Raw genomic sequence first — 72,089 nt, 5'->3', positions numbered from 1 at the left:
TGGGCAAAGATTCAGCTTTTCAACAGTGACATGAACAGCTATGCTTGTTTTTAGTCAATGTGCATACTATTGAGAGTATGGTTACATACAATGACTTGGTAACTGTGTGGAATAAATAAGTGAATGTTGAAAGCAACACTGCATTCAATTAGATGTGCCTTTCAAATGAGAAAGAATGTTTTTTTTGCTTGTGGCAGGGGGAAGAATGGGACGGAAGGATGGAGGGCAAAGATAAAGGAAGGTCAATGGACGGAAGGAAATAGCCGGAAAAAGATTAGGTAAAGAGGGATGGAATAAAGGATGGATGGAATGCAGTAAGGAGGGATGAAGGGCAAGGAAAAAAGGTCAAAGGAAGTAACAAAGGAATGAAGGTAGCAAAAAACAAGGAAGAATGGAATCAGAAATGGATGGAATGCAGCAAGGAAAGATGGATGGCAAAAAAATGAAAGAAAAGGAAGGAATCAAGAAAGGAACATAAGAGAGGAAGGAAGGAAGTGAATCTAGAGGAACACTTTAAGTTCTCTTATCAGGAGAGGTCTTTGAGTCGGCTGCCTTGTTCGATGACCGCCTGAGCAAACTGCTTGAAGACTCGATCCATATAAGTGCTCTGTCGAGGCCACAGGCCCTCGAGGAAACCAATATGGCCGCCATGACAGGTGATGAGCATGGCCAGGTTTGGATTCTGCTTCACTGCCTCCACTGGAATGGCTGCAAAGTAAACAAAGGATTCAGGTTCTGGTGTCTTCTCTGTGGACTAGATTCTCATTTTTCATGATGCCATGTTAGTAGTGCCAGTAAACCTGCCTTATAAAATCAGTTTTCCCCTTTCATAATAATTCTTTAAAAATCTGAATGGTGAAGTCAGATTGCACAGAAAATCTGGTCGCTGGGACTCACCATGAGACGGGGAGAAGACGTCATCAGCAGCGTTCAGACACAGCATTGGCACCTGCACAGATTTCAGCCTGTGGACAGGACTGGCATCATGGTAGTAGTCATCATTGGTAGGATAGCCAAACATTATGGAGGTGAACCTCTCGTCAAACTCACGAATGGTCCTTGCCTATAGGGACAGGGTAAATTGATTAAATTTTGACACTTGGTTTAATTAGATTAGCATTAATGGCATTGCAAGTGTCACTGAAAATAATCCCGACCTTCATGACATGATCGATGTCATAACACTTTTCAAGCACTGGTCTGTGTCTGCAGAGATGAGATTAAAAATAAAACTGTCACCGACTACTGTTGTAATGCTGACAAGGTTGTGACAACATAATATAACAACAATAAAGCTTTAGTTTCACAGTAGCACAACAAACTCATCACTCTGCATTCATTTCAATTCTGCAATAAAACACAGATTTGAATATATTTGGAGTATTATATTTACTAATGTGCTTTGCTCATCAGATAACAGTTAAAAAATACAGCAGCCTTGATCAAAATATAGAAAATAAATACATAAGAGCTCAGTTCAGCCGCTAGCACTAGCAGTGAGTTAGCGTCCGCGTTAATCCCGATCTGGCCCACCTGTGCACAGAGGCTTGTAGGCAGCTGGTGAGGTAGGAGTTAAAGAGGAAACGGTCCAGGGGTTTTTCCAGTGAAGCGGTGCACTCAAACACATCCCAGCCTGCTGAGAAGGCTACGACACCTTTCAGACAGGTTTCCCGGCCCTTGCGGCCCAAGTAGTTGGCCAGCATCATCCTCAATATGGAGAGGGCGAGAGGAAGGGACAGATGGGGAAAAACAGGGATTGGAACATGTTCCATTTTTGACCAGTCGTTCACTTCATGGGATTAGTGCTGCGCAGTTTCTTTGGCATGCTGTACTGAACAACTGGGACCATATTAAAGCACCGACTATAGCTTGACCAATACTGGATTTTTGAGGCCAATACCGATTTTTGGAATTTTAAAAAATGTGACAACAATGTATTGGCCAATAGTAATTTTATTTTTCATAAACACCAATCTTGATCCGGATCCCTTAGATTATTTTTTTAAGAATAGTGACCAAGCTATACACAGAGTGAGTATTGAGTTTTTTTTCAATAAGAAATAAGGTATTTCCACTTCTATAATCCCATTAGAATTGTGAGGGTTGAATATTTAAAACAAAACACACAAACTGTCTACTACAGAGAAAGTTTGACTTACTAGCATGACATCTTTTGCCTCTCTTGTCCTTCTCGTAACATTTGGCACAAACCAATCACAGACCAGCTGAATTAGTAAATGTGAGTGAGTTCTGTGTAGTTTGCTCATGTTGGATTATGTTATGTCAGGTGATTTCTGGGTATTATTAGTTAATATTTGAAGCTGCGTCTAGCAGCTCTGTAGCTCGCTCTGTCGGTTGGCTGCTCCGTCTACAAAAATGTCCTTTGGCGCCCACAGTTTTTGCCCAAGGAGGCTGAAATTTGGAATGGAGGTCAAGTGTGTCTGTGTGTGAAGGTGTGTGTTTGTGTTAAAAGGGGGCATAGCAATGGGAGTGGCCTATAAAAAAAAAGTGCACAACTTCTACATACCGTAACTTCTAAATGGATTCACGTAACATGACCAAACTTTGTAGAAAGACACTCCCCCCCCCCTGTCCAGTCAGCTGGTAGTGAGTGGCTTTATTACCCGCCCATTGATACTCCAGCAGCCATGATTGGAGCAGCTTCATTAGTCCCCTGGATGTGCTCAATAACCATCTCCAGATCCTCTGTGTTGGCTGCACAGTAGGTCCTTGGGGTCTGGGTGGGACAGACAAAGACAATTCAGTCACTTTTTTTTTATCAGTGTTTCTTTATCTCTGTTAAAATCATGAGGCCTCAACTTGAAAGAAATATGGTGAAGTGAGTTATTTTGATTTGAAACTAAAATGCTTGCCTGAACAAAAGTAAAATATACCAAGTATTTACCTAATTTCTATGAGAACTACCTTTATAAGTAGATAATTGTTCCTCAGCATCTGACCACTTCCTTTTATGTGCCTGAATGAGAAAATAAACTAGCTTAAACTAGCAAACATCATTTAAAAAGTAAGTAATAATACACTACACTACACTACACTTTAGGAAAATTTAGACTACTAGTAGTATTAGTGGTATTTCCAAAACCAATCATTATGATATTTACGGCAAATCAAACTATAGCTGAAACTAATTGATTAATCAATTAGTTAATATACAGAAACTAAATCTGCAACTATTTTGATAACCATTTAATCTTTTTAGTCATTTTTTTTCTGGGAAAGTAAACTGAATATCTCTGGGTTTGGATTTAAAGATGTCAATTCCGGCTTTAAAAAAACAGCCAGGGACTAAACTCGTTCATGTTTCCTTGATTTGCCTTCACACAAAGGCTGTCATCCATGTCCAATGACAGGAACTTACAAAACGGATTACAATGTTACTACCACTGAACACTGCCTTGTGCACATTGCCACCCCTGCAACTGGATATGGCGTAAGGGATTGTGGGCGAGTCCCATCTGGAGTGTGTACGAGGGGCGCAGCAGAAGTGTGCAGGGCCCATAACCTAGAGGTCAATGGATTGAAACCATGCTCTGATAAATCGGCAACAAAGAAACTGAAACTTTTGAGTGTTGGTTGTACAAAACAAGACATTTGTCTTCTTGGGCTTTGGAAAACTGTAACGGCCATTTTTCAAAACTGTCTAATGTTTTTAGACAATACAATCATTCGATAATATAATACAACAACAAAGTTGACAACAATATGTTTGAAGACACGTATCGACAGTTAACATGATTCACTATTTCACCTTTAACATGCAAACAGTAGGCTATTATGTAATTGCTAATTTCTGTTATGGTTTTTTTTGTTATGGTGTAACAGCGTGAACAGACGATTTATATTTGAACTAAGCTACTGTATATAAAGGAAATAGTTTATTTACAGGCCAAGAAAGGGTGAAATGTTTCTATTCTCTCCTTTCAACTCGGTTTGTCAGCCAGAGCAGGTTCCTTAACAAACCAGCTCTAACTCGACAGAGCCTATTTAACAAGTCCAATTTCTCAGGATGCTGTCGACTCTTCAAGGCTCTTCATTAAGATTCAAGCAGAAACTCAGGCAAAGTAAATTCCTGTTTTTCTACTCTCTCGTGGTTACTCTGATAGGCCTGCACACGTTTTGTACTTTGCAGTGAATCAGCAAGACTTGCAAATTGAATAATAATAGATTTTTTTTAAAAAAGAACAAAATACAAGTAGTTGGGGGAAATACCCCACAGAAAAGTGTAATGTAATTGTTTTTTTATGAGGTCAGGAAATAGGGCACTAGCACTCACGACAGTCCTTCAGGCAGGGGGCAACTCTTACACAATGGGTCATTCTCAAGCTCTGGCCTAGTTAAAAAATTGACAATATGGACATTAACTGGAGCATTGAGCATGCAAATAATTTGCATTTTGTGACTAGACACTTTGCCTTAGTGCCACTTTTACCCTTTTTTGTTTTTAAATTTGCAGCTGAGACACAATACGACAAAGACAACAGCTGGACACGGATTGGCAACTGATTCAGTTTCACAGCCACTAAGAGGAACATTAGATTGATTGTGGACAATCCCTGCCTGTAATGAAAGACCATTTGTCTTTTGGATGGGATCTCTGTATGGTAGTGATGGTATGATTCGATCAGGGTGATTCAGTGGTCCATAAAGAATGTGCCTCTGTTCCAAAGCGGAGACGTACAGACAGAGAGGGAGAGACGTAAAACACAGTGGGCATGCTATGTACTATGAGAGCTCGGGCCCATTTTGTTGGCTAAATATACCCGGGTGTAAGGGGACAGATTAAGCCAGGTGTCAGAACAGCACGTGCCCGGAGAGGTCATATTTCTGAGGATCAGCATTAAAATACTGTATCTGCCTGCAACTTAATCCCTGCTGTGGAACAACATTGTCTGTGCAGCGTCCACTTAGTTCCCTGTGGACTCTGTGACACGTGTGGAACAGACGTGCACAGTGCTGGCTGATGCAATGAAAAGAACAACTCCACTGGGAAGCTGTCACACTGACAAATGGGAAAAATAACTTTTTGTTAACAGCTATCCTGTATACACATTTGTCTTTCTGAACGTGGACAGGAAAAATGGTGAAATGAAATAACATAATAAGTAATGACAGGTTGAAAACTATCACACGTTAGATTCTCACCAGCAGTGTTTCCCCGGAAACCCCTCTGTTGTTGAATACCACGCATCTGAAATATACAAAACACATACTCTAAATGATTAGTCTCCTAAATTATTCCTTTAATCAGTCCTTCTATTGATTGTAACTGAAACATGTTCAGGAATAGCAACTACTGTGCAAATTGATGAATAAATTAGTTTGAAAGCAAAACAGACAAAAATTCACTAGTGCCATCTTATCAGTAGTAAATTATTTCAGATTTTTGTAGTCTTGTAGTGATTAAAAACTGAATGTCTTTGTATTTTTGAAAAAAGAAATTTAAAGATAGTAATTTTTTGCTTTTTGCTGACATTTCATAGACCAAAGAATTTATAGAGAAAATAATTATAAGTAACCCTAATCCATTGATTGTAACTGTTAAGAATATTTCTTAAGGGGCTTTGTTGATATAACAAGGAAAGATAAGACAGGTCTAGCTTAGAGTAATTTAGCTGACCCCATAAGTGTTTTCTGTCCTGTTCTGGTATTTCTCACATTTACTTGTCCTTGTCGGGGAGACAACAATAGACTGATTAGGTAGAGACAGTAGATCATGCGTCAGGCTAGCAGATATCAGTGTCCTACAAGAATGTTTACAAGAACTCAGTAGCTCCACAGGTTAAAGTACAATTCATGGACTTTAAGAGATTCCAATATGATGTAGCATTGAAGTCTAAACATCATATAGAGTTGCTGTTTTAGGTTAAGGCCAGCTAAAGATGACCAAAGGGGAAAACCTACAGCCACTAGGGGGAAAACAGAAACATAAAAGGGACCAAAAGATGTTATCCTTCAGATTTGGTGTTGGCATTGCTTGTGTTCACACGTTGGATGCTGACACTGTTTCTCCTTGGCCAAGTCTCATTAAACTTTGCTGTGTAAAACTTCATCAGTCTCCGAAAAACCTTCTTCCTCGCACCTGACAGCTGGCTCACAATAATTCTTCAACAGTAACTGGACAAATTCTGAGTAGAACTCAACGATTAGTTGATTAATCGACTAATCAATCAACAGAAAATGAACTCTATAACAATTTTACTGATAACTGATTAATTTCTTTACTTACTTTTCAAGTAATAATGCTGGTACATTTGATGGTTCCAGCTTATTAAATGTGAGTTTCCGCTCTACTTTGTTTTACATTATTGTATCTTTGTGGTTTTCAAATGATGGTCGGACAAAACAAGCTATTTCAATATGTCACCTTGGGGCTCTCAGAAATTGTGATGGGCACATTTCACAATTTTCTGTCATTTTACAGACAAAAAGGCTACTTGGCTGATCAAAAAAACATCTGGCAGGTTAATCAACGATGAAAATATTTGTTAATTGCAGCCCTAAATTCAAGGATTTGCTCAAAAACGTGCACAAGGAGGAGCAACATTTATAAGCTCTAGTAGGCTCAAGTTTTGTTCTATTTGGTGTCAATACAAGTTAGCGACTTCCACGTTCAAAGGAACACGGTAGCCCAAATTCCTTTAAACCAACGTTCCATACTTACAAAAAAATGTAACTGGGAATCTGATGAGGTGTGCTGAGATGCACAGCTGCGTGAAGAGCATTCTGTTTGTACTGTTAGAGGGAAGGCATCAGCATCCCTCCTCTCTCCACATCTCTCGCCAGTCATCTATTATCTGGTGAAGTCAGACCTGCTGTTTCTATCTGTGTAGCTCAGCAGCAGGGTGGGGCTAGATGGAGTGTTGAGCTAGAGGACAGAGAGGTGTATGTGTGTGTGTATGGGGGGGTGTGCTTAAACACACACACACTGCATCATAGACTCGGAAGCTGGTCTGGGCTAAGCTGCAAAGCTTGTACCAGGATAAGCTGTAATTCATTAAGCTACGCAGACAGGGTGAGGGGTGGAAGATGCTGAGTGTGCCGGCCCTCCTCACATGCCTTCCCAAATCTGGGTGAAAGAATGAGTGCAGAGAACACAGAGAAAGGGCCTATTGGAGAGGGAGAAAGGGGGAAAAACTGCCTCCCTCTGCAACTCTTCGAGCTTGTGCTACGTTTGGCTATTTACAAAAGCAGCTCTTGACGCAAAGCTTCGCTGCCCACTTTATTTGTGCACTTGACCTGAAATAACTCCAAGCCCCTGTCACTCTTGCACCCATTATATAAAAGTTACAAAATCGCTACAAAAAGCTGTGTTGGGTTTTACTTTTTAATCAAAACTGTTATGACTGCTGAGGTATTCTGACTTTGACTGGACTGGAATTAGCACAAGTCACAGAGAGTGTTAGTTGTGTGATTTAGTGCCCTGAATGCGTGCTCAGCGCTGGTCCTCAGCCAAGGTGTCCGGCCAAGACCACCCACCTATAACCCAGATCCCGGCTCTGTTGGACCATGTGCAGGATGTAGGACTCTCGGCTGGTGCCGGTCAGACCGGGCAGAAGCAGGACAGTGGGCCTGGTGGCAGGGTCAGGATGAGAGAGGCTGTCGTCGTTGTCAAACCAATCCAAAGAGATCTGTCCTCCATCTGCTGCCCTAATAAGCTCACTGCAGAGACAAGCGGGACACGCAATTCAGCAACGAGGAACATTATCATAAAATCTGTATCTCTATGTATCTGTGTACTTGTTTCATTCAAACAAATGCAAACAAGAAAAGTACTAAAATTAATATTAGATTTGGGGTGAACTAGATGCATATCTGCTCACTAAATGGTAATTTAAATTTGTTAAAATACTCACACACAATTAATACTTTCTGTTCTCTTCCAGGTAAAATGAAGTAATCACAAGCACTACCAAAGGAGAATTGGATATGTGACAAGAATGCTCACTGATCATCTTGTAAGCGCGTTCAGTAGGCTAAGACAAGGAGGAGGGCATTGCACCAGTGGGTTCTTATGATAAATCAATTTCTGGGCTATAACACTAGCCTGGCAAATGAGGTAATTCAGTCACAGTGCTAGTGCATTTTAAAACCTGCATTGCACACACGCACACACACACACACACACACACAGCGGCGGCCAGTGAGCAAACTTAGCTGGCCAGTGGTGAAGACATCAGCATGAAATTACAGACCCGTCATGAAATATGCACCTGACTCGCTAGACTATAAAGTCAGTGAGGACCAATCCAGAGTGACAAAGTGGGAGGGGACCTGGTGCTAATCCTCTGCTTGGACAACGAGATGAATTTCACCCAGACAGCCAACAACAAATAGTACAGTTTTCACAGTGCCTGTCCTTGGGTCAACCTTGGGTAATTTCATTATAGGCAGATGTCCAGTTGTGCCAGGAGGAAATGTGATAATACCTTCAGTGAACGTGACCTTCAGTTTTACCACGTTTGATAACACACAGCTGGACTAGGATGAAGTCCCTCAGCATTATGAGAATATTTGTCTCCTTGACTAAGGACATGGCCAAAAGCAGAGGCAGTTATCAGTGTCCTTCGGACAGACAACTTATGACAATAATAATTCAACTTAAGAATAAAAATGTCCACAAAAACAAACTGTATCAACAATCAAATGTGTCAGCTTTTGAGCAAGTGTCTAAACAGGTTAAACAAAGGTCTTAAATTATTTTTATGTTATGGTTGGGGTTAAGGTTTAGTCTTAAGTGTCCTGACAAACAACACATAATACATGGACAATGTATGCTGTATACAAACAGGAACACTGACCCAAAAGGCATGGCCATGGAAATTAGGGAATGTCGTAATACATGAAGCAAATTACGTGAGAATGTAATATGAACTAATAAGTAATAAATAGTAATAATGAAAAATAACTCTCTCTTAATTAATTTTAATAAATCTCCTTTATGTACGCAGGGGGCAAGGAATGGTGTGACAATTAATCCTCAACAGAATGTACATTATCAAGGAGTAGGCAGGGCAGCCCAAGCCAGCCTTGCGGCACAAAAGATCTCTTTCTCCTCTGAGCTTTTGAGTCTTTGCTAAGAACAAGCCTGGAATTTGTTTCCAGTTAAACTGGTGAGAAAGAAACCAAGATATAGCCAACGAAAGCTTCTTTGTGGCCACACTAGTTTGTTGAAGTTGCATAATAAAGCTTTTTTACTGTCAGCGTGGAAATTTCTGCAGTGGCATTTCATTTCTCTAGAACGCCAAAAACAAGAAAGCTGTCATATCAAATTTACGTTTACTGTGACGATGTCAAAGGTGAACTCTCCAGCTTGCACGCTCCACGCGTATTTCTTATTGCATATGAACTATTTGACTTGAACTTTTTTATGAATTTAAATGCCCATTTGAATAAGTGAAGACAGACTGCTTGCAAGGAAAAATACATTCTCAGTTTTTTGGGGGGGAGGGAGGGACAACTTGTGTGAGGGATAATTAATTTGTCAGTCATGGCGAGGACTTACTTTCTGTAGACGACCCCAGGTTTGGCTGTGACAAAGGGTCTCAGCAGAGTCTGGATGCGGCTCTCCCAGCACCAAAAGGTGGGGTAGTAGGTCTCTGACACCACCGGACATTGCTCCCTCAGAAAGTGGTAGAACTTCTTACCCCCTGAGATGAGCTGTGGCTTCTGCAACCATACAGATGAATGAAGTGCGGAACAGGCTTGAGTCAAAAAAAGTGACTTCTTTATTTCCCTCAGGTTATGAATTAATGTGATGTTATTTAATATGACAGCAGATCCATCATGTAACTTTCTTTTAGCTCTAAGCCCTGTTTTGTTACATCACATTATATGTAATCTAAAATCATTTTCAAAATTGCATTACTTGTTGTATTATTGAATCAGATCTGCTGATGCAGACCTCAACACATAAAAAAGAAGATTTCACTTTACATTATTAAAAATTCAGCATCCAGCTGTAATAAAAAGCAAGGCTGTTATTGTGAGCAAGCTAAAGTCTACTGACAATCAAAGTGTAACGTTAAAGTCTATGATGTAGATTTAAGGTCTTTATTACACTTCAACATACAGAAGAATCATTAGGCATGCACTTCCACATGTTATGTTTGTAAATGTAACAATATTCATTTGATGCATAATTTGGTCTGTTAGCTGCCTCTTTCAAACCAGTTAATTTATTTGTCCAATTCAAACAGATTTTATATTGTTATTATTATATCTATTTTTATTTAAATGTTGAACTGCATGAAAACCTCACTCAACGTGCAATTTATAATTATGTAAAATCAACACTGTCAGCATGCGTTACATAAAATCTTCTACCGGCATTTCTTACATACAGTAATGTTAGCCTAGCTTAGTCAATGCCGACGTCTAACTGCAACTGTCTTGCTACGGATTGATTCATTTATATAAGTGCTGCACATGCATGTGGATAATATGTCTTTTTATGAAAATATGCTGATTCAAATGTTGGTACTGCTGCCTGAGATCCATCACACATGTGCAGGCGTGTGCCGTTAGGCCACCGGTGGACAGATGCAAAATAATCGAAACCTCCATGCACCGCTCGGTCCAGCATCATCGCTCGCAGGGATGATGCTCCTTCGTGAAAAGCACACACACGCCGGTTTAAATTGCACATACAAGCAACATAAGGCAAAAAAAGAAGTGCCTTCGAAAGCAGCCGGTATATCATACGTGAACGGTTCTTACCTTCGCTACTGAAAGCAGATAGTAGCAGGTGTACGCTGCGCTAAAGCCCAGTACCAGAGACAGCCCTACACCCGAACCGAACAGCCCAACTTTCACTTGATTTTCCAAATAATGTGACAGGTCCCTTGTCAAAATGTTGAAATTGAAGTCCAGCGAGATCATTGCAAGGTCCCTGTTTTCACCCACAGCGTGAGGACAGCGGCCAGCTCGGTTGAACGTCAGCTGTGTGTGCCTTCGAGCCCACCGTGAAGGAGACAGTCAAGGGGACTTGATGTGGGGAGATATTTATATATGTTTATTTATCAGCGAGTGGTGGCGCTCTTTGACCAGCTATCAGTGGAGCCGCTCGCAGTCAGTCCGCCGCCCCCTGCAGTCAACAGAGCTGATTTACACCGTGCTGCAGTTTCAGGCTTCAGTGTATCTAGGGGGATAAAACTCGGCCAAAGGGCAATTAAATTGGAATTTGCAAAGACAGCGTGAGTATCATCGAACACCTTCAACTTCTGACAAAATGGGTTTACTGTAGGGGTAGTCCACAAAAAACTGGATCACCAACCAGGAAAAGCAGGCAAATGCCACAGAGGCTACAGGCACACAGGGAGCCCAAAGACTCCAGGTTCACCTTGTGGCAATTAGTTTGTGGTAATTTAATTAACTGAAAATGTGTTTGTTAACACTGTGTGCGCCATTAAAACATATTGTAAATTGAAATGACACGGGAAATAAGGCAAGGCCTGAATTATTACCTAACCCTGTGGCTCCATCTTGTAGAAAAATGTCCAGAGATGAAATCTGTGATTGAGCCTTTTTTTGTTTCATTTAATATTGTGCTTACATGGTCCATTTTACCAGGTACATTTTTTGCTTAATACTTACATGGTGCACTGAGAGTGGGAAAAACAGGTGGTTGGGCCCACAAGACATTATTCCAATCCAGGTCCACTGGAGGTTTGTTTTAAAAAGTAGCCTACTTTATGTTATTATCAGATTACAGCATGTGCAGTATCTAGCAAGTCTAATATGACCTGAACAACATTTGGGGTTCAACATTTGGATTGTGAGGTAAAGGGGAAAGATTAATATAATTTCCTGGCCCTTCTTCTGGACTTTGAAGTCACTGGCTATAAAGTAAATGAGCATTTGATTTGATGTAATAATCTTCATTCAGTAATGCTCATCTATCATCTCTGTATATTTGTATGGAGTTCGGATGTGCCACTGGAAAAAAATTACAGGCTTCAACTTGACAAGTTGTTAATTATGATTTATAAATCATTTGAAAAACAAATAAAATGATCATTCAATGCACCAATTAATAACTATATTCAGTATAATGCATTACATTGTCTTTAAATGAGAAAAGAATATTCCATTCACTGATACCAGCTGGTGGCCTTTGACACATTCATGCTGTTGCTAATTCTTCTCTGTTGGTTGGATCTGATTTAATTATGAGTATTTGAATTAAATGTCAGCTGCCATCAGTTCAGTCACCTGTAATGATACCACTATACTTCCAATGTCCAGAATACACTGTAGACAGTATATCTAGTATGTATGCGTGGATGTATTCATATACATGAGTATATTAATTCTTATTTCTATGGTATTTCTTTATTGTTGCTTCTTCCCCAAGATATATCTCCCATTGATGCTGTATGTACTAATAGTTCTCACTAGTATCTGTTGTCACTTGTAGATCTCTTACTTTACTGATGCGTGTATGTTGTTCCTCAAATGTAAGTTGCTTTGGATAAAAGCCAAATGAATAAATATAAATGTAAATGTATTGATTGTTTAATCATTGTTGTTTTACTGTATGTTTCCATGCTTGAACAAAATGTAGCCTAGATTTTCTAAGGAAATAATCAACTATACTGTATGTTGTGACTGAAACATTGATTATTTCATGTAATAAAAGTGATATGTGTACAAATTATGACATTCGTAAGTGCGGGTTAGTTTAACTTATTGTTTTGATTGGACGATCCCTTGGTAAAACCACGTTATAGAATATCCAAATATCTTTCTGTAACATTAAAAGGCTTAAAATACTAACATTATGTTTTTCATCCCTGCACTGAGCTGGGCAATGGTCTTGAACAGCGAAGATGCGCACGCGCGCCGTGGGTCGGACTCCTGCTTGTTTCCAGTCTCGAGTCTTCGGGCTTTGTCGTTCACCTCCGTAGCTAGTTGTTGCTCGTCTGAGGTCTGAACGATGATTGACAATAATGGCGACGCGTTTATTCTGAGTTGACTCCAGGGAACCATCTCTGGCTGACAAAGGGATCGTCTTGGATGGATTTTCAGCACCACTGACAACAACAATAAGGATAAGCAACCACCAAAAGGACTAGCTTTCATTTTTCTCAACGTAAAAGACTTGCTAACCAGGAGAGGTTATCTTGTTAGCATTGCCATAGCTAGCAACTCGGCTCGCTAGCTTGCTAAGTTGAAGAGGTGGCAGTCTTGTTTCTGGAGTGGAGGAGAGGAACAGCCAGCTTTCTGAGTGCTGAGATTTGGCCAAGCTAGCTATGTGGCTACTTAATATGCTTTTATGGTAATTTGCTTCTCATTCTCAGAGGAAACACTGTGGAGGCACTGCAGTTGACGTTAGCTTGTAGGAATAGTTTGTCTAAGAGGGTCCAACAGCCTCCTTCTGTAGCTAACTTAGCTACTTCGCTAGCAGGCAAGCTTTGTGGATTGTTCCAGTCTTTTTCCTGTAAGGACTTGCTTGCACTTGCATTTGGAATCTGTCCACCGATAGCTCGCTAGCAGTGCCCGTTAGCTTGCTAACTTGTAAGAATTTCTGTGGCATTGCGAGATCGTTTCGTAAATGACCACCGGCAGGAATAACCGAGCGATGATGGAAGGAGTTGGAGCCAGAGTGGTACGCGGACCTGACTGGAAGTGGGGGAAGCAGGATGGTGGAGAGGGACATGTTGGCACCGTCAGGAGTTTTGAAAGTCCAGAGGAGGTGGTGGTTGTCTGGGATAATGGGACGGCTGCTAACTACCGTTGTTCTGGAGCCTACGACGTGAGGATATTAGACAGTGCTCCAACAGGTAACTGAACATCAGTTTTTTTATTTGCCAGCACTTTCAGGTTCATTCAAGACTAGAGTTATACACACCACGCAAGATATTGGGCTCTTTGTTGGCCTTAATTTTGTGGCTTTGGTGGGTGCAGGAATGAGATTGATTAGACAACCAGACATATAGAATTAATGAAGTTGTTGTAACGTAATTAAAATACTAGGATAGTAACGCAACGTTTCTCAAAATAGTTAGGTTGTTGAAGAAACTTTAAAGTGTATAAAAATCTCGGAAATTAGTTAAAGCTAATTCTTTATGTGTTGAACGCAGACAACGTCTGCTTGATTACTCCGATGTGTACAACAACAGTAGTTGAATTTAAATACATCCAGTCTGAACATATATATGTCACAGACAGTTCTGTGTACAAGATATACAAAAACGCCATGGGAGATGTGCAAGATGTTCAGAGTCACTAATATGTTAACATAGCACACTGAGAGGAAAAACATTTTTCTTGCTTATTATATAAAAGTATGTCAATAGGATGTACACTGTTTGTGTAAGCATAGACTCAAGAAGGACCACTTCACCATTGTTTAGCTTTCATTCTCTGTACTTGTCATAACATTACATGCCAGTATAGATACAGCTTCAGCACAAAACCCATTATTGACAGGCTTCATTCAGGTCTTTATATTTCCGCCTGATGATTCAAGGGATGAGTAGAAGTTGAGTTTGTGCCAAGTGTCAACCACACCCTCCCATGAGTAATTAGAGGTTAATAAAGCTAAAATTGTCTAGTTGTTCTTACGTTAATATGTGTAGGTTTTTCACATTGTCAAATATGTAGAGTTCAGATTGCATAGACGTTTATATAGTGTGTGTTTAGAAGTGTAACATTTTACATAGATTATATGCTTACTGATATTAAAATGTTTAAAAGTTATTCCAGTATTACTGATGTACGTACTATCACACAATACTGACTAATACCCCCCACCCTCCCTCAGGCATCAAGCATGATGGAACCATGTGTGACACTTGCCGTCAACAGCCCATCATTGGTATTCGCTGGAAATGTGCTGAGTGCACCAATTACGACCTCTGCACAACCTGTTACCATGGAGACAAGCATCACCTGAGACATCGGTTCTACAGGATCACCACCCCGGGCAGTGAGAGGTTAGTTAACCCAGGAAGATCTACATTGTAGCCAATGTTAAAAAAATACACACTGTAGCCAGGTAATCCCTGCACTTTATTGTGGTTGGTTGGTCTACCCGTTTATTACTTATGTTTTTTTTTTTATGTGTGTGTTCGACGTTTGAGCAGTCTTTCGTGCGCCCGCCTCACAGGCAGACAGACTGTCTATATGCTCCCAGCCCTCAGTTGCCAGGCAACAACTCAGTCTTGTTTTAAGATGCAGTCGGGCCTTTTTTAAAAAAATTTAAAGCAGTGCTTCTTATTACAGAATTTATTTGAGCAGATTTGTTTTTATATATATATCTTTAGAAGGCTGCATGCTTATGAAACACAAAGTGCAAGTCTGTTTTTTAGTACTTTGACTCTGCACAAAACATTGTGATTGCATATGATTAACAGAGACAATGAACAGTTTTCACTACATTACTATGCAAGATGACTTCTTGTTGAATATAAACAGCTTATAAATATGTAATAACTGTCCCAGAAGTTGCTAATTATATAATGATGATGACAAAAAATAATAATAGACATGTACAGCTTAGTGTTTTCACTTTAGTCAGGCACAGCAGAGTGCTACAGCAATCCCTTGTGCTTAATATTGCTTTATTTATCACTCAAATCTATCTGTCACTCAAATGGCATTGTCACAGCAGGAGCCCCATTGTTTTGTCTTTTGTTCTTTATTTGCTGCTGGGAGCTCATGTTGATGTGTAAAACTACCATTTAAATGAGCTCAGCACTTCTTATGGTAAAAAAAAGTACAGAAAGCTTGTAGTGGAAACAGTGTTTAAGGAGTGGTGTGTGGAAAGTGGAAACATTGTTGCCAATTCATGTACAGACAAGATCAAGTCAAATTGTTGAAGGCAGCTTTACTCTGTGTGTCTAAAGATGCTCTACAAAGAGATTAAGGTAGGTCCTGTGTTGTAGGAAACAAAAGCAATCACATCAATCACTGATTTGATTTAAAGACTTTAAATGTATTATTTGGATCAGTGAGTGAGTATGCACACTCACAAATTCCAAAACCTGCACTTGATGGTGTTATCGTATAGACTGTCAGTACTGTGATGATGCTTAATCCATTTCAGGCCTATTTCAGCAAAACACTATAGTTTAGTAGATGAACACATGTCCCAACAGCTGGCATCCTTTTCAACTGAGTACGACTTCATTTCCCCTGAGACAGACATTGCATAATGCACAATGGGTGCTGGAGGTCTCCCCAGCTCACACTGCTCAGACAGCGTGGTGGGGTGTTTTGTTACACCACATTAGATTCTGTCAGTAACTGCCGAAGAGGGAGTGGTTAGAGGCCCCAAGCTATTTGCATTGGTTAGGCCTACAGTGTCCAGCTGCCGCATCTACCATCAAGGCTCACGTCGTTGTTTGATGTTTAGAGCTCAGTTGGGTGTTTTATTTGCTATTACCTTTTCATTGGTTAGACTTGTAGCTGAGCTGAAGTTAAGATTAAAGTTCACAACTTCATAGTGATATTGAAATGTAAATAAACATGCATTTGACTACTTTAAGTCCCCATGAAATCAAAATCGATGTTAATTAGTGTTTATTCCTTATGCCTTGCACTATATGTCACCAATACACTAGCAAACATTGTTTTGTAAGTATTCTTGATGGAATTTTAGAGTTTGACAATTCCTTGAAAACGATTTTAAAGCTAAAGTAACAGCTAACTGTTACTAGTTGCTGTTATCTAGTTAGCTCAGTCATATTAGCTGACTCTGCCTAGACTGGGAGCTCGGTGCACTGGGGGAGTTAGTGTTTACTGGAGGAAGAACTAGTATACATGAGTCTATTAGTATAACATTGTAACATTAAATAAATAGTATATTTTTCAGTTAACAGTATACTGTTAGTATAACAATAATAGCCTATATTAATTACTATATTCATTATAATTTCATATAACAGTATAGCCTACTCTTTTACCACTAGTTGAATATAAAATCCAGTTAAAGCTGTTTCATTTCTGTGGGTTATTTATTTGATCCTTGTGCAAGAAAACGGCTCTACATTGGTCTCTAATTTGTTATTGCTAAGAACTAACTTGTCAATAATTATATTGTTCAACATTTAATGATTTGCTGTAGCACGTCAGACCTTTTTTAATGTCCCGCCCCATCCAGGCTGTGATTGGTCGGTTGACGAAAAGTGAAACTTATAGGCACGTAGGCTTTATGAAAAGCGTTAAAACGTTAAATGGCCAGCAAGCCAAACCCAAATCTTCCTTATCCTCTCCCAGTTTTCTTCTTACTGCTTCACCTGCTGCTGTCGTCTCTCTGTCTCTGTCAGAGAGCAACAGGTGTTGTGCTGAATTCTGCATGCCTGCCAAGAATTGCTTGCACCTCATGGTAACGCTAATTCATGCTAATAAAAGAGGTGGATACAAATCTGTGCACTCTGATCAAACGCGGTTATCACCACACATTTTAGCTGAATCATAATAAATGGTACATCTACTTAATGTAATAAATCATTAACAACTCTAAAATACATACTTCGAATCATTTATCACCATTGATGTACCCCACAAAGGATATTATAGCATTTAAAAGCAGTTTTGGAGATGCATGGAATTCTCAGTAGGCATGCAAAACTCGGACATTCTCTCTGTGCTCCGGTGGCGCCTCCGACTATGTTTTGAACAATTAGCGGTGGGGCGGGGTTTACTGTAGGTTGTTGTCTTAAAAGTTACTCGCACACTGCTCATGCCCATTTGCTGGACGTAATTTACACTCTGACTCCAGAACAGTAGGCACACATGGAAGGACAGTTAAGGACACAGGGTGGTTAAGGACACAGGATAGCAGGAGGGAGGGACTGGCATCCCCAGTCTGCAATGCAAATTTGCTAGTAATTGAAAAAAACAGTGAACTGACCGATGTAAACAAAGCCCCTGTAAACACCTGCTGTTGAATACTCTGACAATTTCACATGAGCGATTAAAGCTTAGCCCCAAATGAAAATAATTGTCTCTGTGTGGAAATTTTTTTTATCTGCAGAGTACTTTTGGAGTCACGTCGCAAGTCAAAGAAAATCACAGCCAGAGGGATCTTTACTGGTGGCCGGGTTGTGAGAGGAGTGGACTGGCAGTGGGAAGACCAAGATGGAGGCAACGGAAGGAGAGGAAAGGTAATGTGCCAGTCAGGAAAGTACAGCCTGTAACTCTACTTTTCTGCTCCTTAAGCAAACTTTTTTTCACCTGTAAATTTGTACAATATAGAGATGAGGAAGTCTGGTAGTCAAACATCCAGTTGGACTAGCGCTATTACTATTTCTCATATAGTGAGGTTTAAGTGTGCAGATACCTCCCTATTTTTTGCTGAATGAACATAATTTCTAAATGATCAAGTTCCAAACAGGCAAACTTGTCTCAACTTTTTTTTCCTGCTGCACAGTCAAGTGGATAAAAAAAACCCTGGAGGCGGGCTTGGTGAAATGTGTGTTCCACTGAAGTAGAGTAGATTAGACAGGTTAGGCGTCACATTGTAGCATTTTTCAGAGAAATACAGAGTTATTACGTTACAAGTCGCGACACAGTAGATATTTTACAAGTGGCAGTGAACACACCAGTGCAGAAGTCATTTGTTAGCTACCATGTCAGTTTTGTTATGATGGGCTACGTCGTCAACACGCCTCCTCTACATGCGGCGCAGCTGCTGCTTTGAATGGAATCGCGGGTGGAAAAGTCCAGAAGACAAGTTTGGCGGTTTTTTGGCGACTTTATTCAATGTAGCCTACTAATGATGGAGGGAGTGATGACATACAGGGAGGGAGAGACGAGAAGAAGCAGGGCACACTGATGTGTAAGGTGGAGAATGAAGTATAATTAAAACGGTGAAGAAGCTACAACAAATAGTAAAAAGTACCTGCTAAAAAGTACCCAGCCCACTTTGCAGAAAATAGTGATATATATTTTTATCGGTATTCAGCCTAACAGTGCAGAGGGAGCATGACCACCATTAAGAGTTGCATATAAGGGAAAATCAAGCATCCTTTGCCCTAAACAATATCCCAGGATATGATTTCATTTGAAATGTGCAGGAGCCTCAACCACAACAGGAAGGTCACTGACTCAACGTGTTTGTAGCATGGGCACATAATAGGCAAAGCAGAACACAAACAGTCCAGTTCCGTGGTACCTAGCACTATGCTGCAGTTCCTGAAGTTCCATCCTGAAAGAATCAGGATAACTATATGATTGTTCTGCAGGCTTTCAGGCATTCAAAATTCTATCCCTTATTTGCAATCGATTGTAAGGCATACTACAATAACCACAATCAATATCTTGTCTCGTGCCAATGTGTCAATAATCGTGACAATGATAATCAATGTTTTCCTGGCTCAAAATAAGGCAGAGGTGGTTCAGTTCTGATCACGTGCATGTGTACTTAGCAAACGCTTTACAAGCAATGTTACACAAGCAACAAAGCAAGTTATCAAATCAATTGTAACATCAGGTCATGTTTTCATTTATAGTTCACAGGGTAGTCTGGCAGTTGATGTGAATTCCTGGATATTAAATGTTCATCTACAATTTTCTATAGTGGTCCTAGTAATATGTGTTGTTACTGAAGTGCCTGAGAATATCAAATACTGATACATTGAATATTCTGCTGGTAAAATATTACTTATGTAGACCTCCCCCTGCTTTTGAAGCATTTAAAATAAAAAAATAATTGTGTTTTAAGTAATCTCCTCTAACACTTTTACAAGAGAGCATATTGTTATATAGCATATCATATTTTGTTTATTTTACTTTCCGATTTAAATGATTTGCTTTTATCAGTATATGTGGCTGTCGTTCTCAGGTGTAGGTGTTGCTATGAAGAAACATCATGTTCTCTAAATGTCTGTTGGAACTTTTGTATTCGACAAAGTGGGAAGGAAGTTGATAAATCCAAACTTTATTTCAGCAGTGTAAACAAATGCACTCTGGCTTTATAGTCACTCTACAGGACGGCATTCAGTCACATGTAGTGGCACATAGAGCGACTGCCATTGCAACGGCATTTTTTAAATACCTGCTGGTGATGTAAAATCATATTACAACATCAAATGGCAGGGAAAAGCAGTTTGTTTTCTTTAGTGATTATTTTTGCTGTGTGGCAAAGACGTTACCAGCGGAAAACTGATTGGATGAACTCCATTGGTCCATCCAATTAGGTGTCTTTTTTCTTCCTCTCTGAAGGTTTTGGCAGCATCTTCCCTGGTGCACTGTGCTGATTACGACACAGCATTACCACATCTACGTAATGCCGCAATTGCAGTAACAAATGCGACGCTTGCTAGAAACCATTAAGACACATCGAGAGCTGGAGGCAGGACCAAATTTGATAATTCTGTGTGCAGGAAAAAGTGACAGTTCAGGGAAAATATATTATTTTCTAGTGGTTTGCTCTACCAAAAAAATAGCATAATTTACTATAGTGAAGAATGATTAGTCACGCATGCTGTCGAACTTTAGCAGATATAGCCAATAATCCAGATTTAGTGGAAATAGTTGACTTGAAGTTGACTTTCAAAAAATTCTCAAAATGTAATGAGTAAATTTGTATAGAAATAAAAATAGGAACTAGTAGAATGTGTCATTGAAAGCGCTTTATTCCTTGGTTTCAATCCGCTGATTCCTATATATCTTTGCTGAGGCTATAAAGAGACTTCTTGCTGCAGGTTATTCCAGGCTTAAATACATCATTAGAAACTAATACAATGTCTGATGAGGTTGCATTTGTTTAGCACAGTCTATTTAGATTTATACCGTAAATGTGCTGTAAAGTGCTTGTATTTTGACTCTGGTCCAGACCCCAGAGTATTCAATTTAAGAGTCCCTCCAGGCAATTTAAGATTTCATTTTGCTGTGTTATTTAATGGCATATCTCATTACTGTTTTATGATGCTGTAAGCAATATGCTTTCCAGAAAACTGCTATTGCATGTCCTGCAGCTTAGATGTTCCATTAGTTTAGCATGAATATTACCTCCTAAGGCCCATTAATCAATTACCTCTGTAAAGGGCCTGAAAATAATTTAACGATTTGATTTCAGTATTTACTTAAGGCACCGGTTTTAATTAAAGAATTAATTTACTCCAATACGGCTCTTCTCTTGACACTTTCTCAATGTGATGAAAGTGTTGCACTGCGTGTGTTGGGGAGAGAGAATTGCCTCATGTGAAAATCCCAACCTTATCTTCCAAATTAAGCACATTGCATATTTATGCCCATAACACATAAAAGTTTCTCTCTACAAAAGGGTATAGCATTAGTTATATTGTAATACAACAAGTACTAACTCAAGGAAAGACTAGTAGTAAAAACTCTGCAGTAAAAATGTTTGGCATATGTTTTGATCAACTGTTGGCTCACACTGTTTCTTTAATTCTTTTAAGTTGAAGGGTTCAGTGGCACAAAGGTGAGAAAGACCGACTTATTTATTTATTAACACATTAATGGCAGTTTTATTGCTACAATAAAATTTATTTCCTACAGTGGTGTTTCCAAGTTCTGTAAAAAACAGCGTGAGCCTGGAACTGTTTGTATATTGAAAAATCATGAGCTATCTACTAGATTGGAAAAAACTGCAAAGACATAACTATGACCACAGTTGCAATTAATGGAAACATACATGGATAGTAATGTTTTGGACCTCCCTGACTTAATTAAAGATGATGCAACTAGCCATATTTGGTCACCCAGAATCTCATTTTTGTTTATTGCTCAATAGCAGAATAACATCTTTTCATCAATACATTTAATAACATCAGTACATCTAAGGGAAGAAGTGCCTTCTGAAACCTTTAGTGCCATTTTGGACATAACAGTGTTTCCCACATGCTCTGTCTGTGGTCTGGCTGAACTTTATGCTTTCCTTTCAGGGTTCAGCATTAATAACATGACAATAAATTACACCAAAACAATGTGTTTAATTTCTTTTTACCACTTGCCTGATCGGCCAAATGAGTTGCTAGATTTACTTGCCCCGGGCAATCAGGCAATGCTTATTGTTGAGTCCTTCCTTTGTCTATGTGTCTGTGGTTGCAAAAGTTGTCTCTCTCCAACTAGTTGAAATAAAGTAAAACAATGAAAGGTGGATTAGGATTGACTGTAAAATTGCAGAATTTATACAAAATCTAATAGTGACCCTAAGAATCAAAGCCTGATCACATTTGTTCTTGATGAGTCCCACTCCTAATATTTCTCAGTAGTAGGAATTCAATTTTCCTTGATGTCGAAACACAGTGCTGGTGAAACGTGCAGAGCATCTGACACTTAGATTTACTACATCAGCTTGCCAGCGACTTTCGCATTCCTCACATACACAATATATCATCGTGGAGAAAAGTGGTACATAAAACAAACAACCAAAACATTGAACCCTTCAACTAGAGAAGCCCAGTTTGTTGTGTTACCAGATGTCACCTTGTCTTTGAACCAGGCACTGAATACTCACTTGGCTTCAGGATTGCTGTTCTGTTGTTCAACCTTCACTCTGACCTTCAATGTGAAAAGATAATTTCTCTATAGGGATCATAAAGTATCATATTTGCTGTTATTATAAGTTTTTAAGATGGAAAAACAGCTGCTGAAACCTTCCACTAAGAAAACAATCCCCCTGTGGTCAATATTATATTTTCAGTACGGCAAAACTTTTATTTTTATACACAGCCAGTGAAACCCCTTTTTCACACTAAAAATTGTCCCAAAATTTGTATTTGCAGAGTACTCGTTGGGTGTTAAAAGTATTAAAAAAGTCTTAAATTTAATGTTCTAAAAATAAGGCCTTAAAAGTATTAAATTTCATTTACAAAGTATTACATTTTGTTTACAAAGGTCTTAAAGTTTTTCTTGTCCATTTCGTAGGATTAAATAACGTCATAAATAAATACTTTGTGTGTGTGTGTGACTCCATTTGGTGTGACTTGGATGTTATACGTCAGTACAGGTGACGTTATTGTTTACGTCATTGTTTGGCGTTAATAAAACAGTGGAGCTGGAAGACCACCTGCAGGTTCCTGGTCAGTGAATGTTCGAACAGCAACGGAGAGACAGTTGTGTGAGACAAGGACCATGTCTGTGTGTCGGCGTTGTGCCACTGTTATAACGTTATGTGAATGGAAATATCCAACATGCTAACGCACATTAAACTTACATCACCCAGATGAGCAGTCTTTAGATGCAAAAACAAAACAGGATTAATAATCACTGGAGCAACTAGCATTTACATTGGCATATATTGGATTACATTACATTACCTTATCTAGCCACGGTGTAACTAATTGTAACAACTCATACTGCACAATTTATTTTGTATTTTTGATTTCACACCTTAAGAGTTCTTAGTGCGACAAATATTGTATTAATTTCATAGGTGTCATTTACACTGGGGACATGTCTCCATCACTTTGTTAAAGCATTTGTTAAAAATGTTATGAAAATGGCTTGCATCAAGAAATGTTAAGAAACAAATGAAAATGCTTTGAGAAAGATTTATTTGCACAATAAGAAAACAACTTAACTAAGTTAACTTAGTTAATTTAAGCTAAAAAAAACAAGCTGCTGATTACTGCATTATATTCTGTTTGAATTATCACCTTAATTTTCTAATAATGTCTCCAGTATGCAGCAAAATACGTGTTTAATGCTCAAAATTTTCTAGGGGACCCTCAGACCACCCATTTATGTCAGCATTGAATATATCATCAAAATAGTGTTAAAATATCTTTTTGTCTTGTTCTCCTGAACACAATATTGTGTATCGTGCAGGTGAGCTAAGTGTATCGTCACACCCATAATCTGAACCCCTTTTTCCCCACCACTTTTCAACACAAAGTGACATATTTAATTAATTTTATGTTATCAGAGTACAACACACCCCAAAAAGCTATAGTGTATTAAAAATGAATGTGAGTATTATAATAAAATGCTTTTTTAAATTCAGGTAACTTTGTAAATAATAATTTTACCGGTCTTAAAAGATTTACAGATCTTTACAGATTTTCCATTATACTGCAGTGATGTTGGCATTAAATTTCATCCTAGGTGGTATTAAAAAGGTCTTTTTAAAGTCTTAAATTTAACTTCTAAATTCTGGGGGTACCTTGGATTTATTATTTGAACAATATGATTTCAATGTGTCCTTTTCTTTCTTTCTCTTCTCATCCCTCCTCATACTCCACAGGTGACAGAGATCCAGGACTGGAGTGCAGCCAGCCCTCACAGCGCCGCCTACGTACTGTGGGACAACGGGGCCAAGAACCTGTACAGAGTTGGCTTTGAGGGAATGGTGAGCAAACCTCCAGCATGACCCTCACGCACGCTCACTCAATCACACACACATGCAGAGTCTCACAAAAGATCAGCCGTCAGGTGGCTTTTGTGTTTGACCACAGGGCTGAGGCTCTTTCTTTTGCTGCCAGGCCTTTGTGAGAGCCACGCAGCCAACATGAGTAAGGCGCCATTGTACAGGCAGCTGGAAGGGGAAGGTATCTGCATGATAAAGGCAAGCTGTTCTTCCTGCTTTTTAGGGAGAGAGAGTGAACATGGAGGTCAACTTTAGAGGAGGGGGACCTTCTCTTGGGGCAGCTACACACGCGTCTCAAATGAAAAGCATCTCCCTCATTGGTCCAGACTGCTCTTGCCTTTTTATGAAAGAGGCCAATCGGGTTTCTGGGTTGCATAACAGACTTGTCCTTTGTTATTGTAATAGGCTAATAGGAAGGTAGATGGCATCTGCCTCTGGATTAAGTAAATCATGGATCAGACCCCCCATCCTGACAGCTTTATTTTAGCTTTGTTTCTCATTAAGACAGTGATCCAAACTTGCTAACAAATACAAACCGACTGCAGATTAGTTAATGTTCGATATGCAGCATGTGAGGAACACCCTTTCCTGTTCTGCAATGTCTGCTTTGTGCACAAAGCATCATAAGATCAAACGTGTCCTGCTGGCTGGATACGGAAGGATATACTTGAGTTTTTCATTTGTTGGGACTTGTACTCAGGACTTAAGTGTTCCATCAGTTCAGAGGACTGTTTGCTTTGCCTCACCATAATCTCTGCCCTCTAACTCTGCCACAGTAGCTGCACATCTGAGTCATCACAAATTATATGATGCTTCCTCTCTGTAGCATTATAGTGTTTCATTGTCCTGCCTTACCCTTAGGGCAACAATAATGTTGGTATTCTAGGCAACTACAGTGACACCACAGCTTGAAGTGTGTGTAAACTATCTGTTTCATTATTCAAGATCACTGTGCCCCTCCATTAATGAGATTACCCTGGGTAATAATCTAACCCCTACTCTCTTTTCTCTCTCAGTCGGATCTGAAATGTGTCCAGGATGCCAAAGGAGGCTCTTTTTACAGAGACCACTGTCCCGTTTTAGGTAAGTGTGTCCATCGTCATTATTGCACCAATTCTTTCACCTATCGTTCTGGTGCAGTGAATTCAAGGGCATTAGGGGAGTTTCACTTGTAGTTAATTCTGTTTGGCCACTAGATGGCAGCACTACATTGTCACCTGCCTGCTAAAACCAGGTACAGGCTCAGGTCATTTAGTTACAGTATTTCAAGACTTCCAGGAATGAATTGTCTCTCACATTCAGCACTGCAGCAGACATCTCTTAGTGGGTTGGATAGCACTAGTCATTATTCATAGCAGCAATTTTGATGTAGTAATGCTTCTGTGCCTTGTTGTTACCAATTTGTACCACATATGTACTTAAAAGATTTGTAGTGCTATTTTTCTCACAGATTTGTTTTTTTGTTTTTTCCTATATGTCTCTCCAATATTTCTGTTTAAAATTACTTGTAGATTCGAAGCGTTGATTAATATAAACCTAATGCTGTTTTTGATACACTTTTAGTCATGCCATTTTATTATAGATAGACTTAACTTTGCTATGATCTCCTAGGTGAGCAGAATGGCAACAGAAATCCTGGCGGACTTCAGATTGGAGACCTTGTCAACATCGACTTAGACCTAGAGATTGTTCAGTCCCTCCAACATGGCCACGGTGGGTGGACCGATGGCATGTTTGAGACGCTCACCACCACCGGCACAGTATGTGGCATCGATGAAGATCATGATATTGTCGTTCAGTACCCCAGTGGGAACAGGTGAGTCTGTGGATGGACTAGCTCGGTTTTATTGGCTGCTAATGAGTGGCACCAACGAACTGCATCGTCACATCAGCATAGTTTCCATATAACCCTATTCACCTCAGCTCAGTCAAAAGCTGCCACTTTTCAGTACATTTTCACTATAAGATGAAATGGTTTGTAACACTCATTTGCTTCTGGTGCTTCTTTGCATTCCGCTTCTGGTATTCATAATAATGTTATCTCACCACTTTGTCTGACATAGATCATTTTTGCTGCACCTATTAACAATTTATATTATATATTTATATTACGTAATCTTAGCGTGCAAATCCTCCATGTGACTGCTCTGAATCTCTACTTGGTCAGGTATCATTTGTTACGAATGCATTCATTTATTTAAATTCATTTCTGTATCCTCAGATGGACATTCAACCCAGCAGTGCTGACAAAGGCCAATGTAGTGCGCAGTGGTGAAGTAGCAGCTGGGGCAGAGGGAGGCAGTTCCCAGTTCCTAGTGGGAGACCTGGTCCAGATTTGCTATGACATTGACCGTATCAAGCTGCTACAGAGAGGCCATGGAGAGTGGGCTGAGGCGATGCTGCCTGTAAGAGTCTGAAAGATGGTCTTGTTTGTGCAAATTTAACGATCCTCGCAAGGGGCCTTTTTTTATTTCGGTGTCAATTGAAATTTTATTTTCATACATTGTTCAGATATGCCTTTTTCATGACAGTGTGATGTTTTGTGATTTGATTTTCAAAAAAATGTATGTAGATTTATTTCATTAATCTGGTTAATACAATGTTAAAAACAACAATGTCCACTGGACTGTAGCTATAAAGTCGTCTGAGCGAAATGGAATCTACGCTTGAGTGGATAGTCTCATTTAAGCCTGACCAAAACAATCTGTGTTATATTTGATGCTACAAAATCTTAGAAAATGTTCCCCTCACACTTAGCGGGGCCAGTCCTTCATTTTCTTTAAAGAAATGTTGCAGTATTACTAACATGCTGAGACATGATTCCTCTCCTCAAATCAGTCTATGGCTGTTTCTTTGTTGTTTTTTTATTTATCTTTTTCCTTTCTCAACATGATTTTATTCTTCCCTTCCCTATTATGAAGTTTATTCATTGCTGCCCAGCACGCCTTAGGTTATGTAACGCCAGTCTACTCCAATATGCCACTTGTCCCTGCCAAACTGGCCCCCCTCAGCAGCTAATGAGCCTTAAAACCCTGAGATGGGTTGTAGCTTTGATCACTAACCACGGCTGTTTGCCGCCCGCTGCTGCTTCTACTGCAGCAGTCCCCATTATTGATAGCATCCTCCAGGACAGCCCCAGACCCGGCTCGACAGACTCATAGTAGCTCTTTCTCATATAGCCAGGATCGAGATTATATGATTCAAAATTGGAAAACATTTTGCTCCGTCTTATCTGTGTTGCATGTGTAGATGAAGAATAGTGTAGCCATTAGAAGGGTCTCTTGCTTTTATATCCATCTTCTTTCTCGTGCAAGTAAATTTGTAATTTGTCAGTTTTTATTTTTGCCACAAGCTTTGTTTCTGTTCCGTGTAGGACAATTGGTTTGCTGAGCTGGTATTTTCTCCTCTTCATCCTTTCCACTACCCTTTCTTTCTAACAATCTTTTCCCCGTCTTTCCTCTAGCATTTACAGGCTCTGTTACACAGAACGTAGCTCAAAGACAACAGCCCTCCATATACTAATGAGTTTGTCGCAACATTTATCAACAGACCCTAGGCAAGGTGGGCCGTGTGCAGCAGATCTACTCTGACAGTGACCTGAAGGTTGAGGTGTGTGGAACTTCTTGGACGTACAATCCTGCAGCTGTCACCAAGATTGCCCCCTCTGGCTCTGCTGTCAGCAACGCCTCTGGAGGTATGAACATGCACTACTGACATAGTCATCTTAGTTCTTTGTCCTTCCAGCTCCCTGTTCTCTGCCATCTACACGCCTTCATGTTCTGATGTTTTCAATCTGTTTTGCCAGAGCGCCTGTCTCAGTTGCTGAAGAAACTATTTGAGACACAAGAGTCTGGAGACATCAATGAGGAACTGGTCAAGGCAGCAGCCAATGGAGACCTGGCTAAGGTGGAGGACATCCTTAAGAGACCTGACGTGGATGTAAGTGCTCAACAATACAGTGTTTTGATATGAGTGGCTGCAGGGTTTCTAGATGGGTTTTTGATGAAAACCGTAATTTTGCAGTTGAATACATACAAAAGATCTGAGTACATTGATAATTGGAGCGCAGATACTCCTGGCTGTGCTCTGCTCTGGTCTCAGTATATTTGAGGAGGCTTAGAGTCTCCTAGGAAAGGACTCTGAGATCCTCCCACTCCTGCACCTCACTCTATCTGAAAAGCATTAAGGCTGGGCCCAGAGGAGGCACCAAGGAGCATTGGTGTGCACTGCAGCGCAGACCTGAGTCACTGTTACAAGGAAGCTGAAATGTACAAAGCCCATATGGTTGCACATTGTGCTCTGACACAAGGAATAGGCCAGGGAAAACGCTCGTATGCCACAGGACAGAAGCCTGTGCCCTGTGTAGGTTATGAGAGCTGGGTACATCAAGTCTGCAATACTGTCTTCACTCAGAGAGCAAGAGTGTGTGTGTGTGTGTGTGTGTCAGTGGTGAGGGCTGGCCAGATGCCCTATTGCCTTTCAGTGGAATTATTTGCTTAAAGCTGAGCACACTGAGCTTGGCCAAGTGATCCGCCTGCCAGGACAAGAGACGTCTCGAGACTCCCAAAGGATTCCACATTAATATTTATGCTCTGAGTTTTTGAATTGCTGAAGTTGGTGATGAAACATGTGCACCCACAGCCGTGCACACACATACACACACGCACAATACAAACACACCTCACCAATCTCTTAGCCCCTCAAGTGACCAGCTAATTGAGTAGATGCATCTAAACATGAAACATGACACTGGCACACATATTCTCACTTTGACTCTTGATATGTTTACAGGTGAACGGGCAGTGTGCTGGACACACTGCTATGCAGGCAGCCAGTCAGAATGGTCACGTGGATGTCCTAAAGCTGCTGCTTAAACACAGTGTGGACCTGGAAGCTGAGGTTGGTATAATTAAACAAATATCTCCCCTCTCACACATATTCTTACTCAACACAAATGCATCTTAGCCCATGAAAGTGTAGTCATTATGCGGGTGTGTCACTGTACTCAGGACAAAGATGGAGACCGGGCAGTGCACCACGCAGCCTTTGGCGATGAGGGCTCTGTCATTGAGGTACTGCAGAGGGGCGGTGCTGATTTGAACGCCAGGAACAAGCGAAGGCAAACTCCCTTACACATAGCTGTCAACAAGGGCCACCTGCAGGTGGTCAAAACCCTGCTGGACTTTGGCTGCCACCCCAGCCTCCAGGTATTTATCATTATGACGTATTTCAGTCTGCATCGATTGTTGTGCACTGCATGGTTGGCTGTATATTTGTTATAATACGGAAGTAGAGAGGTAATTTATGGCAGGGTTTGAATCACAGATTAGTAAGAGAGTAGTAAGTAACACAAGGTTTCCCTTTTAGGATTCAGAGGGAGACACTCCCCTGCATGATGCCATAAGCAAGAAGAGAGATGACATGCTATCAGTGCTGCTGGAGGCTGGTGCTGATGTTACCATCACCAACAATAACGGGTTCAATGCTTTGCATCACGCTGCCCTGCGAGGAAACCCCAGGTATGAGACACTGTCCTGCTCCCACAAGCTGTCACACCTGTTTGGTGTGTATGAAGGACCAGGGCATGTTTAAGTGGAAACTGTGGAAATAGTATCCTTGGGATCTCAATAAGTGTTCGCTTAATGCTTTCAGTAAAGCCTAGATTAGATAGAGACATGCTGTATCCCTCAACTTGATAGAAAATACATCCTAATTGGAGTAAAGAGGGTTCACAGTGCGGTCTCAAAGTAACAGAAAGTTAAAAGTGAAATCGAGCTGCATTTAGAATCTTAGCACCCTAAATGGAAATCAAATTGGTATTATCTAGAGATTTTTGGCCCTAATGAATGGCCACCAGACAGGTTGTTCTAGAGTGTATGTGTGACACACCACAGATATTTGTAGTACTCATATTCTTTAGCTTATTTGGACTTGAGTATTGAATAATAACTCAATATAATACATACTTTGGTACTGAATATTTACCTCAGCACAATAGTTTAACACAAGAACATTTTCAAAGTATTATTATGATCAAGCCATGTCACACCGTTAGAGATATTTGTCACCACTAGACTTTATTTTTTTCGTTTTAGCATCTAGAGGACAGAGGTCATGGCAGAATTACTAATCTGTTGCTGCTAATCCTTTGCTTAATCATCCTCCTCTGGAAGGAAAGATGTGGGCTCACCACCTACAGGTCTAAACTAGGAGACAGACTAGGTCCAATCATTGACCTATAAACAAATACAACATTTTGATTAACTGGCAGAAGATCCTAGTGAGTCATCAGAAGTCCATAAAAGTATGGCACTTCAGAATATGCGTTTATTTTACAAATTCTTGTATTTTTTGTAAAGAGCAATTTTTAGTCATGGATTATTACTGCATTTTTGAATGTGTTCAAAAGGAAAATATGCGTTAGATCAAAGTCACTTTTTTCAGTATCTCCCAAACATGTTCTGCAATACACAACTGCAGTCTTGTGTGATACTTTAAATTCTCTTTAGTATTCTCTTTGTGAACAAAAGTTTAAAGCAGCCATAAATCTACAATAAATCGACCATTTTATGTGAATATTTGAAATTCTTCCACAGATTCCACTTAAATTTAAAAGCAGTTTAAAGACGTTAAACCTTAAAGAGGTATAATTCTGCTACCTCACTGATCACATTTCATCTTCCTATAAAATTTACTTTGGGATCTCCATTTAGTTTGACATTGATTGAAGTTTGAAGCAGGCCTATAGGTTTCATCCATCTCCCCAACAGATGGCATGGTCTCAAATTGACATTGGTCTACCTTTGAGGCCTTGAAAGCATCTGTCTTGCATTGATTTTTTTTTATTAGTGTAGCTAATAGCCCTTGAAGTTCATTTGTTGTTTCTTTTTACTGTTATGCTGGTCCGTCAGCCTCACCGTGTGTTATAAGCGGAGTCTGGCCCAAAGCGTCTGGCCCGTGCAGCAGCAGCAGTTTGCCTTGTCCTTGGCTTAGCTATTTCCAGCTCTAGCAGGTTGCTTCTCCACTCTTTGGCTGTTTTATTCTTGTCTCTCAACCATGAACATTTTAAAGATGGCTCAGTAAGACGCCTGTCTGTATCAGGTTGAACATCCAGTGTCTCTTAAGGTGATGGACATTGACGTTACAGGGTCAATGTTATAGACTGGAGCAAAAAGTTAACAGCTGCTGTTCTGAGCGATTTGTGTGTGTGTATGTGTATGTCTGCGCATGAGCGTGGTCATCCCAGGCTAAATGTCATTCCCCTTCGCTGGCATTCATTCCTTTTGGCATGAGGACAAATGGAATTGAGGTCAGAGGGCTGTGGAACACCTGCCACCTGCCACAAGCATGGCTGGACTCAGTCCTCCACCCCTGGCACACTGAAATAGATCGTCTAAAGCCAGCGCCTGTTTCCTGTGGGGTACACTGATCAATTGATTTGCAGATTGATATAGACATAAAGAATTTATAAAAACACAAAGCATTGCTTATTATGTTAATCTCCATTGAAATGTATTTACAAACAGATTTAAGTAACATACAGATTGAAGGAAGGATTTATTTTCTCCAACAAGCAAGTAATCAAAATGATAGTAGTAATAATTATTATTATTATTATTTAGGACAAATTACATAGCATTTATTTTTAATATACACTGCTTTACAAAAGACAATATCAGAAATTATATTGACCATATAGAAAAACAAATACAATTTTAAAAAAGATATATATATATAAACAGCAGCAAAAGTGCAGAAAGACACAGAACAAAATCATTAAAGTAATTAAAGTAAGAAATGACAAAAGCAATAATCCACGATAATGTGGTGGTATTTTTTTCTTACGAAGATACAGAACTAGCTTGCTCAATCCTCTTTGGCAGAGTCATTGCAGAGTTGATGATCCCTGAAATTCTATAATTAAATGTAATTATATAGATATAGGTTGATCTTATTAATCCACTTTATACCTTTGTTCAAATTAAACCCAGCAAACGATTACACACACAAATATTGCCATATGGTCAGCATTCCCAGCCTGACTTTGTAGTCCTAGAGGGACAAATTATTACAGCGCTACAGTGTTGTCTGTTATTGCACAGATTTTAAACTTTAATGAAAAACAGTTAATGTATTTAGGAAAGGTCACAGACTGGCAGAACATTGCTTGGATTATAAATATTAAAATGCAATGGGTGCGTTATGTGCATATGTAAACCAGAATTCAGAATATAAAGAAGCAGAAAAGTGGTCTGCCCTAGGACTCATTGATTAAATGCCGAAAAGTGCTGGAGTAGGCTACAGTATTTTCTGTATGAGGGCTCCTGTTGTGCTGTGTGTGCGTGTTGCTCGCTCCGGTCCCCGCTCTGTCCCCTTGCCTTCACAGAAACGAAGATATATGTCGCCTTCTCCAGTCTGCCCATTTACTTTTATTTCACACTCGAGCTCCTGCAATATCGGGGAGACAGTCCACAAGTCCTAAAGCCCTCTAAAATCTCTCCCTTGGTTGAAGTGAAAGTACCTTGTCGGGTGTGTTTTTAGTGGAGAGGCAGCTGGTTCGATTGAGTGCTTGGAGGAATTTCTACCATAGAAGCATATTTCTAAAAAGTATCTTCGATGGAGAAGTGCTTGGAGGTGGAAATTGATTGGAAGCCCCTTGGATGAACGATAATATGAAGCCCTTCTAGTGAATGATTGAGTTTATTATTGCTTCCTGATAGTAGGTCCGCTGTCTGTCCTTGTGTTTAGATTGAGCACCGGCACAGAATGTTCTGGCATACACGGCTTAAACAAATGTAATCTATAATTTCTCATCAAAACTATGTACAACTCTTGTAAAACAGGAGAAAACTGCCTCCTACTTTGTGTTCTGTTGTGCTTTCTTTTTGTAAGTGATGTGTAAGTTATGAATATCAAATGCTACCTTTTGGGTTCAAATAGACTGCGTCAGAGTGCCTGGTGTGTGTGTGTAGTGTTTGTTATGTGCCTGGGTGTTTTAAGGGCACGGGTGGGTCTTTCAGCGGTGGAAGGAAGATTGAGGAAGACACGTAGGAAGAACCCTGTGCGTGACAGATGAATCTTTCAATTTGGAGTACCAAATACAGAGACAAATCAACTCTACCAACAGCGGTGCAGGAGGAACGAGGGGGTTGTACTATATTTCACCTCGTTCATTACTCTCACACACCACTACAGAGAGTAAAGGCATTTCCTAATAAATTAGACCTAGTTGTTAAGTTTTACAATTGCTAGTAAATTGAAAGTGCTGTTATAACCAGCAGTAACATGTTCAGGAAAGGATTTTCTCGGACATCCACATTTTGTGTTTTCCCTGTGTGTGTGTGTGTGTGCGTGTGTGTGTGTGTGTGTTTACTGCAGCCTCAGCCTGCAAGGGGAGCCTGTTTCGTCTCTGTGTCTTTCCCTCGGGCTGCGAGAAGCCAGTAGCTGCTACAATACTGTAAACAATACGATTAATAGCCCATGACTCATAAACGGGCTCCAAACAAGCCCTGCAGCGGCGGTCTGTACCCTTTTACGTGTCACCTCCTTGTAACATTTGCCCTCCTCCCTCTCTCATATAGTTCTCAGCTTTCTTTTAATGTGGCAACATACAGGCAAACCCCATATGGTAATCGCCTCACCGGAGGAGACGGAGGGCTGTGCAATCATTCGCACAGTGCAAAATGCAGACAAGTATTCCCAATATAATGTCAGTGCTAATAGGCAGAGCAGTAATATAAGTATTGTAACAGGAGTTCTAGGAGTTTGCCGCTGTATTCACATGTTCTTCATAGCTGCCACTGATTGAATTAGTTTTAGTTTTTCCACCCTCTCTCTTGCTCATTTCAGACTAGGCTAATCAAGTCAGACCGCCGTCATTGAGTGAGTTAGTGCTTCTTACATTATCTAAATAGATTTCATGGTTATTGGCCAAATGGAAAACTAGAGTGCTATTTTAATGAATTTAATAATTAATTGTTAAGTGCTATACCCTCCATCCTCAAATCTGTTTTAGTAATTAGACAAATTATATCAAACAATCAAACAAATAATTCAGGGATGTTCATGTGGTTATGTTGTCTATTTTTGAGTTTAGCACCAAAGCAGACGCAGTGTGAGTTCTGATCTGGTTGGTTGTTCTGCAGGAACAGCGAATTAATGTGTGAAGCTGCAACTGTGTGCGAGCGTTCTGCCCCTGTGATTTGTGGGTTCAGCTGCTGTCCTCTAGAGCATCTCTCGCTCATCTGCCCCAGCTTGTGTAAAATCATTGCAGGAGGCTTCAGGGAAAGGAGGCCTGAGAGTTTCTGTATGAGTTTATGTGTATTGTACAGTCTCTAAACAACTATATTTGCCCCTTTTTTTTATTTCTTGCACTCTTCTTTAGATCTCTTTACAGTGCCATGTTTTTTCCCATTCCCACCCACAGCGTAATTTACTGTTAGCATCCATTGACAGTCAGTTTAGTAGGTGTCTCAGCAAGACAGCCACACATTCTCACACAGGCATTGAGTGCTGTGTTTCTGAAATAGCGCACGCTGTATGTCTACCCTCACCCCCTGCTATTTTTGAAACAGCCATTGATAGTGTGGTCAGAATATCAATCCCGTTGGAGGCAGAGAGGTAACACTCAGTCAGGAAATTGGACCATACCCACGTTTTGAAGCTGGGATCGGTTTCTTTATTTGTCAAGAATCAGACAGGTTTAGCATTGAACATGACAATCACTGAACACTCCAGATGTTGGTAGAGGAAAGCCATGAGCCAGTCATCATCAAGAAGTGGCCTGCTGTCATTACAGTGATTGTGTTGAAGGCATCACAGCAAAAGGAGCTCCTGTAGTCATCAAAGCATAGCTACAGCTGGTTGAAGGGGACCAAATCCATTCAAGAGGTGATTTGGTTCCATTTTACCAGCTTTAGCAAAGCATTGTGGAATCACTGTTTCAGAGGCAGACATGGGAACTGCTGTGAAGTGAGGTGAGGTGAAGTGAACTGTCTCAAAGGCTCTACTGCAGCAAAGTTGTATCCAAAAACAACCAGAGCCACACTGAGCAGAGGAAGGCCGTGTTGCATTTAAACATCTTATTAAAACCTGAGATGTGGCTCATCACAACATGTCCACCCACTAGTCCAAATGGACCGTGCTGTCTCATTCTTTCTCCTGCTTTTTCTCTTGCCTGCTCACCTTCACCCACTTTGTGTGACACACGGGTACATTTAGCACACTACACCCCATTTACCACCACACCAATAACACATAGGTACAGTTGATCAACCTTACCTAACTTTCCCCTTTGCTGCCTCCCAGGCAGCGTATTTATCCACCTCGCTATCTTTTAAGTTTTATGCTTGCACCCCTCCCAGAGAGTGAGAAAAATTGTTCCCTGAGAAAAGGATAATAATAATCTGTGGCAGTGCACTTGAGTCAAATGTCCTGGAGTCATGAAGCAATTACAGGCTCTGACAGATGGGCCCTGCTGCAAGCTCGCTGTCGCTGCGGTCACCGAGACGGCCAACAGACAAATGCAGAGGCATAACCACATACACGAGCTCTCTCGCTCATGTTCCTACAGAACCACTCTGGGGTGTCAAGTCACAACATTAATTTAAACCAGTCATTTAAGTCCTAGAGACTGATTTGTTGTGTAGAGGGTACTGTTTGAACAGTGACTGAGGGCAGATTATTTTATGTGTCTTTCAGGGCTCAACAGTAGTACAGTATTAAGTAATAGTACAGTAATAACATTCTCTACTAAAAATCCCCCCTTTTGTTAATATAAAAACGATCACAATAGCACCCGCATAAATAACTTTGGTTGTTTTTGTGTATGTGTGGCTAAAGCTTTATGGTAGTTGTAGTCAATCATAAGATCAGTAAACAGTTCTTGCAACATCAAACAAAATTTACTGTATTTTAGCCAGTAGTATTGTTAAAGATTTTTTCATACTCCATACTGCAGCATCTTTTATTTGTGCTACAAAATATTCATCCTGCCAAACGATTGTTGCGTTGCTCGATCTCTGCATTAAGATGTTTTTAGCTTTCATTTCTTTGGTCAGCTGTTATAATTATTGCCTTATTCTGCCAAGGCACAAATGAGGTTCTCAGAGTGGCCAGCGACAGCTGAGTGATATACAGCACTGCTTGTGGACAGGATGGAGGTCAACATAGGGCTAGCTTGATATGGCACACCAGAGGCAGGTCTATTTGTAACATACACATGCACATTAATGCTTGCTCACACACACACACACACACACACACACACACACACACAGTCTCTCAGTCACTCAGAGTCAGGTGGCCAGGCTGCTCACCTCGTCTAAGGGCCATAACAGGGCAAAAGCAGGGGGACGAAAGGCCCTGAGCATTTGATAATGTCAGCATCTGCTGTGTTTGTCACTCAGACAGCAGGTCAATGCTATTGAGGGCCTGGGAGAAACATGCAGTGCAAGCCATGCGATCCTACATGCCTCTGATGTCTTGACAGAAAAGAGCCCTAGACAGACAGAATATAATACGGATGTAATGGAGAATGGTGGAAAAAAACTAAAGGACTGAAGCCAAAATACAGCTTCATTCTGACTACTTAAATAAAATGAAAAAAGATTATTAGTAAACTCGGTTAAAAATAATGGAGATTGTTTAGTGCTTGTGTTGGTATCAGTTGTGTCACCACAGCTTAGATATTTCTTTCATTCAAGGAGAATAGAGTAAGCCAGCCTTACACTTGGCATATTAATCAGCTCAGGATGAAGAAGTGTCTTGTATTTCATTAGAATAGAGCTGTCGTACTACAGTGGCATACATACACTATTTTTTTTATTGCTCCACTGCGGGAGAAATTGTGCACAAATACATCTCAGCCTGCAGCCTCTAACAATACTGATTTAATGAAGAATCATTTTATATATGCAGGTACTGTATTTTAATTTCAGAAATTCATTTCACAGGTCATCCGAGGTTTACTGTTAGCAGTGTACTGTTGTGCACGTACAGTACATTAGGTATTTTTGAGCCATTAATTATTTAATTAGATGATCAGACCTCAAATAGTTTTGATAATACACAGTTATTTTTTATTATTTCTTTCATGTGTTTTTACCAGCTTGAGCCAAACTGCAGTGGAAAGAATTACCTCTAGTAGAGCAGTGGATCTACATTAAAAGGGGCTTAAAGAGAGGTAAACCTGTGCCAAAATTGCTACAAGCCAGAGAGGGGGTCAGAATAGGTGAAAGTGCTAGATATGAATAGCTTGCCATGAAAACTACTCCCCACCTCCCCCCTCGCTTCATTTCTCTCTGTGCCTCTGTCCATATTCTGTTGCCTTTTTTTTGGAAGCAGTCAACAATTGGAATCAGCTGACAGGCCAGAGTTGACTCTGATCCTGCATTGTCACTTTTTGATGGTCTAATCTGACTGCCATGCAGCCCAGCAAAGCATTTGGCAAGCATAGCAAACGTGAACAATGAGAGCAGGAATCAGGGGAAGGGAGGGGAGCACGGGGCTGCCGGGTTGATGTGGGGTGGGGGTGCGGATAAGGGCAGCGGCATAAAGGGAGGGCAGTCATAGTTAAACACACAAGATTGTTAACACGGAAACTATATGATACAGCAGTAGGATAGAGCCAGCTTGTGGCAGCAGAAGCAGCAACCTCACTGACTCTTCATTCTGCCTCCTCAGCAACTATGTCCTGCTCTTTCAGTTGCATGTTTAAAAAAACAGCAACAATGGCAGCATTTTGGTCCAATTCACCTTGCTTTCTTTTCCCCATGAGCCATGTGGGAGCACTGGAAAAGATTATGGTATTAATGGTCAGGAGCAGCTCCGGCATACCACTCACTGCTTGCTGAAGTTGGTGCTAAGTTGCAGCTGGCTGATTTTCAAAGACTGTAATGCAGTAAAATCACCCAATAATGAAAGGAGGCCCTGTTCATATGGTGATGTCACAAGGCGACTGTTTTCCCATAGTTGGTGTAGGTGGCTAAAGTGGTGTGCTAAACTTACACTGCTGACAGGGCAAGCTCAACATGATTGCTATCATTTTATGCTAACTTACATAATTGTCCAATGAATTGTTAGCATATCTTGGATGAGAGATTTTTATTGGCCAAGTCAGCCAGTTAGAGAAAGCAGTAAGTTCCCTAGAGCGATTATTGCTGCAGTAAGACTGCCCAGAGACAGTATAGCTAATGTATGAGCCTTACCTCTCACATTCATTCTCTCTTTTCCGTTCTCTTGCTCCTTTACCCCCTTTCTGTCTTTCTCTTTACGTTGCCTGCTATTTTTTCTCACACCATTATCACAGTCATATTAATAATCTGCAAAGCACGAACATATCCTTAGACTCTGCTGTCCAACGTCATTGTCCCAGAACGAGGACTCGCACCTCACCAAGAATACATACTTCTTTACATTCCATAGCTATCATATGTTCATATGGGTACATAAAGAAGTATGTACACCAAGGAGGTAATCTTAGGTATGAAATGTTCTCACCTTTTGCCAAGGTCAGGAAGTTATGAGCAGAATATTTTTCCTCACCGTTCTTTCTCCCAAGTATGGTAGTCTGCACTGTAAGGTGACTTTGAGTGTAAATTCAGTTCAACACTCAAGGCTTTCGTTTGGTTGCCATGTAAGGCTGAACAGCCAGTCCCCCCGCCCCTGAACATAACAGAAGTTTTGCAGTCCATACCATAGTCAACTGTCCCAGTGACCCCCGCTGTCCTGCTGACAACTGGGAGAACCCAGGAGGATCAGGGGGAGGATTACAGCTCCCTTTTTTATGGCAGTTAAGGAGAAGGTGGTCTTTTTCTCTTTCCAGGAAAAAAAATTGAGGTAGAAAAGTGGTTGGACAAAAACAGAAGTAAAAAAAAGAGTTTTCTCCTTGATAGAAAGTCCATGGTGTAAGTTGCCTCTGTCTGCACCTTGTCTTGTACGGTGATCATATGCTGTGTCCTGGGAGCAGGGGTGCACCTATAAGCTGAATTGCCCTGCTGACATACTAAACATTTTCACTTCTCTCCTCCCACTTCTCTTTCATTCTGTCTCCCTCACCACCATCTCGTTCTCACATTTCACCCCCACTTTCTACATCCTTTCTCTTTTCCTACCTCTCACTTATACCGATATGTACCCCTCTCTTGCCTGTCCCTCGTCTCTCTTGTGTCAGCAACGTCCCCAGTGGCTAGCTAGAGCGCTTGCTGATGTTTGAAAACGAGGGTGATCCAAGTGGAACAGGAAGCTATTGTGAGCAGGATTTGGGCTTTAGGCGCAGAGGCAGGCCATAGGTCACATGAAGGCGCTAATGCCCACTCAGCACTTGTGGATTGGTCCTGGCTATACCCCCCCCCACCCCCCACCCCCCTCTGAACCTTGTTATCTCTCTTCCCACACATAGATCACTGTTTTTATGGTCATCTTCTCTCACTTCACTCAGTTTTTCCTCTGGTCAAACCTCACCTGTCCAGTTTACAGTGAAACCAGCTGTTCTATTGCAGAGGGTGTAGAACAGATCAGTAACCATTTGCATGGTGGCGAGAATTGTTTAGCAAGTCTCTAATGAATCTTTACCTCAGACCAACACATTCCACAAGTTGACAGTGCCTTCAACCATGTTAAACTAGCCAGCAGGCTGGGTGCTGAGGCAATGGGTGTAACATGGGTGTAAAATGAAAAATGGATTAGGGGATGCCAGCTTAGGTTTTAGTTTGTATTCTTGGTGGCAGAGTACTAAATAAATGGGGAAAGTGGTGCGATGGTTTTGCAGTGGAAAGGTTTAGAAAAGCAATGAGGGGAGGTTGAACAGAAGGGGTGTTGGTGGACGAGCCTGGTCCGAAAGGTGTGACGTCCTGTTTAGGAAATGTCACAGCCACCCGAGAGGGTGAGCAAATAGTAACAGGGGGGTGAGGGGGAGTGAAATTCCTTCCTACACACAGAGGGATGGAGTTTGGGGAACATGAACCAAAGAATTAGCCCTGTGGTTGTTGTGTCTGTTCTGGTTTGGGCGATAGCACTGCAGTACTGTGTGCCCTGCATGCCCTGCCTTGCCTATAGCAATCCTTTGCAGAGATAGAGAGAGAAAAAACTGGGTTACTACCCTGTGCTGTGGGTTCAGCCAGTGACACACATCTTCTCAGCCAACCATGGCTACTCAATATCCCCTCCCGCCCATCCTCAATCCCCCCCCCCCCCCCCCCACACACACACACACACACACACACACACATCTGTGTTAACACACTTTTCACATCTGTATGCCGTCAATCCGCTTTTCCCTCTGTTCAGAACTCCCGACCTGCCCGCTGTTCATTATTCTGATGCTTCGTCATCCCTCTGGTTGCCACATTCCATCCTTCCGCCCCAATCGGCCAACCTTGGGCTTAAAAGTGCGACGTGTTCTCAAACTTACCTCCCATCAATTAAGAACCCGCCCTTCGGTTAAATTGAAAGTGAAAGGACCAAAAATATATTTTAAAAAGACAAAAATAACTCATTAAAAGTCCCAGTAATTATAGTATCCTTAGTCATGGTGACAAAAACATCTTGGAAGGTGTCAGACGCAGTGGGTGCATTGTGCATAAGGGAATGTCTCTCCACACCAGTGCAGGTCTGAGTTAACGAGTCCGTCATTAGATAGCGGCAGGGCTGCAACCATGAAGCCTAATGAGCCAAAGAGCTCTGCTGCTGCAGCATGTCCGGCCAGTGCCAGGAACACGAGAGAGAGAGAGGGAGGGAGGGAGGGAGAGAGAGAGAGAACAAGATGAGAGAGTGTGGAGAGCGCAAGAAAAGAGCTAAAATCCATGTGGGCCATAGCAACTCCCCAGCCTCCCTTTTCCCCGTTCCATCTCCTCCTGTATCCTCTTCCTCTCCATACTTTTTTTTTTACCTTTATTTCTTTCCTTCTTTAATACAAGAGGAACATGAGAAGGAGAGAAAAAAGCCCAAAGGTGTTCTCTGGTTAAGTTCTCTGTCCCAGTGATGCTGCTGCTGCTGCTGCTGCAGAACAGTACATTCCACTCCCCCTTTCGACTACGCGACTCACAGGCAAACCATGCGGTTAATAACTGATCGCATCCGAAAGAAGAATGAGGGAAGACACAGGATAGGAGACGTCAAGGCCCGTCAGGGGTAAACTCCATCCGAAAGCGAAGGAAGAGCATATATTACCTGTCAGATCAGTTTCTTATCTGAGCTGGCCCTCCTCTCTTCCCCTCCTCTGCTCCTCTTCCCGGAGTGAAGAGAGCCATAATGACCTAGAGAGCGCTCCAGCTGCTGCAGCCATCGTGTGTGCCGGGTGCATGGCTGACTCGCTGAATCAGCTTCTATGACTGGGGGGAGGAGGGGTGCTGGTGGGTGGGTTGAGTGCCAGAGTCAGGGAGGGGAGGAGGGGGAAAGGAGAGAAAGTGGGCACACATTCTCACACACACATATGCACACACATTCCCATACAAACACAAGTCATACCTTTAGAAGAGGAAGACGTAGAGCTGACATGAAGAGCTAGGGGAAAAAAGGGAAGCAGAAGGAGAGAAGGAGGGGTGAAAAATAAATCTGCAGCACTCTCCTCTCCATCATGTGCATTCTGAGGGAGAGAGCTGGGAGGATGCCCTGTTCGGTGAAGGAGGCAGAAAGTGTACCAACCGTCCTCCCACCCTGCCTTTTTCTTATTCCATCAACACACAACCAGCCCCAGAGCTTTATCCTGCTCCTAAAATGCGCTTTTATTATTCAGTGGAACTTTATACAGCAGCTTAGAAGAGGGAGTTTACTGAATGTTTGAGAGCTGAATTGTGATGGAGGTATTTAAAAAAGGAGGTGGCTGTGCCTCTGCAGTAGAAGACAGCTGTACTTTTAATAGTCCCTCGCGATCCATGCAAATTTGATTACCCTTGTCAGGGACTGGAGACAGAGGATATTGCAATATCTTTTTGGAATTTTTGGTGTTTAGATTTTTTTTTTGCAGTCTTTCAATACGCAGCTTATGCCTTCCTGATAGTGCATGGCAAGGTTCCCCTTTTCAGTGCGAAAAGATCAGGTAGAGATAACGCTGCAGTTTGCAGGGCAGAGAGCACGGGAAGAACACAGTGACAGCAAATTAGGGACAAGAGGTCAACCAGCCAGCAGCTTCCTACCTACCCCACAGTGTTGAAGGCTAAGCTAAATGGTTAGCACTTTGTGGGAAGCCAAGCATTTGAAACATGCCTCGGCCCTCTGTTGCCGGGCTGCTCGTGTGTCTTGTCTCACCACCTCCCTGACCATATTTAGTCAAGCAGCGCAAAAAATAGTTCCAGCTCCGCTCCACTCCACTCTGCTCTTCTCCTTGCCTCACCCCCCTCTTCTCTTCCATATCCACCCCTCAGCAACTGTTGGCTACAGGCTCTGTGAAGCCTCCCCTACGGCTCCCTGCCTATCGATTCCACCGTCCTGGAAGGAGAGAGGAGCGGTGGGCCAGCTAGCCCCTGCTACCATTTGCTGTGCTATTTTTAGTAGCTCCAAATAAAGTGGTCTCTCGTGCTTCCACTTGTGTATTCTTGATCCCCCCCCCCCCCCCGCTTTACATGCTTCACCACCAACTCTACCGCTCCCTGTGTCCTTTTGACCCCCCCACAGTCTCTATCATTCTTCTTTTTAAATAGAGCTGGAACAGGCTGCTTATGGTAAAGCATCTGTCTGCGCACATCTATACTTAGAATTATTACTGCATATAAGAGAAATGGAGGATAGAGTAAGAGTTAATGTGTAGTGCACTGATCCATGGAGGGTATTAGACAGCAGGAAATATTATTTTGTTTTCACATTTACTTACTCACTTATTTATTTATTAGTTGATACTCCTTTTGGAAATGCAGTGAGACAAGTGACAGTCTCACCTCCAAGGCACTGAAAAGTTTGGGTTGCTTTCTCTCCTTTTTGAGCTCTCATTAATTTTCAAGTGTCTTTTTCAAGCTTTCCCGAGGCGCGGCCACTGAAGAATCTGTTTAATTAGTTGGTCTCATCACGGGGCACATCTATACTGTATGGAAGCAATGTCCTCTGTGCCCTCTTCTCTTTTTCACTCTGTCCTCTCCTCTCCTCTCATATCTCAATGACAGCACCCAAGTCCTTTCACTTACCCCACCTGCATTTTAACAGCGGAATACTCCGGGATGTGTAAGCCCATGTTTTTGCACACCAATATGCTCTTTATGGTGATCACATGGAAACCAGGCGGTGGCATTTCACTTGTAATGAATGAGATTGTGAAAACTCACCAACACCCTCTCTACAGCATGAACGTTTGTCAAAGTGTATTTTCATGTGCCAGAAAAATGTCAACGCAATTCTCTGGTCCTTGCTTTGATAAACCTTTTAACAAGCTCCCAGTCATTCTGCCCTCACTCTGTTATAACATAGGTGGTGGAGATAATTCTGCATAGATTTAAGTGTGCAATTTAATTAATGTATTGTCACTGCAATTTATAGCTTTTCGTTTCTTTACAGCTGTTACAAGAATAGACCATTGGCGTGATAAAATGGATTCCAAGCTAATGTGTCTACACAAAACTTGACCTTACATGGACAAACAAAGTGCAGAATCGCAGCTGAATGAATGGCAAGTGTCAATCCACCTGTTATTCCCCTACTGTCTCTACATCTGCACACCACACATTAAACCAGCTGTAATTTTCCTGCCAGCCTTAATTCCCTCATAGTGGAGCTTTTCATGTACTGTGTGTGTGAACTTACTGTGCATGGCGTGCATTTGAACTTGATGGTGTGCATTACATCTCTGCTCAGTTGGTTAAGGTTTTTGTGGCCTGTAACTATCTCCACTGACAATGCCCTTGTGTATTTTGTGTATCCCCTCCGATTGGTCTCCACCCTGCCTGTTCCAGCCACCCACCAGTTTAATCTCAATTACATCTCGATATCCCATCTGCCCCTGAAACTCAGCAGCACGGCTTACATCTTCCCCCATGATGAATAGCACAGGGCTGAATGTTTAGCTGAGCAGTTAATCGATCAATAAGAAAAGAGTCGACTAATGGATGTGCTTTCTTTCACTGGATTGAAGGGGTGGGATTGGTTCTTCTCCCTGCGAGTACTGCTTAAGATGCATCTCCATTCAAAATTAAAAAAATATATAATAAAACAGATTGGTATGAGAAATCATTTGCATGTTTTAAAAATGCTTCACATTGTTCAGAAGTATCATTGTGGGAACGATTGCAGCATTAATTAGCTGAATTGAAGTTTCTTGTAGAAACTTTAATATTTGAAGCTTTTTATTTCCTGTTATTGTTTAAGAAGTATGAAGTGATGACATTAGTGTTTTTGACTATGATCAACAGAAAAGCGGCAAACTATATAAATCTCTACAAATTGTTCTAAATTAAGTACAAATATAAAACAGAATTCATTGCAGAAGTATTGAGCTTTTCTGATTTTGTTTTTAAATCATCAGTAGTGAAGCCAGTTGTTTTTAGACGTTTCATAAAATGTTGAGTGGAGATCACCAATGTCTAATCTATGTGTGACAAATGGTTAACCACAAGTCTATCTGCAAGGCCCACCACTGGCTAGTCAATGAGTGAATGCTGTATTTGGTGCAAGTCAAACACCACACGTTAACAGAAACACACACAGTCGCAGAAAAGCGTGGTGGTTGTGGCAGCATCATGCTGTGAGGATGATTCTCTGCTGCAACCCCTGGAGGCTTGTGATTTGTGGCAGGACTGGAATGGAATAACAGAGCTTGGGCAGTTTAGCAAAGAAGAATCGGGGTGCTATTCACATAGGGTTAAGTCTTTAATTGCTGACAGAGGTGGCTCTACTTAATATTGACTTGGGGCTAAGTACAATCAATTATTTTGTTTTTTATTTGTACTTAATTAAGATAAATTTGTAGAGATTTGTTTTCACTTTGATGTGAACTAGTCTTCCTTTTGATCAATTTCAGTAAGCTTGATTGCTTGGTAACATGAAAAAGTTTTAGATGGATGGATACTTTATTGATCATGAGGGAAATTTAGTAAATGTATGTGTTTGTCTTTCACATGATTGGCAGTCCTGATGAGAGCTCATCCATTTGCGTTTACTGAAATGAGAGGCAGGTCTGTTTAGACTGTTTTGTACCAGGAACTTTGGTTCACTTCAGATGGTGATGAAGACCTGTTTTTTTTGGGGGGGGGGGGGGGGGGGGGGGGGGGGGGTTTGCGCTCCAGGCCTGCTAGTGAAGTCTTGGTCGGCCTTTCAGCTTGTTTTAATTCCTCCTTTCTGTGTTCCTGCCCACCAGTCAACATCTAGAGAGATTAGAGCTATTTCTAATGAGTCCAGTTTGTGCTTTTTGAGTAAATCTCCAAGCTCCTCTCCCATCAGCCTGGCTCTTCCTCGTGCTTATTTTATCTCTCTCGTCAGTTCCTCTCCTCTCCCTCCCCCACACACCCCTTCTTCTGTCCCCCGTCCCGCCCCTCCCTCCTCATCCCTTTACACAGTGCATCATTTGAAGAGGTGAGGCTGTTGAGCGCTTGGAGAAATAAAAGTGATTTATGAATGGGCCAACCTACCTGGGTGCTGGAGGGGGAAGCCAGTGGCAGTCAGGCTCTCTGATCCAGCAGCCCATTGTTCCCTCCAGTCTTACTGCAGGGGAAGCTCCTCTGCCTCTCCTGCCTCTGATCTTTTACCGTGCCTTACTGGCTCCGCATGTTACCATTAAGTGACTCACAAACGCCTGTGCACGGCAGGGGTGCATATGTGTGCAAGACCATTTTCTCACACACACACACGCCAAACAGGGATGGAAATTAACACCCCGCCATCCGCCAAATGCGGGTGGATTTTCCATTTGGCGGCATTTTGGGGGTATTTTTGGCATATAATTTCTATTTGACAGTAATTAGCAGCAGAACTGCCTTCTTGTTGGTTGTGTGTCTCACTTAAATTGGTCCCCGATGTACTAAGGTATCTAAAACCGTGTAACACACGGATTAGGGGCGTTCATTGGTTGTTGTTTATGTTCTTTTCATGGTACTTGTGTTTGATTTGGCATAGATTTGTAAGAGAGTGGCTGTTTCATACTGAGATCAGCGTGGAAAGAATATCCGCATTTATGTTGCTTTCGCTTATTCGTACTGAACAAAAGTTTGCAGCTGTATCCTGTGTGAAAAGGCCTTTATCCCACACCCATGTGTCCTTTCACATAGCAGTCCGGCTTTACCGGAACCAGTGGCGGGCATGTCAGCTCTAGCTTTTCATAAAACAGATTGTTCCATCTTTCTTTCTCGTGTCTGTCACCAACTTTCCCTGCTCAGAAGCGGATAAAATCTGTCCATACCTTTATAAAGTGCAGCAAGCCGGCAGATTGGCGCAATACCCCCGTGAAATAAGGCAGTGTGAAAGCTGCTAGTGTTAGGAGCTAATTACAAAAGTTGTACAAGGAGTGTTTTTAGCTTTTAGCGGGGTAATTGGCAGTCCAGTCAGTGTCTGACACACTGTCAGATCTTCTAATGGCCCTGCTGTCCTCACCAGAGATCAAGGAGAATAATCCATAGGATGTTTAAAAAATGTTGATCCCACAAAAGCTCAGATGCTGTGGCACCAGGACTCATGTCAGAACCAGGAGGCCAGAAGAAGGTAATTGTAGAAAGTGATAAAGCATGACAAGAGTGAGCTGTGATCAGATTTAAGTTGAATGCATCTTGTAAGTTTATAAAGCAATTTATTCTTATGTTTTAAGTAAATTTAATAGCAATAATATAATGTTGTTTCAGATTTCACTCTGGCCTCTTTTTTTAAGTTTGTATTTGACATAATACCATATTATCTTAATTAAAAGGACAGAAGCAAATGTATATGTGACACAAATGCAATTAATTATTTTGGCCAGTAAAAAATATTTTTGGCTGATGGATTTTTTTTCATCTACCAGTCACCTTTGCACCCCTGCTGTATACTACTTGCGATCAATGTTTATTTATATCCAGTTTACCACTAATAAGTAAATGCACATGTGCACAGGTTATATCATTATAATTAGCCTGAATTAGCCTTTTATGATAATAAAAAAATTTTTTTTCAGATTTTAGAAGTTATAACAGGTGAGGACAGCCAGATGCACCAGCCAACAGGTGACAGGGAAAGGTGTTGAAGGTGCTGAGGACAACGTATGAGTACCTCCTTGTCACCATATGATCATATGCAGATACACACCACAAATACCACACACAGACACACAATACATACAATATGAGGGTTTTACAGGGTAAAATTGAGGAGGGATGTCAATTAGTCAAAGTTATTTGGCTGTTGGTGTTTGTGCGCTTATCTGTGTATAATTTTGCCATGTTTATATAGTAATATGTGATCATTCCGGATGGTGGCGACGATGAACTTGGTCAGGAGAAAGGGTATACACAGGAGCCCAGCTGTAACTCATTAAAAGCTAACTGTTTGCAGAGATATGTCAAAATAACCTTTGGACTCTAGATGAACTAAACTTAGTGAGTTTTTATAGACTACAGTGGAAGGTAATTTCCGTATGTTGGACTTTGGATAGAATGACCCTGCTGATTTATTGTTTGTAATTACATATGTCTCCTTAGTATTATCTGTTATTATCTTCAGTTGTTCAATTAGACTCTGCATTATGGTGCTGTATCTTATTACTACTCACTGAAGAGTGTGTTCATTAAAGATGTGGTGCAGTGACTGGTCAATTCAGTGAGCCTTGATAGCAGTTTGTAATAGCATGCACTGTGATTTAAGTGAAAAGTCACACAATCCTAGATGCCCTCCCAGTGTCCACCTCTGTATGAGCTGGGACCAGTCCAACAGATCTGCCAGAGGACAAGCTGATACAAGCCCCAATCCCCCTGTGACCAATCAGAAAGCCTGCACTTCTTCCTAGGGCTGGGCCAACAGTGGCTCTGAGCCAATAGATAAGCTCAGCTATGCTGTAATGCTCTGTCTGTGCTGTGGCATACTGAAACATTGAGTCCTGGCTGCTATGCTGCTATAGCACATGTTGGGAGAGGGAGGGGTGGGGGTAGCAGAGGGAGGGAACGATGGATGGATGGATGGATGGATGAATGGATGGATGGATAGAGGAGAAGGAGAGGAAACAAGGAATCAAAGGATAGAGGGAGAGAGAGGGAGGAGTGCATCCCTTACTGAAGGGACTCAAGGACATAAAGAGCTTTTGGGAAAGTGACAATAGCATGCAAAAAGAAAGGTTTGCATTGTGAAGCCACTATAAGCACTGATGGTATGTTTTTTCCTACTTACCAAACCTAGAAAGAGCAGGATTTATTTGTGGCACTTTAAGTGCTTCAGCAATGCAGGTAATAAATATGACAGAGCAAGGTGATATACTTCCACAGCGCAGCTGCCAGGCATCTTTAATATTTTCTCCCCCCCATTTAAAAACAAATGTAGTTTATCTATTTATTTGATGTATTGGAATAAGTAATATAATTTGTTTTTGCATTGGATGGTACTTTAGCATCAGTGATGGCGCTTCAGTTTATGTTTTTAATGAAACACAGAGAAGCGGGCTGCATTTTTCTTAGCTGAGTGAACACATGTAAAACATCAGAATAAACCTTACTGTAAAGTAAATATGGCTTCACACAACACAGAACTCAAGAAAACATGGCACTGAGTACATTTTTAACTAGCTGGTCACGTAGTATGATTGAATATTGTTATTTATTTGTACTGTTTTGTACTTTTTAACTTTTTTAGAGCATGGCTAGAGAGAGACACGAGAGAGACTAGAGAGAGAGAGAGACTAGAGAGTCTTGTATTTTTTTAGATCAAACAAATGAAGGATCATAAATGGATCTGTCATTTGAATACCTGGCCATACACTAGATCATCTAAAACCAATTAGAATTTTCACTGTGAAACCAACAATGCGGTGACCCATTTTAACAATATTAGATGTGTAAGGAGCCAAATTTGCATATCTGGGTCTGTGTGAACAGCTTTGAAATGGTGTTCACCTGTGTGATCTGTATGGTCAAATGTGGGCAGAACTTGCTGCTCTCATGCTATCTCATGTCCAGGCATATACAATTTTTGTCAGCAGAAGGGGTATTAGTAACCCTAATGTACTCTGAGGGACACATTCAGGCCGATGTTCACATCTAAACCAAGCTTAGCCGTTGAATAATGCAGACCTTGTTACCTTGGTAACCCGCACGGACACTGAAGTCAGTAGCTCCCATGTAAATGCAGTATGACAGGTCAAGTGGATAAGGATTTGTGTTTGTTTCTGTCAATTGGTGTGCTTGTGCATGCTTGCGTGTTGATGCTACGGTCCAAACATGCAAAGAATACTGAAGGAAGTCGACAGTGGCACAGCACTTTCTTTGTAAAAACAGTATTACATTATTGGGATTAGGCAGAATAGCTTATGTGGAAAACTGTGGCAGAAAACCTTCATTGCATTACCTGTAGAATCGTGGATCTTTGTGGAATGCATTTTAAGTTTCTATGAAGCCTTATCTGGGTAATGTAAAGTAAATTCATACAAGCTCCATTCCCCTACCAGTAACAAGTTGGATGTTAGACATTTTCCATACTGCTCTGGGGCATATGGCCTGTTGTCTCAGTGCTTAGGGGAGGCAGTAGCTGATACAAGGCCCTTTGATCCCTATTATTTCCCACTGAAAACAATAGATTTTAATTACCAAACCGCTCTTTAAGCCACAGCTTCTTCCTCTGCATGTGTGCCTAGAAGTGTATCTGCTAAAGAAGTCAGACTCATCAGCTGCAATATGGCAGCTTGTTTGTGTCACTTTGTCACTGTTCTGCCAATTACTGTAGAAGAGAATTTGATGATGTGTTATCCTTGTTTTTTTTTGTGTGTTTAAGGGGCAATACTGTTACTACGCTTGCTGTGTGTAAAGGGACCCTCACAGGCTACAACATACACAGATGAGCGTTTCAGGGGAAAGTGTGAGGTTGAGTGTAATGTGTTTGTGGGGGCAGAAAAGTGGGAGGCGAGCCAGGGAGAGAGGGGGGTGATTTAACGTGGTAGATTTGCTGCGAGACTGTAGATCTTGGGATCCTCTCAGACTGTCTGCCCATATGGTGACAGTGTGGCACGCTGCTGAGTGGCTGTCGATCGAAGGACCTTCAGCGCGGCTGAATTCTCCAACGCTCTGCAAAACCCAGAGTCAATCCCCCGGCTCTATTTACCGCTTTGTACCTCTATGTGGAAGCATTTGCAATTAATTTAACAAGGCAGGAGTAAGACAGATTTTGTTTCACAGAAACGGATAGGGACTTTTTAATCACAAAATGGCTAGTATCTTTGTCATAATGAAACACTGGCTTCACGGGGGAAAATGTTGTTGGGTGGGTGAGCTCATGCTAAAAATCTGAAAACAACAATGATCTGGTGGTTCAACACAAAGAGTGCTCAACTGAGAGTGGCTGGACAACATCAAGGATTGGTGCCAGACAGATATCCACACACTCAGGTGGATGGCACAAGACTGTGATACATGTAGGTGGACTGTCAGGAATGCATTGGACACCAACGGGCCAGAGCCCATGGGATGATGGATGGAGGTTTTGTTGAAGTCCACTTGGGTTCAAGCAACCGTTGTTGAAAATGCTCCAAAAATGACAAATTTGCTGGGGCTTGTAACTTTGGTGAGAACCTAACAAACTATGACGTATCACTTTGTGTAGCTGCTTCACAGTAAAAGCTACGTTCAGGTGTCTCTACATCAATAGCATCTCTGCTCCTTTCAATGTAGATAAACAGAGATGGAGCATGTGTTGTGTTACCCATAGGTTTTTGAAGGGGTGTTTTGAAAACCATATCAATTACAGGGGCCATAAAATCCAATTATTGGCAAGAAAACACAATTTGCTTTTAGTACAGCATATTAATGAGCCCAGTTTCAGACACATGTGATGTGCACATGCCCATCAATAAAAACATTACACACTTACAGTAAGTTAAACAGCATCAGAGATGTATTGATATATATGATTCAAAGTACATAAGTGAACATATTGACAAGTAGGTTTGTTTGAATGAATTCATTTCTGTGTTACAGTCAGAGAAAAGCTGCATTTGAAGCAGTTGAATAAGTGGGTAGTGATCTCTGTAGCATCTTTCAAGTAGAAAGAGAGTGAGCAGTGTGATGGGCTCAGACATGACTTTTGCTCTGTTAGCAGCTTGTTTGAGGTGCAATGACTGAGATGATAGGATTTACCAGGTAGTCAATGTGTACTCAAGTCTGTTTGTGTCTTTGGCTGATAATTTCTTTGAGCTACAGTTTTAGTTTTTTCTGTCCCTCGTTTTGTATACTTTGTCAAATGCAGTAGCCAAATTGTGTGGTTTTGTCACCTTTCAAGTTTGTTATTTGCAGTCAAAGTGTATTCACTGCTTTATGCCAGTCCTAAGTCAACTGTGAGTTAGTTTCCCTTCAGTTTTTATTAATATTTGTTCAGCTGTCCCCAGATTTGCGTCAGCAAAAGACAAAAAATTAATGCACACATTACGTTATGATCCAGACCTACCAAAGCCATGCGAAAAAGTGATGTTCAATAATTACATGATTGTTTTATAGGTAATGATGGTATTTAGCAATTGTTCAATATAGTATGCATGATTTAGGTGTCTCTTAATTCTAATGTAATCTGCATGTCCTTGCTTTATCTTTTATGTCATTCTTCGCTTTTTGGGTAAAAGGATGTATATTATGAATATTATGGCTGGTACAGAAATGAGATTGAATTTTTTTTTTTTTAGGAGAATAAAGTGCAAAGGAAGAGTACCATGGGAAAATAATTGGGTCATCTCAAACCAATGGGACATTAACGCGCCATTGGGCTTCTCTGACTGTCTTGCTGGCTCTTTCTTCATAAATTGCTATGAATCAGGACGCCCCATAATACCAGGTGATTTAAGGCTAATTAAAGCTAAACCTTTATAGGTCCCCACCCACTTCCCAAATGGACAGACAAGTGTACCTGAGGTGTTTGAAAATGCACCTGGCATCTCCTAAACAACCTTCAAGGCAATAGCTATGGTGATTACCAACACATCATAGAAATGCACCTCTTTTCTGTCTTCCCCCTTACCGGTTTATGCAAATAGTCCTTAATAAAAGCATGCTCACTCAGGGGCCTCAGGTACAGGCAGGCAGGGGAAGGTCACATTGTAGGGGAAATTATTCTCTTCACGGCATGGTAATGAAAGCCTTTTTTTATCGAGCGGAGCCAGTTAGGTTCTTGTCCTCGGCTCTCTGCTGCACTGCTGGCCTGGACGCTACCTGTGTTTATTTACTCTGTCCTCAGCAGGTCGGCCAGTAGCTGTGGGACAGCCATGACAAAGTGAACTGGTAATTAATTGCTTCTAGGGGTGGAGTGATGGCCAGGACGAACTTTAAGGGATCTGAAGTTCAACCAGTTATATTTTCATGGGGATTATACGCTACTTAGGTCATTTGTCACGTCTAGTATCTGTGTTATTTAGTGACAGCAGTGGAATTTTGACAGTCAAGTTTCCCCTTTTTGTGTGGAAGTCATGCCATCTTCATTTCCACACGCACAGTTTTAAATATAAGCAATATGTGAGCCAACATTCCCATTCAAAGCAGCATGTTTTAAGATCAGTGAGGTCCTGAACAGTTTTATTACTCCAACCCTCGCAGCTGCGACAGACTTAGAGACACTGTGCCTTCCAAACCTCTCACACATGATGAAGAGCGCCTCTCTGCCCAGAATGGAAAGGGGGAAGTTAGTGTGTTGCAATTGTGAGTGATTTGTTGGGAACAGGCTTCACTATTTCAAAGGACCTGAAAGTATTGATCCTGTCTCCGTTGAGCTGACACCTCATGTATCGTCTGAAGTCGTCTCATCTCGAAAGGCTGTTCCAGGAAGGACTCTGCCTCAGGGGGAAAATATCCTACTGGTACTGGGGAAGTAATATATAGGCACACCTCATGAAACAATGTGACCAGCTAAGTTTCATAAAGGCAGCATGGATAAGGTTAGGAAACTAAAGACATTTTCATTTCAACCAAAGACTTGGAAACTTCATAGCTTTTTTTCCCAAAGGCTTGCAACAGATAGTCGTTTCAGTTGTCATGGAATCCATCGCACCTTTAGGACTTTTTGTCTGTGTTTACTTATAAATAACACTTTAGTCCTAAAAGTGCTATGGATAAAATCATATCTTCATCCAATGATGAAGACAGTGTGATATAGTTGAAATCTCTGATAAAAGTCAGTAAGTAGACCTGGAGTTGGGATTTTATTCCAAGGTCAAGAATTAACTAAGGTATTTGGGTATGGAGTATTTGTACCCACTGGTATACATCTAAGCTTTTTGTTTGAGCATGTACACCCTGTCACAGTTGCAAGCCTGATCATTTTCAATATCAGTTTTATAAAGCATTTTATTTTCCCAAGGCAGGTGGCACCTTGTGGCGACTCATTTCTGATGCAGAATTTGGATCTCCTCTCTTGAGCTTGAAGCCTTAGTTAATGGATGATGGTATGCCAAACACGTCTCCTATATCAGAGTAACCATATGTTTGTGTGCAGCCATTAATCTCCGGCTGGATGTTGACTGTTCTCATTTTGCCCTGTCCTACCCAAGTTATTGTCCCCCGACTCTCACTTCCTGTGGTAATAACGGCTGCTGACCACCACACAGATGGCTGTCAGCCAGGCGAGGGCAGCAGAAGGGCCCTGTCGACCCCTACACTCACGCGTGCACACACACACACTTCACTGTCTTACATACAATGACAAACACCAACACAGGCAGAGCTGAGGGCATCAGAAGAGCGTCCTGGTCAATGACAAATTAAAGCCCAAGACAACAGGCCGCTGTGTAGCTCTCCTGAGGGACTCTTGAGATCTCTCACAGGGTGACCCAGTTCTATCATGTCTCCCGTTCTCCCTCTCTCCTCTACAATTCCCTCACCTCAGCTGCACGTCCTTCTGAATTTACACAAACCATAGCATTGGTTTTAAAGTTCAGTTGTAATAAGGAGATCCTCACTTCATTCTAAATATCGGTCTCCTTCTCATTGTCTAAATGTTAACTCCCAAGTCAAGTCAGTGTCTTCTGCTCAGCAAAAGGTCTGAAGCCTGAGCCGGCTACACTCACTCACTTCTTCTGTCTCCCGCTAAGGGCCAACACACAGTTCCTCTCGTACCCCAGTCACAGCCAACATCTCTTACCCATGAGATAAAAAACAACTAGGATTTATTTCTTGGTTCTTAATTCGCTCTTAGTTTTCTGCCTTTACAGCAAATTGCTTAACTGCAATGCAGCACTGCCAGTATGGGGCATTAATATTAATGTCCGCCCATTTGGCCCAGCGTGGTAGGGATCCTGTCAATCTAGACTTCTATTGGAGGGGCTCTCCACACCAGCAAACACCTGCCTAGCACTCAAGTGCCTGGTTTTGACACTAGAAGGCGCCAGTCTGCCCCTAAGGTGTAGCAGGCATGCTGTTATTGGCCAGTTGTTCTACATATAGGAGACAGTTCCAGCCAATCCAGATCTCACAAATGTTATATGATGCACCAATAGGAGGAAGAAAATAGGCAAAAAAAAAGAACAAAGGCTTGATGTGGGACAATTGCCCTTGATTCTGTTGGAAACTGTTGTAGTTCTATCTGTCTTACTAAGCTAAAAGAGTGCTATGTTTAATTTGTTTTATGTTGTAGCATCAGGCAAGAATCTGATGTGGCAAGGTCTTTTCTTGAATAATTTGCTTGTTTAAATCTCAACTCCTACCCAGTGGGAGTGACATGGATGAAATTACTTAAAAGTCTCCCCTGAGATGGCAAATCTACTGTACGCAAGCACATAATTCTTTGTTACAAAGGTGACACATTATGAATGTGAGAATAGGTAGAATGGGTGCGGCTGCTATCACATTTAAGCAGTGCTCCTCTGCATTAAGTGGTTGAAGATGGCTGCAAGCAATGCAGGTGTGTGTGCGTAAGCCTCTGTGCAATAAGAGGTAGAGAGAGAGAGTGAGGGAGTCTGGGATCAGTGTGCTGCACTGTTCATCTCTGCAGCAGTACACCAGCCCCGGATCTCTGTCCGTGCAGAGGTGCTGACTGCCTGCCCCCTGCCTCTCTGCCCCTCTTTCTCTGCTTTCCTCAAGAGGGTGTGCTGATGGTGCTCTCTTTCATTACCCCAGAAGCAGGGAGACGAGCTGTAGGTTTTAGCAAAAACCCGCAGGGACCCAGCCACCCTGATTACCTTCAGTCTGAAAGCCTGCCAGCATGTTGGTTTGCATTTCTTTCTTTTCTCTGTCTTAATAGTTAACAGTGTTCATTGATTGCGCAGGCTGTGGCCTTCCTGCTCTGTGCTGGAGCCCATTTCCTCCCTGTACTGCTTCAGACCCTGTTTACCTTGCTGTTGTGTACGTAAACACTCCAGTGCTCGCATGGGGGCTGTTCAGCCATATTAGAGTCAGAGTAAAATCTGCTGCCTCCGTTTGTCGCAGTTCAAAGATATGCCCTGCATGATTATTCAGGGTTAATCAAGGTCAGAACAGTTCCCTCCAGCATTGCTGCTCTAGTGCTTATTGAAGGTACATTGTGTACTTAACAACAGACAAGATAAAAGAACATTTCAGGATTATGGCTTTCATATTGCATAGTATTTGCACTTATTGAAGAGCCTTTGTTTCTCATCACGTATCGTTGAATGATGCACTGGTCATGATGCACTCGTGTACCAAATGCCTAGATGTGTCCCTGAAGCAAAAAGAGTAGGAAGAGAGGTAGGAGTTGGGGGCAGAGAGATAATGGATGAGTCCAAAACTAAACTAAAGCTGTCATGCTATGAAACCTAGTTGACTTAGTAGGATTAATTAAACAGCTTAAGTTGTTTAGGATCTTTGGCTTTAATAAGGGATAGAAATGTGTGGGGCTTCCTTTTACTAGTTATGGCTTTTCTTCATTGGTGCTGTAGGGAGTGACTCTCAGCCCACCTTCCCCCCCCCCCACTGTGCCACTGTAACTGCTTCTCAGCCTTCCTCTTGTACAGTTGCCTTTGCAGCCACGTCTCTCTGTTGCTCATATCCTCTAAATGACCTTCAGTGGCACAGAACTTGCTACCTCTTTTCACCACACCAGGCCACTTCTGTTAAATAGCACTGTTTAAACAATGGATTTTTCTCCCATCCCACCCTGTCTGTTTGTTCCCCAGGAGGAGAACTGAGTGAATGCAGCTAAATCTTGTGTAATTACCATTTTGCCTTCCAATGATCTGCACTTTTGCGCATCATCCAGAGAGAAGTGGCTTCCCTTTTTAACTCAAAGGAGAGTAGAGGGACGGGTATTCTAAAATAACCAACAGCTCTTGTACCGCTCAAATCTTGATGTAAATAAAACTCCTGCTTGGGAAAGCAACTCCCACCCCCCAGGTTGATTTAGTATTCTTGTCCCCATGTGTGAAAATGGGATACGCTCTGCTGTAAAAACAAAACAAAAAACAATTTATTGGAAAATGCTGTGTATCAGCAGCACAGACACTGTGAGGTGTTTGCTTACAACAGCTTGTGCCCTGCTATAAGCTATCACAGTGCATGAGACCCTCAGTCACAGACAGATTAATTTTGCATCATGACCTATCAAATTGACTGTACTGTCTGTACTTTCTTGGACTTTTCTGTCATGCAGTGCCATGCGTGTGCTGCTATCCAAACTGCCAAGGCCTTGGATCGTAGATGAGAAGAAGGATGACGGTTACACCGCACTGCACCTGGCTGCCCTCAACAACCATGTGGAAGTGGCTGAGCTTTTGGTGCATCAGGTAATAACACACCAGCACTCACAGGCAACAAATGCAGTTATTCATACTCTATAAGAGGAGGTCGCTTCAGTTTACAATTAGTAGCCCAAAGCTTAGCTGCATCAGCTCAGCCGGCACTCCTGGCTTTCCCTGACTACAGACCATTACGAGCAGATTCCACTGGACTCCCTGTAGCCAGCAAGCTGTATATTTTTTATTGAATCCATACGGTTCACAGGGCCTCAAGGGGTATTCTTTAGTGCCGTTGGGCCTTCATATCCTCCTGCAGTCATAGCTTTGTGCACTCTTCCCGTCTGAGATTGCAGGTGCACCTCCCTGAAGACTAACACATAGAGTTTACAGTAAAAGTCACCTGACCAAGTGGGAAGTGGGTTAATTAGGATATGGTGCAAGGCAGCAATGTTGCTGCCACATTCCAACGCATGAACGCTTGCTATGCAAGCTACCTTTAAGCTGGGATGGCCTTTTTCTCAAGTCCCTGCAATGGGCTGGTTCGCAGTGATGGCTCAGCTTTCTATTCAGACATTGCACCACACTACAAGGTGCACTGCAGATTCTCTGCCAGCCAGTCAGTCAGTCGTATTACTTGGGGATTTCACACACTGCCTGATCACAATGCTTATCTTCCCTCCACATCTCCTCAGCTGAGGTGTTCGCAATTGGAAATGACAATCACATGCGGCGTTATTGTAGGATGTGTTTTTTTCCAACCCCCTAGGTGATACTACTCAGTCGGTCTGTGGGGTTGAAGGAAGGAAGGTTCTGTCATGGCACATAAAGCCAGAATGGTTGTTAAAATCTTTCACGTGCTGAACAAATAATTTACTTATTTTACACTTTTCTTTCCTGTTTCTTTTTGTCTACATTTGTCACTTTTCTGTCACAACTACGTGCGCATGTGTGTGTGATTGATTATGGTGGGTTGTTAATGTATGCACAAATGCCCATATGTTTATTTTGTGTGTTTGCTCCTCACCTGTTCCCGCTTCCCAGGGCAGTGCCAGCTTAGACATCCAGAACGTCAACCAGCAGACGGCATTACATCTGGCAGTGGAGCGTCAACACACCCAGATAGTCCGGGTTAGTGGGTTTTTGTAAATAATTTTTCTTATGCCTTTTATCATTTTTACTTCTCTTTTCCCCTTTTACTTCCACCACAAACTGAAGAACCTGTTTTTAGTTATCTCTCTCTTAGTCCCTCATGGTGGACTATACATAAAAGGGAGTAAAAGAACACCGGTGCATCCCCACATTGAATTTATACTGGTGGATGTCCTGCAGTTGAATGAGGTCCTGCTTCAGATTGATGCTGTGTAAGGGAAAAATGCTCTTTGAGGCAGTGTCTTGGTTAGTCATTTGGCGTAGTGTTAGATTGAGATTGCTGTGTTGCCATCTTGTGGACTCAAGAAAAAATGCACTCCATAACTGGGGAATACAACACTGATGCAGTTACGCAGCAGCCTTATAAATCAGTGCTGTGGCATTTGCATTGTAGCATAAAATCAAAATTGTTTTGTGGTTGTCTCTGGGGTTTCTGTTTGACTGCCTGTTTGTGTGACTGTTTATTTATGTGTTTTTCCTGACAGTTGCTGGTGCGGGCAGAGGCCAAGCTTGATGTGCAGGACAAGGACGGGGACACACCACTTCACGAGGCACTGCGTCACCACACACTGTCCCAGTTGCGACAGCTCCAAGACATGCAGGACGTCAGCAAAGTGGAGCCATGGGAACCCTCCAAGAACACAGTACATATACATCTATTATTAACCTCACCGTTCCTCCTAGATTACAGTAATTTACTTGGGTCAAGGTTTCTTGAGATATCATAAAGCATCACCATATTTAGGTGTTGACATAAAAATGCAACAACTTTTTGTGCCATTCATGGCTCTCTCATAAAATGCTCAGTTTAAAGTTTTAAAAAACATGCCATCCATATTTTATACCATTTTTTTCTGATCAAGAGACTCTTGAGTCTAACTCTGTATAAATTGGACAGAACACTGAGAAACATCCCAGACAAGGCACCAATGTAGTGCAGGGCTGACATGTGCACACCTAGGGATAGTTCACTTTAACACAGCTCTGTGTGAGAGACATAATAATACACCTGTTGCAACTTGCCGCAACATTTACACCGGCAATTTTGTTATGTATCTGAGACTGAAGAGCAGCATTCATGGCAAGAAGTCATTACCGTGATTCTAGTAATTCCTCTAATAACTCTGGTGTAACCATATAGTAATACAAACCCATGGTTATCTTGTCATACCAAAGCTTAACAGTATAAGATCTTTGTTAAGAGGTGTTGTAATTGAGGTTGGCTAACTCACATTGACCCTTTCTGACTAACATCAGGCAAACAAGACTTATTGTAGTCTCTAATTCAGCTCTGTGTATTTGGGCTGTGAAAGATACCAAAGTTAGAGAAATCCTCTGTATGATCATGAAATCACGGCATTTAGCATTTCTGATTTTGGGCGTTATACTTAGGATTTTGCTGGCAGCATTCTGTAGGACCAGTATACACACCTGTATCTGAACCACTCCCCGATGTGTGAAAAATGATGACCGATCACAATTCAGACAGGAAGCTTCGTGCTCCTTAGTCCCCCGTCATCTGAATCACAGGACAGCCAGTCTGCACTGGTCCATCATACAGACAGCAGCCTGACACTATCACGGAGCAGTCAACCTGCCCACTTAAGCCTCTTTACCAGCCTGAATGAGTTTGTCCCTCTGTAGAAGGGCATGTCAGACCTGAACCCCCTTCATGTTAACACCACATCACTAATCCCTACTGGGATGAGTTTAAGGCTACAAGGCGTTGCTGCAGCTGCAGACCTTTTGTCTTCCTCCCACTTTTTTTTTTTTTCTATGCCCCTTCCTGTCCTCACTGGTTCCCCAGCTGAGGAGCAGAACAGGTAGACAGCAGGCCTAATTGAGATATGTGCAGTTGAACCCCCACCACCCCCCTCCCAAGACGAGAATTGAATTAGCCGGCCCGGTGGCTTCATCAGCAGAGATGTAAAAGCTACTGGTTGAAGACAATCAGACATGGAAGGCCCAAATTGCTAGAGAGAAAGACTTTGAGTTGCAGTAGACTTTGGTGAGGTGATGAGCTGGAGGAGGAAGAGAGAGACGGGACAGTTAATGAGATTTTGGGTGGGGGGTGAGGGGGTTACACTGCCTGACAGTTCCTTAAGGCAAGTCTTTGATTGCGTAATTAGTGGTGATCTGATACCACTTCGACATAATTCATCTGAATTTAAACCAACTGAATGATATTAAACTCAGGACTCCTTACACTTCCCACTCTTTATTCTGTACATTCATGGTTTGAGTGCCAGCATGTAAGGTAGAGACGGGACACTGTTTCCCACTGGATTCAAATTGAAAACAATCTTTTGTGTCAAAAGTCAAATGCTTGATGTTTTATGTGTTTTTGTGTTTCTGTCTGGCTCCCTGTAGTTAATCATGGGCTTGGGCACTCAGGGGGCAGAAAAGAAGAGTGCAGCATCCATTGCCTGCTTCCTTGCAGCTAACGGAGCGGACCTGACCATTCGTAACAAGAAGGGCCAGTCCCCTCTAGACCTGTGTCCGGACCCCAGCCTCTGCAAAGCTCTGGCTAAATGCCACAAAGAGAAGAGCAGGTAAAGATCCCTTGAAAGGAATAGTTTGACATTTTGGCTAGAGTTAGATGGGAAGATCAATACCACGCTCATGTCTGTCTGTTAAGTATAAAGCCTGGAGCCAGGAGACAGATAGCTTACTTTAGCGTGAAGGGGGATGCTAGTGTATTCTCTCATCTGCCAAATTAATTAAATGTAATGTCTGCACTGTCCAAAGGTTAAAAAAAAAATCTGCCTACCAGCACCTCTTAAAGCTCAATAATTAACACATTATGTCTTGTTTGTTTAGTCTGTACAAAAAACGGAGGTGAAGAAAATGTTCGTTTTTGTTTTTTTGGATGGTTTGCTGGACTGATTTTTCACTGGGAGCGGTGGCTTCCTGGTGTCTCTTGAGTCTGGCATTTAAACCCCTCTAAAACCACAAATTGGCATTTTATGCATCACTTTTTTTTGTGGATGTCTGGTCATATCATCACTTTTTTTTTGTGGATGTCTGGTCATATCATCAAATGTTCTATTTTATTTACATTTATGTGGCCAAATAGCACTTAAACCGTCCATCAAACTGACATTACAATGCTTCCGAAAAGTCTTTAAACTGGCAGGAAACCCTTGTTACACGTAGAGATGAAAAGGATGAACTTACAGGAATGATGTGTTTAATTATGTTTATGGATACACAGTGACTGTAACAACACCTAAAAGCGTAAAAAGGAAGAGAACACCATCTCAGGAAAATCATCAGACGACCTCATTGATTTCCTTTCATTGCTAAAAATGTTTCATGTAGGGCTTTGTTTCCTTTTCTTGCCTTTTCCTCCTCCTGTTCCTTTTTTTAGTCTCTCTCAGCCTCCCCCAATTTTCTTTGTTCTCTGTCAGCCTGTCTTTGCTTGTAATCTCCTCTGCTCTCACACACTGGTTTTTACTCTCAATGTTCCAGTGGCCAGGTCGGCACCCGCAGCCCGTCCCTGAACAGCAACATTGAGTCGCTGGAGGAGTGTATGGTGTGTTCAGACATGAAGAGAGACACTCTGTTCGGGCCCTGTGGACACATCGCCACCTGTTCACTCTGCTCGCCTCGCGTCAAGAAGTGTCTCATCTGCAAGGATCAGGTCCAGTCAAGAACCAAGGTATCAGAAGCATTACTACTATCTATTTTTACCCAGAAGTACATGCAAAACAAATGTTTTTAACCCTTTTTTTGTTGTCCCTCCACAGATTGAGGAGTGTGTAGTCTGCTCTGACAAAAAGGCAGCTGTGTTGTTCCAGCCCTGTGGTCACATGTGCGCTTGTGAGAGTAAGTTACACATATTTCAACATTATAAACATTTACACCTGTTACTCAGATTTGGAGGGAGGGGTGGAAACATATTCTATATAAAGTTGACTTTGCATCCAGGTCTGAACAACATGTGGGTTTTTTTGTCACCAGACTGTGCCAGCCTCATGAAGAAGTGCGTACAGTGTCGGGCTGTGGTGGAACGCCGCACCCCTTTCGTTCTCTGCTGTGGAGGGAAAGGTATGGAGGATGATGCCGATGATGATGATGATGATGATGATGATGATGATGATGATGATGACCTTAGTGAGTGAATCTTCCACACGTTCCCTTTTAATTCCCCCCTTTTTTCCTCCTTTCTTTTCTTCTGTTTTAGTTCTTTTCCAAAATATCTGCTTTAGCCCTTTTTATATTTTGCTTTATTGATGCCTTGCTTATGTATTTTATTTCTTTGTTTGCATCACTGATACATTGTTTTGATTGTGTTTGTTTTGTTTTTTTTCATCATGGTAGACATGTTAAAAATCTTACTAATTAAGTCATTTGAATCAGTCAATCATACTTTCTAAACTCCTATTCCCACTACTAGATATGGCATGTTTTAATCATTGCATCCATTTTGATTCATTTGTACTATCTTCTATTTAGCTGTTGGCTGAAATGGACAGTGGCTTCACAAATGCTTGGCTGCCTTGTCTTCGAAATTTGCCAAATGGATCTTCCAAAGAGAGAGGATTTTGTGTTTTCAAATCATAATCTTTTTATGTGCAGGAGCTCAGAAGCCATTTCTAGATTGTGTTTTGCTGACCCGCACTGAATAATACAATAATGTCAGAGTATACAGACAACCTGATTACCTTATTCATGTCTCTGTGGCCTCTAAAGGTTTGACTAATCACATTCGCTTAAAATGGATGAACTTATTTGTAAGCGTATGCTAAACATCCTGTAGTCATAATGACATATGCATATTAATACCCACATGAATGGGGAAAAAGAACTGAATTATAATACCTCCCTCGTAGGGAATTTCTAAATAAGGACACAAAACACAGAAGCACAGAAACCCACCCAAAAATAAGACTTTTCACACATGTGGATGTAACTGAATAGTGATAAAACGTAGGGAGTACATATATTTACTTTTCGTCGCATTCACAATCCATCTTCTTGTCTCCAAGTTGAACACAGTGTTTTTTATTGCCCATATATTTTTTAGTGGTGCATCTCACGAGTGGTTATTTCTATCGCCTTTTCCACATTTATGTTGAGTTAAAAGGGAAACTGTTGTAAGTTCACTAACTTCATGTTTACCCCTGTATTAATAATTTTACACCTCTCCACGTGTCACCGGGGTCTTGTCTGGACATGCAGGAGTGAATACAGACCTAAACACACATACACTCATGCAAGGGGCAGCATTGATTGTTTATCTCCTTTCCCTTAATCCCAGTAACACTGACTGTTATGAAAGCAAGTCTAGTGCACAAAATTCATCCGTCACTTTGATTATTCTGACACCCTACTTTTGTAGTTTAGTATTTGGTTTTCACAATGTACTTCTAACCGAGTGAGCACTCGTGCTTTAGCATTGGCTGATGGCAAAAAGAGAAAGAATCACTTGCTGCTATGCATTTTAACTGTTACCTCTATAAAGAAGAGACTCTATTTCCCTCTCTTTCCCGGATCACTGTTTCCAACTTGCTAGCTTTCTCTTCAAATTCTTTCTCTGAACCTCCCTTAGAGGCTGTAGTGAGTAGTTTTGGTCCTCAAGCCAACTGTTGAGCTGGTGAGGACAGCTCCTGCTATAACAATGTGACTGGTTATTCCCAGCAGGGAGCTCTAACACTATGGCAGGGGGATCGCAGGATCTTCTCCAGCCCAACAATCTGGCACTAAGTTGGTGTAAGTATACCTCTATGATCCCCTCCCTTATCAGACTCTTTTTTTTTTTTTTTTAAAGAGCTCCCCACAGTGCTGCCCTGCCCCACCATCTCCCCCCTCCCTTAAACCACCTCCCTCTCTCTTTCATGAATAGCCACACACCCTAAACAGTTTATGCTGATACTGTATATATGTGATGCACATGCCAAGAATCACGCTGGTGCACACTGATTCAGGCAGATGTTTGCCAGCCTGGAATGGAGTCCCCAACTCAGTCCAGATCATTCTTGTGGAGCGCTCAAAAAATATATTCAGGCAGTTTTACACTAGTATCCTCCTCCTACAATGCCAGTAGCATTACGTGATGATTTGCGCTGTGCCAGTTTGTGTTTCAAATAATTACAAAGTATGCATTTCTGAATTCAAGTCACTTATAAGTGTATGCAGTGCCAACACAAAGGGCTAGAGCCCAAGTTAGATCTGCAAAACATAAACAAATTTAGAGGGCATGTGTTTGGGATCCAAGCTTATTCACAAAACACATTTTAAATATAATGTAGCTCGTTTCAGAATGGCTGCATTTCTGTTTTATTGGCAGCACAGTTTATCAGTACGAGGAGGTAAAGTTTGACGTGGCCAGAGGTGCAAACTGTTGATTTGTTTAGTCTCTCGGCCGGTTAACTCGATTCCGTGTTGTTTTGTTTCCTCAACATGTCCTTGTGCTGTTGTGTCCTAACAGCCAGCGGTAACATCCCAGCTTTGCAGAGAGACAAAGACAACACCAACGTCAACGCTGATGTTCAGAAGCTACAGCAACAGCTCCAGGACATCAAGGAACAGGTAAGAACTGTAGGACAGAGGTGAGCATGTGTGGTACTCTTTCTGATTTTAGGTTGAAGTTGAAATGACTTTATCACAACAAAGCATGAACTGTGATTCACTTCGTTACATCTGTCTGCAGACCATGTGTCCGGTGTGTCTGGACCGACTGAAGAACATGATCTTCATGTGTGGCCACGGCACCTGCCAGCTGTGTGGGGACCGAATGAGCGAGTGCCCCATCTGCCGCAAGGCCATCGAGCGCCGCATCCTCCTCTACTAGACCCCCCCCCACACCCCCCCCAAAACACACACACAGACACTTTCTATCTCTCTCTTCTCTTAAAGCCCACACCGACCACGCCCGCAAAGCCACAATCACACCAGCTACTGCTGCTGCTGCTCGACCATCCTCATAGCACCCGAGTCAGCCAGCCAAGGGCGTTCTTAAATGTCTTATTGGACACAACAAATGCTCTCTTAATGGTTTGATTGTGTTCAGGTGGAATTCCTGTTAGAAAACAAGAACAAAACATGAATTGACTTTTATCAGTTCTGTTCCGTCATCATATGTGCTAACTGCAGCAAGAAAGATGCTCACATTACGGGTGTCGCCTTTTTCTCATTTTTCTCTCACCACCACCCCCTTCTCAATCTCCTTTCTGCATCATTTTCTCTGTTTTTACTTGGTATGCGATGTGTCTTTTCGCTGACCGAGTCTACAGTTGCTCCTTCAGACTCATGGTCTTGGATATGAACTTCAGGAGCAAGTCTCATTTTCTGGATGTCATCTTTGAAACGGCTCTGCGTATCACAGCAAATGCAGAGGTCGGCCTGGTAACTTTTGATGTAAAGTTCTCATGCATCTGTCGCAGCCAATGCCAGCTGCTGTCAAGTTTTATTGTATTTGTAAATCTTTATGCACGTGTATTGGTATCGAAAGCTCCAGATGTGGTTTTTAAGTACTTAATTTTTCATGACAGTATGGCAAATTTGTGAGACATTACTGTTTGCACCACTTAAAGGTTCAGTGAGTGTTTCAGCTTCATGTTTGTGTTCAGTTTGGCTGTTGTGACACTCTGTATGCTGTCTGTCCTTGCAGTTGAAGACCAGATGTTGGCAGTTTTGCACTAGAAAAGCGGAGTCAGGGTAAAAGCTTTTCTGCACCGACTTGGGAGGCCCACTTCAGCTCAGTAATAAAACACAGATCGAGTTGTAGTAACTGCCAGGTAGCACACCACACCCGTACTTTGTTTACCGAGCTGCACCAATGCCGGTGTCGCAACACCCTTTTGGCACCAATGCCGGTGTCGCAACACCCTTTTGGCTGTGAATCCCAGAGCCGCCGTGTAGGGATTCAAGAATTCATTCAGCTCCTGTCCAGTGATCAGCCCTCGTTGTAACCTGTTTGTTGTACACACAAACCCACACGATGCAAACATTTCTGTAACAAGGGTATCTTGTCACAACTTGATGTTAAACTGTTGTGACTTGGTGGTGTTGTCTGACAAAAAAATGTCCAATTTAGTAAGCATTGCTAATTTACCATTGATGACTGTGCCATTTGCTTCCAAAAATCTACTTGTATGGGGATAAGGTGCTCTTTATCTTGTATTACTTTTTTATTTAAGTGTATTTCCTTTTTCTCAAATTGACATTTATTGAGCTAGAGAGTACAATCTATTAGAACACTAAAGAAGAAAATGTAGAATAAATTATTTTGTATTGCTGCCCAGAAAAATAGGATTTATAGGTATCACTGCCTTCCTAATATGTAGCCTCAAAATCTCTCAAACATTCTGCTTTGATATTAATGTTGAGATACTTTTGTGATGTTTTTGTTTGCTTTTTGTTGGCAATAGCTTTCTAGCAATCATCAGTAGAAGATTCTTTCTCTCAAATAGGTTTCTGTAAGCCTAACTTTTTCATTTATGAAACAGAAAAAGAAACATTTTGTTGTCAAATGTGTCGAAGTATCTTTTCACCAGTGTTTTATTTGGGAGGAAAGCTAATGTTTTTTAAGACAGAACTTGCCTTACCTCTTTTAAAAGGCAGTTTGACCATGGAAGACTCAGCAAGGTGGTTAGTGTGCATTGCTATGTGGGAATTTGCAACCACATACAAGCTTTTCTTTCCTCCTTTTAGGACTGAAAGCAACTTTTGAGTACAGTTTTTATTCCTTTCATTGATCATGATAACACTTTAAGCTAGAAGCACTAATACGCTTTATGGTAGTGTTGTCTTGTTATGGTTGTTATGAAAAAGCCTATTTTGTACTTTATTTTCAATACCTGTAATTGTCCTGTTCAAACTGTATCTGTAGTATTTTCTTTGGCATGAATGTTTGACATGCAGTACGACATGTATCATGGAAACGTTCAGTCTGTATTGCTAATAAGTGCTTTTAAAACAACCATATAGCTGAAATAAAGTTCTAAATGAACCATGGGACATTAGAAGTTTGCTTTTCTAACTTCTACTGAATTGTTCATTAGCTTTTTTTGTTTGTTTTCTTTTTCAAGTTGAGCTCAGATCTAGTTTGCTTATAAGCAGATAATTAGCATTTTGTTGCTTTTGTCCTGCTGTGCAGCGTCTGCCTCACAGAGGAGACAGGGTGGCAGAGATGGGAGGTGTGAAGTAATTGAAAATGCTAACACCTAATAATGACTCGGCACTAGTGTGCGATAGGTCAGCTATGCTAATCAGAGAGAGAAGAGAAAAGAGCAAGGAAACCACTCTGGAGAGATGAGAGAGGCACAAATAGAGTGATGCATCTTCTCCAGTGAGCGGTGTGACAGCGTGACATCTCACAAGACGTCTCACTAGCACTAAGAAATTATGGCCAAAGGCCATTTATGTTCTAGCTCATTGACTAGTCCATTCATAACCTGGACATCTTTGGGCTTGGCTCACATGCAGCAGCAGTACACAGTCGCTCATAATACATTCATCATGCTGTCACCCTCTCACTTCGTCAATGCACACTGACTGTAGTGGAGACTCTGACGTCTCTTTATACCCTCTCAGGTCTCTGACATGGCATGAGGCGTAAGCAGCTGGTGTCGTCTGGTGTCATGTCTGTCATTTTACACTCAAGTACCTGTCCTTAAAACAATGGGCCCTCATGATTTTCCTGCGACAGTGTTAGACAGTGAGTGAAGGGCAGCTGCCACTTTGTCACCATTTTTTGCATGCACAATATATACACTATATGGCCATAAGTATGTGGACACCCCAGTTGCTTTTACATGTTTTCTTCTGCAGTTGTATTTCAATGTTTGTGGCCCTTTTTTCCACTTAAGGGAAATGGCAATGGTACAGCCTACAATGATTGTGAAATGGGATTTATTTTTGTGGAGTTTTGTTTTGTAGATTACCACATTGTACCAATGTTTATTAGGATGGTTGGTATAATTTAATTGATGGTAATTACATATATTTTTCTGTTAGAAAATTTCCCTGTTTTTGTGAAGTTGTTTAACTACATAATGCTTTGCACATTGCCTGTAGTTGAAGCTCATTAGCAGCAAAGTAATGGCCAGGGTTTTGGGGGTGTTCAACAATCAGATGAGTGTGGTAGGTGCATGTCCGCATACGTTTGGCCATGTAGTGTGTGTCTGAATCATGGGGGGGGGGGGAAACAAACAAACATAAAATTAGACCTTTAAAATAGTCTGCAAGCTGAATAGAGACATTCAGGGGTGAATGTCAGGACCAGGCTGCTTGTTCATCATTCTGACTGACTGCAGACCAGTCCTGCCATGCTGACTGACTGTCAGGGTGCTGGAGACGTTGCTATCTCTCCCCTGGCCACGGCCTGATCCTGGCCACGCCTGCTAATTTCAGCTGCTTGAAGGCTGCGGTTTGTGCTGACTGTACTGCAGGGGTTGTTACTCCCACACCAGGGGAGGGTCAGCTGATCCACCGGTTGCCCCGCAGGAGTGTGAATGATGGTGGCCCGGCAATGCAGGCCTCACTGGCCCGGCAATGCAGGCCTCACTGAGCAGCAGACAGAGATGAATTGAACCCCTGGAGAGAAGAGCGAGCAACCGCGATCAGGAAAATAACTGTGGGCCTGCTTCAGGTCTCTGCTGTGATCACTGAGAAGGGTGGGTGACATCCCTCTGCCGGTGGAGTCAGCATGCCGCAGGGGAGGAAAGGTCTGAATCCCCCGTAGGTTTTGCCCTTGGCTCTGGTTCTGAAGATATGACCTCACAGAGATGAATAAATTCTCACCACATTTACTATGAAGTGAAGCTCTGAGCTTGGACATGCAGGTTTCAGAGCACATCACAAGGTGGCAGTACATCCAATGACTAAATACTGTCAGCCTCTCCTGTCAGAGATACACCTCTAGTTGTGCAGCAGAGGCCAAATCAACAAAATGTACAATATGGACATTTACTCATGCATTCTGTTGTGGAGTGACAGCTGGTTATAGACACCATTATTCATCACTTGTCTCAGAGCAATAGGCTCACTTTGAAACAGTTGTTAATCTTCACCTTGGCTGGCAGCAAAGCTTAAATTTACTACCACATCTTGAACTTAACGTGTCGCGATCCCAGCCATGCTCTGTTCCTGGTTGAAACAGGATGGAGGGCATTTCACTAAACTTGTCTGCAAAGACCAAGACGTGATGATCATTCAGGATCTCAGCATCAAGCTATGAAAACAAAAAAACAGTTTACTCAATGAACATTAAATGTATTTTTGATGGCCTGACTTTATTGGCTTCTGAGATCTCAGTGGGAAATCAATTCTGGGTCTGCCAACAGTTAAGTTTAGACCTTTGAATTATTGCCATCTGCAACACATTTCTTATTACACAATATTAGTTGAAATTTTCGGACTTCCCATTCTCGTGTTTTTTTTTCCCGTTAAACCTGTAGCTGCAGAAAGCAATCCTTCCCTGGATTCAGACCACACAGATAAAAGAAAGGGAAGAAATACGTCTTGTTCTTGTTGTCTGTTCTGGCCACTTGGGCTTTCCTTCCATGTTGGAGGAATTGATCGCTGACTGTCTGAAGGTCCTCGCCCCCTCTCTCTCTCTCTCAAGTCTGGTTGAATTTATTGTCTCAGTTTATGATTGGGGCTGAGCAAAGTGCAATCTGGCTGTCTGGACAGACTCTTTGAGGAGCATAGAAAAAGGGAAGGGCCTGACATGGGGCCCGGGGATTTTTGTGTGTCACATTTTGGGACCAATTTTTGAAACTTTAATTGGGGACATTTTTCAAACAGAGGACTGCTGCTTCATTCAGCAGAAGCTAATCATCATTTACTGTTAGGGAAAAGTTTTGCCTCTGTCAGTCACGGTTCCAGTTATGGTAAACCTTCAGGGAATTACTTTAAGTGACTTAGTGTCCCCAAAGGGGATATAACCATATATGTGTTTGTGTGTTTGGATGTGTGGGTTGGTGCACCTGACAGCAGCAGCCCCACCTCCACAGTAAAGCCATAAACTCAGTTATCCTCTCCTATAGTTACCTCCTCAAAACATATAGGCCCCTGACGTGCTGATTGCTTTATTGATATTGATCAGGGCAAAGTGTCAAACCACTCGTCCATGTCTCTCAGTGGTGGGTAATTGTTGTTTATGCATGTAGAGGGAAAAGGTTACCACAGACAAAAAAAATCCTTCGAAGTAAAACGAGCACGTAGTAACTAATATGTGTCTTTATGATTGTTGATGTGTTTTTCTAATTACATTTTGGATTATAAAAACATATCGTGTGCATCAGAACAGGAGGGAGGTTGAAAGATATGCACTGGGTCATATCCAGTATTCCTTACCCTGTCGACTTTCCTTAAGGACTTTTTGCATCAATTGCAAATGTTTTACTTGTTATCACATTAATTTGCCATCTGGTTTTAGAGGCCTGCAGATTTGATCCTGACTTGATTAACTTATGTTAATTTGACAAAGTAAAACTTATCTTTCAACATCCACAAACCAAATATTCTGTGGCTTTTGACCTATTGGTTGTGGCCCCACTCAGTGCCGTCCTTATCATCCCAGCAAGATTGGAGGCTAGAGCCTGCAAGCCACATTTACAGTGCAAATGTTATCGTGCCAATGACACTTTAAACAGTCTTTATCAATATATAGTCATTCAAGGTTTATGAGCTTTGATAAAATGCCACTAGCCAAGCAGGGCCATTACAATGTGAAGGGAGGTGTATTTTTAGATTATAATTATTATTTTGTGTGGATCATCAGGGAACTTTTAATGCTCAACAAGTAAAATAAATACTCGGCATGTCAAGAGGACAAAGTGGCCTAAGTGCAAAAGATATTGATTTTCTCCTCAGGAAGAGCAGCGTAAGGGCAGAACCTTATCATCCTATTATCTTGAAAACAGTGGGTTATCATAATTGCTTACTTAATAATTCTATAAAACTGTGGAGGTGCAACCTTTGCCTAGGCAGTAAACTGTCAAGTGCTTTTGATGCTGAGATAGAAAAGATTCCTGACAGGGTTAGAAATTCTGTAATCTATTAATTTTATTACAGTAGATTACAAACACTGAAAGAGCAGCAATTTCAAGTCAAGCAGAATGGCTAAAAATACATAAACACCTAAAAATGGATTAACTAACACAGAAAGCATAACTTGTATTAGTATTTTTATTTTATTTTAAGATTAAGATTTATATCTTTGAAAAAACATTAATCACTACCAGTATTTCCCTGTCGCATCAGAGCAACAAGTAAATTGTTCAAGTAATTAACCAATAGCAACTAGAGCTCTCTTTAGGTGCCATTCATTTCACACCTCTACAAGTATGTAGAACAATGGGGTAGACATGCTTAATCAACAACTGCAAGCTTCATCACATTTAACTCTCAACTAAGCAAACAAGGTGGTGTTGATGACACTGTCCTCCTGCGTGGTGCCAGGTAACAATTTCTAAACAAGGTTGACTTTGGGATCAGTATTTAAGCCACATGCGAGTAGAAAGTTCAACCCGTTTGTAATGGTTGTGAAGACAAGAAAACTCCCCAAGCCAGAGTTTACTGAATTCTCCTGAGCAATCCTTTTTGTTTCTTACAATTTCTTTCCATCATTGGAAAAAAGGGGGTTCTATGGAGACAGCAAATGCTACAAAGACAAGTTGTGTAACAAAACAAGCGTACATCTGACAGGTGCTCGCCTCCGCCAAGCAGGCAGTAACCTTGGAGGGAGTAGACAGGAATGTAGCAGCCCTATCTGAGCTCGGAGGGAAATACTGACTGCAAAGGCCTTTTTTTGTTCAGAGAGAAAAATCAATATTCCAGAGTCCATCACACAAGCAGGCATTTTGGTGGTGGGGGTGGAGGGTTTCAGGTGGGTTCTGGCTATGTGAAACAGGCTCTGAGTGACCCCTGGAAAAAAATAAA

General features: G+C 41.6%; 2 protein-coding genes across 5 annotated transcripts in view; one reads left to right on the top strand and one right to left on the bottom strand.

Annotated features, from left to right (window-relative positions):
• The window catches only part of abhd3 (abhydrolase domain containing 3, phospholipase), a 12,446-nt gene extending 1,437 nt beyond the window's left edge, over window positions 1-11,009 (bottom strand). The window contains exons 1-9 of the mRNA XM_038717775.1: window positions 10,738-11,009; window positions 9,524-9,687; window positions 7,498-7,680; window positions 5,164-5,209; window positions 2,625-2,737; window positions 1,534-1,707; window positions 1,158-1,206; window positions 898-1,063; window positions 1-708 (exon numbers count right to left, since the gene is read on the bottom strand). The exon at window positions 1-708 is cut by the window's left edge and continues 1,437 nt beyond it. Coding sequence (XP_038573703.1) covers window positions 527-708; window positions 898-1,063; window positions 1,158-1,206; window positions 1,534-1,707; window positions 2,625-2,737; window positions 5,164-5,209; window positions 7,498-7,680; window positions 9,524-9,687; window positions 10,738-10,899 — 1,239 coding nt within the window. The 5' untranslated portion in view covers window positions 10,900-11,009 and the 3' untranslated portion in view covers window positions 1-526. The remainder of the gene's footprint in view (window positions 709-897; window positions 1,064-1,157; window positions 1,207-1,533; window positions 1,708-2,624; window positions 2,738-5,163; window positions 5,210-7,497; window positions 7,681-9,523; window positions 9,688-10,737) is intronic.
• A 1,910-nt stretch (window positions 11,010-12,919) lies between these two features.
• Window positions 12,920-65,998, top strand: mib1 (MIB E3 ubiquitin protein ligase 1). Of its 4 annotated transcripts, none has more exons than XM_038717774.1 (22): window positions 12,920-13,802; window positions 14,786-14,957; window positions 18,002-18,131; window positions 24,179-24,283; window positions 25,318-25,384; window positions 25,913-26,117; window positions 26,523-26,706; window positions 27,851-27,995; window positions 28,107-28,240; window positions 29,093-29,200; window positions 29,311-29,508; window positions 29,669-29,820; window positions 56,963-57,095; window positions 58,089-58,175; window positions 58,682-58,840; window positions 60,567-60,748; window positions 61,668-61,857; window positions 61,946-62,024; window positions 62,160-62,246; window positions 63,843-63,911; window positions 64,630-64,730; window positions 64,852-65,998. In XM_038717774.1, the coding sequence occupies exons 1-22, from the start codon at window positions 13,574-13,576 to the stop codon at window positions 64,990-64,992; spliced, it is 3,057 nt and encodes a 1,018-aa protein (XP_038573702.1). In that variant the 5' UTR covers window positions 12,920-13,573; the 3' UTR covers window positions 64,993-65,998. The 4 variants fall into 4 exon arrangements, with proteins under 4 accessions (XP_038573702.1, XP_038573701.1, XP_038573700.1 ...); XM_038717773.1 differs by having other exon boundaries at window positions 63,840-63,911; XM_038717772.1 differs by having other exon boundaries at window positions 62,160-62,312.
• Window positions 65,999-72,089: the final 6,091 nt, after the last annotated feature.

The sequence above is a fragment of the Micropterus salmoides genome, unplaced genomic scaffold (genome assembly GCF_014851395.1).
Source record: "Micropterus salmoides isolate LMB-PRFRI ecotype aquatic unplaced genomic scaffold, ASM1485139v1 Ms_hic_scaffold_14, whole genome shotgun sequence".
Classification (NCBI taxonomy): Eukaryota; Metazoa; Chordata; class Actinopteri; order Centrarchiformes; family Centrarchidae; genus Micropterus; species Micropterus salmoides.
Note: the sequence above shows the minus strand (reverse complement) of the source record. Positions and strands in the feature narration are given on the sequence as shown.

Coding starts and splice junctions, on each gene's coding strand:
- mib1 (XM_038717771.1), top strand. CDS start 13,574: ATGACCACCGGCAGGAATAACCGAGCGATGATGGAAGGAGTTGGAGCC. Junction 62,025..62,159: donor TCACATGTGCGCTTGTGAGA/GTAAGTTACACA, acceptor TTTTGTCACCAG/ACTGTGCCAGCCTCATGAAG. Junction 63,912..64,629: donor CAATCTGGCACTAAGTTGGT/GTAAGTATACCT, acceptor GTGTCCTAACAG/CCAGCGGTAACATCCCAGCT.